Source organism: Anticarsia gemmatalis, chromosome 7, assembly GCF_050436995.1.
Source record: "Anticarsia gemmatalis isolate Benzon Research Colony breed Stoneville strain chromosome 7, ilAntGemm2 primary, whole genome shotgun sequence".
NCBI lineage: Eukaryota > Metazoa > Arthropoda > Insecta > Lepidoptera > Erebidae > Anticarsia > Anticarsia gemmatalis.
This window is the reverse complement of record NC_134751.1, coordinates 6818699-6890787: the sequence shown is the minus strand read 5'-3', so window position 1 is coordinate 6890787 and position 72089 is coordinate 6818699. Positions and strand designations below refer to the sequence as shown.

At 34.5% G+C, this 72089-nt stretch overlaps 1 protein-coding gene across 1 annotated transcript; it reads right to left on the bottom strand.

Moving 5' to 3' along the window:
• Positions 1 to 36353: 36353 nt before the first annotated feature.
• On the bottom strand, positions 36354 to 63922 carry LOC142974431 (carbonic anhydrase-related protein 10-like). The gene is made up of 11 exons (XM_076116754.1): positions 63694 to 63922; positions 59669 to 59899; positions 52696 to 52746; positions 45986 to 46122; positions 45590 to 45781; positions 44732 to 44827; positions 43266 to 43332; positions 42990 to 43144; positions 38134 to 38265; positions 37848 to 37896; positions 36354 to 37148 (listed from the first exon to the last, which is right to left on the bottom strand). Exons 2-11 carry the CDS (start codon positions 59730 to 59732, stop codon positions 37126 to 37128), a joined length of 966 nt encoding a protein of 321 aa, XP_075972869.1. The 5' UTR covers positions 59733 to 59899; positions 63694 to 63922; the 3' UTR covers positions 36354 to 37125.
• Positions 63923 to 72089: the final 8167 nt, after the last annotated feature.

The window sequence follows — 72089 nt, the reverse complement described above, 5'->3', positions numbered from 1 at the left end:
GTCCTTATTCCGTGTTCAAGACACTTGCCGTAGAACGCCTATAAATATATTATAATAGAATTTCTGAAGTTAAATCGAGGCAATAAAACGTAAACGAACATCGAAGGCACGATTTCCTTTGCTCGGTCGGCCAATTGAGCTTGAACGCGTTTATGCATCTCGCTCACTTTTTTATTTCACTCAGTCGAAGAAACGGAGATTCTTTAGTTTTTCTAATTTAAATAAAATTTCATTTCAATAAGGAATGCCATTTCTGTATTATGATGAGGATTGAATCATTTTTCATTAGCTATGTACTTAGAAACGTATCTTTTGATACGGGTTCGCCCTTCGTTTGTGGAAAGGTCGAAAATTGGGTGACTAGAAGGTTTAAAAAAAAACTTTAGTTATTCATTATTCGATAAAATACGAGTAGCAAGGTCAAGTATACTTTGTTTTGCAGTAAAATAGTTTGGAATAATTTATAAGTATCAATATTATGACTAACAAACAACTTCTTGAGGCTTCTACGAATTATTATTATGTTTTAACCCAAACTCTTCAAGTGTGTATTCAAATTGATTAATTTATAGTAAAGGACTTTTGTTAATTGTGAACAATCTTTATAATTGGCGTCTGTATTTATTTCTATTGAATTATAAGGGTGCGTCTAGACAAGCGCAGTGGAGCGATGGGGGCGCGCGTGATCTGACTTCGAATGTACCGTTGGTAATGACCCCGCATCGAACTACACGTCAGTTTAACTTCATTAGCAGTTCTAACTACTGCATTATGTGGTGTGAACACTGATCCTTATATTTCTCTTTATTGGTTTACTTTTAGCTCAAAATAAAATAGTTTTTGTGAAGATATTTCGCTTTCGTAGTATTTTTTTCAATTAATATGTGGGTATTTTTGTTGGCGATGGGTATACAAGTAAGTTTGTAAACAATGGTTTTTTTTTCTGTTTCTGCTGCTCCCGTAAATGGCGTCATTTAGGGTGGTCACTGAAAACCAGCGCTGTGTTGTGGTTTGTCACAACCAGCATAATGCTGAGTGACCTCCCTGTTGGCACACAGGACGCTGCTTATTTAATATTAATATTATTGTGTTTTGATATGGTTTCTGTGTGTTCAATAAATACTATTTTCTTTCTTTCTTTCTTTCTTTCTTTCTTTGAAATATGAGCACGAATGAAGCTCCTAAATATAATTTAATGTGGGTGTTGACTAATGATATTGGATGGGTGGAATGGTCATCTATTTTGGGATTCATTATGCTGTGTTTATTGACGCAATCGATCATATTTCTTTTCACTGAACATAGTGACCGATGTCAAAATAAATCAAGCCGTTTGTAATCAAGTCCCATGAGAATAGTGTGCACATATATTTTACATGCTCTACGTAACATGGACATGATGAAATACCATTATTCAGCCATTTATCTTCAGGCTTACCGTACTCAACTGGTAAGATGATACTCAAACTATTTTTTTTGCAACGTCTAACTCCACCGCCTTCATGGAACTGTTTTAGTGATCCAAGCTTGTCTTACATACGTTATATTTCTTGTTAGAACATGTTCCGTGGCGGAAACGATAAAACAAACTTTGCTAAATAGAATGAGACTAAGTTAATATTGATAAGGAATACAAATGTTGTCTCGTCGAAATTTGTAAAAACATAACCACGTAAAAAATAAGATATAATTTATCACCTTGACACAATCCATCGGTATCGGCACAACAGTTTTGTTGTAAAAACAAAATAATCAAACAACTAAAGACAGTTTCTCATTCACAATACTAGCATGAATATGCATTAAAATAAATTAATAAATATTTTTTGGACAACTCACACACGTTCATTTGATTCCAAACTAAGCAGAGCTCTTACTATGGTAAACATATTACTGATAAACATACGTTTTAAATGCATACTTATATAGATAAATTGACAACCAGGCTCAGAACAAATACTAGTGCTCATCACACAAAGATTTGTCCCGGTGGGATTCGAACGCACCACACGCGGCGCTACGGTTATTGTGGCGAGGAGACCACTAACCATCACGCCAAACGTGCAGTTAAAGTAAGTAAAAAGTTTCCTATGAGAGCAGTGATAGCCGAGTGGTATTAGTTGATACCTCCCGCGCAAGTGATCGCAGGTTCGAACCTGAGGCAACACACAAATAACTTTTCGAAGTTATGTGTGTATTATAAATAATTATCACATGCTCCAACGGTGAAGGAAAACATTGTGAGGAAACCTTGCATGCCTAAAATTTATTTAATACATTCATAGAGGGCATGCAAAGTCCTCAACCCGCACTTGGCCAGCGTGGTGGACTCAAGGCCTAACCCCTCCCTCATTACGAGAGGAGACCCTTGCCCAGCAGTGGGACATTAAGGGGTTAAATTTATTATTATTTATGAAAAGTTAAATGCCTTAATGGGTTCATATTAGGCGTGTACAAGCCTAAACCGTTGTCAATTATGCACTTACACGACAGACAATGAGCAAAGCCTCTCGCATGAATCTGTTGGCACCACCTGACGTTGGCCGGTGACATGCGGATTCTCTTTGTGTCCTGCCCTACCAAAGAGCATTATATTGCACACTCCGGCCAATAAAGCAACCATGTTAGCTATGCACAAGACACATGCAATAATACTCGATTGTATTTTGTTTGATGACGTTCAATTGATTGAAATATAAAGTACGATTGTACAGTTTCAGGCACTTAATGTTGAATGCTGGTTCAACTAGATGGATGATGGAATTAAGATACTGTTAATTAGGTACTGGTTTAAGACGATTTACTGTTCATATTAAAATATTCTTTTGAAAATATCGAAACAGGAAGTTTTAGCACTAAAATAATTGTTAATAAATGATTTAAATCACATCAGTTACCTTATAATGTAATTTATATAAAAATAAATATATACACTTACAAAAAAACTGGACGCACTCTACCAATCTTCATTGACTATGCTATCAAACGTTAGATTTACGGAATAAATCCGCCTCGGGCACTTTCAATTCGATAGAGGATCACTATCTCTACGCGTCGACAACATACTCGTACGTACAATTTATTGTGTGTATTCATTATTCAATGAAATTGAAAACTTACTAAATTAAAAACGGATATATAACTGTTTAAGAACGTTGAAATAAACATATTTTTTTTATCAATCCCAAAACAAATAATATCACGCCTGTTATACCCAACGGTGTAGGCAGAGATGTATGAAATGAAACACTTACGTTATACAGGCTCATGTAATAGGGGACGAGCCCATTCTCATTTACCTGGCAAGTTAAAAAATGTTTTCTATTAAAAAATATGACAGTATAAATTTGAAAAGACCAATAGTACCTTGCCCGACCCAGGAATCGAACCCGAGGCCTGAAAATCAGCAGTCAGTTACAATACCGACTGCGCCACAGAGGAGACGGTTTTATACATTTGTAATTTTGTTTGATAGTCTTTTATGCTTTTTAGTCTGATTAAAAACCCTTCTTAACAAGTTCCATACCTTTACAACTTTCAAGATTAACATCTCATGTCAATAATACGATAAAATAAACAGATTGGTATGCATATTGATACAACAACATTGTAGCACGCGCCAAGAAACATAAAGGGAGTGTTGTCACCGACGCGAATAAGTTTACACTTAGTTAATTAAAAGATTACACACGAATGGGTAATTAACGGCGGATTTGTTCTCTCATCTGTTACTCGCATCGAGTAGATCAGTGTAGCGGACGTAATTTTATACCTACGATACTGGCTTGTTAACGGTGTGTTTTTGTTTTGGTAATGAGGAGCCCGTCTTTATATTGAAGGGTAAAATGTTTTGTATCTTGAGGTTCTTTTTTTATTTCCAATGGCTTTTTATGAGGTAGTTTTATGATTGGTTGTCATTTCCGTGTTAATACGAGTACTTCGAAATTAATTACGTAATAATGTTTAATGTTAATTTAGTTGAATATTTCATAAAATGAGTTTAAGCGCTGTTTAACTGGTATTTATTGTGATCCTCACGGCAATATTAGTTTTAGATTTCTATGCTTAAAGTGTTATAAGCGCAAAGATAAGTGCAAAGACTTCAAAGTTGGCGTTATTGCCAACCGCATACCATATCGGTGCCAAAAACTTATAATAACGATTCATAATCCATTTCACAGCCATAATGTTGAAAGATTGGAACTTTTATGAGATTTTATTACGTGCAATCTTTTTTGTAACAACGCTTTCATAATTGAGTTTTATTACTGTTCCGAATGCACCGTATTCAGTAACAACCATACAGCTGGTATTAAATGTCACATATCCATTAAAATATTTCGTGAAAATTTCACATAAAGCAATGTTGACTCCGTTGCACGTAAAATCCATAACAATGTAGGTATACGTGACATAATTTAATTTTATTCTTATAGCGTTTGAGCTGGTTGGCTTTATCATGGAGTTATAAAGTGTATGTAGTATATTTCCACCCCACCCCTTCGTTTGCCGTAGGTTTAACGGACGATTTAAAATGCGACTAAGGGATTATGTCATTTGGGTGAGCGCTGCGTAACGATATGCACACGGTTCTGCCTCTACTGTTTTGTTTCAATGTAGGGTGAATTAAACTCTGTAACATTATGGTGGATATTATAAAAGGCCTAGCAACGATTTTAAATACGAAAATCTTTGCTATAAAAAATTATAAGAATACTCTGAATATTTTTCTTACACGTTTTAAATTCCACGAAAGCGAGCTTACTCCGATTGGAATGTAAAATTAAAGATAAAAAAATTATTTAAAATTTATTTTCCACTACGCAAATTGTATGTATTCATGTAGAAGACATCCATTGACCACCGACCTATAGCATGTATCTGGCGCGATCGCAACCTAAAACACTCGGATAAATTAGAATAGATCAAAGGACATGAAAAATCAATGGCGTAAAGAGCCGAAAACATTCAATTGATCGGTGGTCAAAAAGGGATTGGGGTTTTTGTTGGATTTTAATTTAAAATTACTTTGCTTTATGTTGGTTTCGAGTTGAAAGCATCGACAGAAGCTTTTAATTAACGTTACCGCCTAAATATAACTGTTATTGAACTTGTTTTTTAGTTCCAAATAATCTGAATATAAAATTGAATCATGCGACAGTCACAGCGCATGATGTTATTTCACAACGGAGCCAACATTTGGACTGCTCACACAATTCCCAATACTATCGTTTAACGTTTTTCCCGATTCAGCAGAATATGTGAACTCTCTTTTATACTATTGACATAAATGTTGATCACATTGTTTTTTCGATACTGGCGGTCTCAGTTTCCCCCTCAAGGGTCGGCTGAACGAATATAAATGAATCTTATATTTATGATACTTTTTTTCTTTGCCTCTCTTCTTGGTAGCATTTTATTGCTCGTGAAAGGGTACGAATTGTTTTGCTGACAGATTTACGAGGAAAGATTCGGCGTTTATTTTATCTGTGACTGTTCCATTCTTGAGGAAGGCAACTTTGATTGCAGAAACGTTGAATACAAATTTAATATCGCTGCCCATTATATGATTTACAAGAGAGCTGTCATGTTAGGGTCAGACATTATTCTTATTTGTTGACGTTTAACTAATAGATGTTCTTTGTTTTTCTTCGCAACTTTTTTTTTAGTGCTTTTCCTCTCCAATAATTTATACGGTGGGTTGTAAATCAAACAAAACTCGCAATCTTAACACTCATTAGTTTGATTCTTAGTCTTACATATTTATGGTCATATCTAACTTGTAAATTCAAGTAGGGGATTTTAACTTCATTATCACTTTTGAAAAACGTGTAATGCTTAGTGTTTCTTCAAACTCTTCTGTATAAATATAAACTCTCAACTTACAAATTTTTTACGCATCTTTTATTTACTTTTAACTAAATTCTTCTCACTGTCATTCTTTTTAAATGGGCGTACCAGTAGCTCGTACTTACCTCACAGAATAAGTCTAAGACAATCCGAAACGCTGTATCAAAACATATCGTATACTCAAAAGTGCGTCATATTCATCCCGTATAGAAATGTTCGATGTAATAACAATGTTACCTATTAATTCGTTCGTTCGCCGCTATGCTGGAGTGTTCGTGAAGCGACGAGGGACTTGAAGACTGCTAACTCGATAACAAGACACAACAGCTTTCCTAATTGCAATTTATTGCAGGTACCTACTGCAAACAACGTTTGCTTTACTCGACGCTCACGTATTTTAAATTAATTTGCAAATACAGACCTGTAATTACATCTCGCAATGAGAATAGCTTTACTCAACTCACTTTTAGTACAACGAAGTGATTTGTTTTAGATGAAGCGATCATTTTGTTGAGGAATAAGTTGAAAATTACCTTTGCTTTTACCCAAAAATTTTCAAATTGTAGCATCCCAAAATATGATTTGATAGAAAAAATAATACACGCCGACATGTGCTTAGAATAAAAAAAACAACCTCAATTTAAACTTTAAGTTACACCTGTGAATAAAAATCTTCACCCTAAAAGTAAAAAAATCTGTCAGCTTACAACAAACATTGTCACGCTAAAATTAAAATCAATATCCAGTAATGAAATGTTTCCAATTCCTTAGAATCAGACATTAAATTCTAAAACGCTTTGCAATAAACAAAAGCGCATTCTGCAAGCTCAAAGATGTCAAATTATTTATCTCAGTAGTTTCAAGATTCCGTTTGGCTGATTGCGCACTTTGCAAGCAAGATATTCATTCTTGAGTTCTATTTATAAATTCAGTGAAAAGCAATTAATTTAAAGTCAACAATAGAAAAGTTCCCGGTTGTGATGCATTGTGTTCCGCTTAGCCGTTTGCTTTCTTGAACTGCTTGGGTTATTCAATGATTTCCTTTATTAGCCAGACTATTGAAAATGAGAGAATGGTCTTGTTCTGCTCTGTTTTGTTTATTTAATTTGCTTATCGTATTTCCAGTCGTTCGCATTGTTATTGAATTTCTTGAGTGGTACAAGTAGTGAACAATTTCGCTTTGCGTAACACTATTGTATTAAATGTGAATTTAGAACAGTTTCTTATTCAAATAGTGTAAGTAGAATATTTTTTGTTAATGAGAGACAATTAAACCACTAGAGGATTGTATGTAACTGGCTAATCTTTAGCTAAAAAAGCTATCGGAATAAGTACACGGTGCGTGTGTATTTATTAGCGGTTGGCTACATGTCCATTGTGCCATAATTTTATATGAAAATTCAAGAAAGTAATCAATAATCGAGTTAAATTCGGAACGCATATACCCGAAGCTATAAAGCATTATTACCGAACAGCAATACGTAAACCGACAAGAACACGCCGCATAGTAAACAAAGCTGCTTTCAATTTCAAACCCAATTGCTAATTCCTGGATATTCAGAAGCAATTGAACCAACGTGTGAGCTACTTACACCGAACACTGTAATAAAGCACGAGATACATCGGCGGATACAAACACTTAGGCGAATCCCGGTCGTATCACAAATTAGTGAAAATGAATACCTAGTACGACTGTTTATCATCGGATAACAGTAAAACGGTATCGGTTATACAATAGCACTGAAAGGGGATTAATTTGTTGACAGTAAATTGGATCCTAATGAAGCAAAGGCTGTGTGGATAAACAAGACGGTCGTCTTGGCCCCTGTTTACATGATTCAACGGTTCGTTAGCTTTGTTTCAAATCCAATCGGCCGTTTGTACAACTGCTGTCTACTTCTACGTTTACTGTTATGCTTAACGTTTTGTTAACATTGTTTGACTATTATTAAGGCTCTAGCGTCCGTACTTTTGTCGAAAATTGGCCCTTATTTTTGTTATTTATATATATTTATAAAAAGTGAGTATTTTTGTTAAAAATACTGTCCACAGGCTAGGGTTCAGTCAGAGCAATGTCAGTCTTATTACAGTTTTAGACAGATCGAATAACTTCTAAAAATAAACTCAGTTGCCTGTCCGCAAACTTTTCTGCAAGCTTTATGGCTTCATTAATTTGCTGCAATTTAAAAAAGTATTTTGAAATATTTTCTATATAAAGACATTTCATTTTATTCTTACTAAGGTTTTGAAATTGTTTTAGATTGTTATATTAATACGCGTTTAATCTAATCATGACCACACAATTTGTTTTTGTTTATTGATTTACACCTGGGTAGTTTTACACATAATTATGTTTATGTCAGGGGACAATGAATTAAGTCCTATCAAGATATTTTTATTTCTAATAAAATTATTACCTTCTAAACGTTTGCCGTGACTCAATCTCTTATTCCAATTTATATTTAACGCATTATTATAAAGAAAATATAATTTGTTTCAATAAAGTCAATTGTACGGATCGGCGCTCTCAAGTTGTAAGGTAAATAGAAGGGATCAAATCATAACACTGGCGTTATTCGACACTGTTTATGTAACGAGAAAAGTTCACAGGAAAACGAAACTTTCTTGCCGAAGTATCTTAAACAATTAATTTGTTGTTTATCTTACATAAATTATAAATGCTCTCTATTATTTAGTTGGCGGGTAATTTTTAGTTGGCTATAAACTTCTTTGTTGAGTTTGTACTTGGTTCAGTTTAATTGTGTGGGTGGCAGTGTAATATTAACTTATACAATTAAATGGATTTAAATGTCATACTAAAGTGTTCACTTCGCGAATAATACTTGGATGAAAAACTGTGTAAGACAGCTTACACGGTAAGATAGATTTGATAGATCCTTACTCATTTCGTGTCTCTGTCTATACAAGCAACAGTCAACTGGTTCTTACAACGCACGCTTCAAGCAGTGACAGCCATGAAATTATGTTTATTCACTACAATACGTCTTATTGACACGCACGCACAGAGAGACACGTGTAATTAGAGCGTCATAATTAACAGAAATTTGATTGGCGCACAAATTAGTCTTCAATTGACGCCGGCAGCGGCTCCAATAGGCATCGTTTGTACCGTAAGCACATTTGCATATAAATCACACTAGCTATGAATCGTGCGTGATTTCTGACTTCACCGATTAGGCACCGTATCATGTATTCATCTCGGATGAATTATGAATGAGTTTTTCTTGTAATTCCAGATATGTGTAGGTAACAGATAGTTTATTAATAATTCACTTTATGAATCACGGTTTGGATAGGTTAGCTTGGTCGGTTAGTAGGTTATAAGTGAACGGGTACAAGTTTACATAATCGCAACAGATAGTTATTACCTTCAGAATATGCAAAAGTTTCACCCAAATGTTGACTGTTGTCAAACTAGTATTGAAACTCAAAGCACCGTTATGGCATGTCACGAATACGGACTATAAAAGTTCATATTTTCAGATTCAGTCGACTCAAAAACTGATCCGGAAATTCTAACAAATTGTATGCATACTAAAAGTCCGGGAAGGCGTAACATGTCACACTCCGGCGTAGAGACGAGTTAGAACAGACGTCCCGTCATATAGTGCGTCCGATTTTTGCTAACGGATTTATGTAAAGGGGGACTAAATCCCTACACCAATTCTACGCGTAGGGTCAAATATGTACGTGGGTCATGGTGGTAGTGCAGCTTGCCTTACTTTTCTTTAATGATACAGTACTTAAATGTTTACTCTTAAAATTTAAATAGCCCATATTAAAACGAAATTCTTGTCGTAACAAAATAATCAGTTTACCATCTAACATATATTGTGTAGGAAGCAAGTCGTTTTAAGATCACAGTAGAACGTAGGCGCGGCCCGCTCCGAGCTAGCTATTTGTACTGAAAACTAACTTTTCAACTCGACTCGTTGTAAGCGTATTTCAAGCTAACTGTTTACACTACAACGTTCGTGTATAAATGTAAACGATGGCTCCAACTCTCCATTCACTTGTTTGCTTTCTTATTTCGCTTTGTAAATTTGTTAAAACAAAGCACATGCAAAAGTTCCGAGTCGACTTGATTTCTTGTTCATAACAACGTAACGTCTTAGCGGATCGCTAGCTGTTGTTTAGCTTGTTAATTTTGTTTGATAGCGAGTTTAACTTATGCTAAATAGCGCTTTTGTAGGCTGTAATATATTACTTCACAACAACTAAGCGTTTAAACTGAGATTCTTATTATAGAACATAAAATTTCATTTGTATGCTGCGCGAAGATAATCAAAACAACAGGGAAAGCTCACGCGATCCCACGAACAGCATTCCTCTCATTCTGTACCTACGAATTCCGTAACGTCTGTATGTTGAGTGTTTAATACGCTGAAGTCTTGACATCACTTAACATGCAGTAATACGAGAGATAGTTCAAGTAATCGCTTCAAATCCAACCAAGTTATTGCCTTGGCGAGCTTACAAATGTCGGTTTTAAAATCATGTCCCCGTTAAAACTTTCCTCATGAATAATTTACGAATTTTCTTCTGAGATATGGTCTTGCCGCAGCAGATAAGAATTAAATTACGCAAAATTTAATTTTTATTATAACATCCGAATAAAAATATAAAGAGAAGCGATTTGAATAATTATCGCCATGTCCCCCTGCTTCTGGTTTCGCTAAGTTTTCACTTCTTTTAATGTTTATGGACTTAAATGATCTAAATTAATTTTACACCAAATTGTTAATCCTTGCAAATGTCTTTGAGAAAGGGGTTGTTAATTATGTCACTTGTTAGACTTAAGAGCTTCAAAAGGGAGAATTCAGTAATAATTTTGGCATGGTCCAGAGACAAATATTGAAAGCACACCAGACTGAACTATGTAGTTTTATATTTATCTCATTGGACATCATTTATAGAATATTGAGTCCTGCAGTCAACTCATTGAGTCCACGTACTAACATGCAATAATATTAGATGCCTAACAATTAAGTAAAAGAGTTTCCAAATACGAATCAAATCTCAGAATCGCAATATAATACAGAAAACATTTGAAGTATATTTTGAATATCAAAAAGAGGAAATCAGTGGCTTATAGATTGTAGCACGATTTTGTACAAGGAGCTATGCAGATAATAATTTGAGTTCAAACCTTTGGGAGTGGCAGTTGAAGTGGATGAGACCGCCTTCCCGTAATTTTCTGAAGTACACTCTCTAAATTCACTGAGAGCACTTATATTCCGAATTTATAATATTACTGCTCTAAATATTCTACACTTTTGACTGATGTGGACTTGAAGTAGCAATGAATTCTGCCTTGAGAGGATTTTAATTGACCATTCTTATAAAAGGTCATTCTAGATTTGAATATAGATTCATAGTTAACCTTTATGCACAGCAGATTCCAATGTTCGTGTGTATTTCAGGCGCTTTATCTCTAAACAAAATATTATCACATCGAGAACATGTTCATATTAGTTTAAACACAGTCAAAATATTTATTTAGAAAATGTAATGAATGTACAGCAATATCATTTTCTAAATAAATGTTTGATAGATCAGTATGATTTGTGGGTGACTAAATAATATCAATGATAACCACAGGCTACCCAATACACGCAGACAAATTCAAATTAAATTTTTGAACTGACGAAATGGAAATAAATTAACCAATAGTCATGCAGGTTATTTGCGGTTTGTGTGATTTTCCCGTGAAACATTTGCGTTTTCCAAATGTGTTATATATTTTGAAGCGAATAAAGAATTTGTTGCTTCAAATGAAGTTGTATTTATATTTATTTAATATGCGCTTATTGTGATAAATTGCCGTTTTTGTTGTCTTGTTATTGTTATACATTTAATTAATTTATCGTAGTGATTACTCTAATAAAGTTGTTATTTTATGCGTGAAATATTGCTATCTAAACAGAACTCATTATTTTGTTCTAATGAGCACGGCCAAGAAAATTTACAAGGACATTTTAAAAGAAAGTAGATGAAAAAGTTTCGGAACCACAAGGTTGAAGGGCTTCTCGTCAGATTTTGAACGGTGCTCTACATGACGTTGAGATGTTCACCTGCTTACAAAACAAGTTAGAAAAATCTCTCGAAGTCTACTTAAACCATGTCATCTGTACTTCAGTTTGGTTTGAATAATTAAAATAATCTAAATTTGCATAAAAATATGTTTATTTGCTACTAAATAACTAATGTATTGAAATTAAACTTGACCTTCCATTTAAAGCACAAATGCTTTTAGTGATTTTCATGTTAGAAAAAATTCCACCAGCCGGCAGCCGGCCGAAATTTATAGTAAAGGGTCGGTTAAATGACAATCGGCTCAATCCTTATCACATCACAGCTGGAGAAAATTGCTTTATAAATGCACCTCTATTCAGCCCTTCGAGGGAACAATCTTAACACTTTTAAATGAAAAAAACTACCCGAGATTCTTATTACTATTATTAAGCATAGCATCAACGTCCAGTGGTCCCATTGTGTTTGATACAATCACCACTAGATTGTTAATTAAAGACAAAGGTGTACTAATGAGAGATGACGGAGTATGTGTCGGGAATGTTGATTAGCTCTAAAAATACCCCGTGAGGGTGCACCGAGGAACCGCAGCGAGGGTGCTGAGACAACTTGCCTCTTCATTAGTATTTATTGTCAGAGATACCTAACTGAACGTTCGAGACGGGGTTTGTTTGTTTAATTGGCAAATTTATACTGCTTTAGTTTCGTGTTTACAGACATGCATCGTGCATTACAGTATTAAAGAAATGATGTGTTAGCTTTTTACTTGCTATGGCGTTTATCAAATGTAATTAATTAGGTATCATGCAAGGTTTATTATTATAGAATATACTTTTGTGTTTTGTTTTCGCGTGAAAATTGTCAGTATAACTAATATTTTAGTGATTAGATAAAAAACTAAATTAGATTCACACTACAATAGAACATTGTAGTGTGAATTTAATTTTATATTAAAATCTAACCTCGTTCAACCCACGCGTTTCTAAAATAAAAAATCCATAAGTTTATCGAAAATATAAAATGCCATCAAAAACATTCTATAAAAACCTCAAGTCTCGCCGTAAAAAGTGGTGAGATCTATAATATAATACCAAGTCGATTAATCTATTTAGTCTCTACTTAAAGGACCTTCTGTCTTAAGTTATTACGTATGTTATTATCATGCCAATTTAAAAAAAAATACCTTTAAAACAAATAGACCGACCTGGCCATCGCATGATTTAATTATTAGTATGTATCACACTACACAACACTACGAGAAGTTAATGCTCCTGAAATGTTAATGGCGAATTTGTGTTTTCTTGCGATGACCAAGTCGATCTATTTGTTTTAAAGGTATTTTTTTTTAAATTGGCATGATAATACCATACGTAATAACTTAAGACAGAAGGTCCTTTAAGTAGAGACTAAATAGATTAATCGACTTGGTATTATATTATAGATCTCACCACTTTTTACGGCGAGACTTGAGGTTTTTATAGAATGTTTTTGATGGCATCTCACTTCTTTTTGTAGAGCGAACATAAGTCCAATTTGTATGGAAAGACGTTTTTTTTTCATAATTCAACATATTTTCCTATGGGAATGTTGTTCAGTTTCATGGGCTACACACCCTTACCCACCCTATACCCCCTCCCGTTATGCGTCATATAGTAGGTACCTATTTACACCTATTTATTTTATTTTCTACAGTAATAATAATCATTAACTGCAAATGTAACCTTGTAATATTATACATTTATATGGGATTACAACGTTATTGTTGCAGTTGGTGTATTTAGAAAACTGGACCGAAATTAGAAAATAATAAATTTTTCCCATGATTAAGACACTAAACCCTATTTGTACTCTAAATTTTAAGCTTCTAAGTCTGCTAGAAGTACCTTAGACTTTTGATGATCGGTGAGTCAGTGAGTCAGTGAATCAGTGAGTGACAAAATTCAAAATTTTAACAAGTTGTCATTCTTAAACTACTGGTTCAAATTGACTGAAATTTTAAATATACCGTGTTTATACAATGACTAATTAGTTGCTGAAAATCCAGGCTTCTTGTTTTATTCACAACGAAATTATAGGGGTGTCAAAAATAGCCCGAATTGCTTCGAGAAAAGGATGTTACGGCCGTGCCGCTTTTTTTTTGCTCGACTTGCGGGGGCACTTCCGTGCCCCCAGATTACTTACACAAACTCTGATGTGACCAGCAAACTTTAAATCATAACAATGTACAATTTAATATGAACGTTGACACGTTGCACGTGTAGCCGCAATAAAAAAGCTCTCATATGAAAGAAGCTACACGAATTATTCGCAATTACTTATCATATTTTAATAAAACATCAAATAATCTGGGACATAACGTACGTGGAAAGCAATTTAGGGAGGGTTGGAATCTCATAAAGTCATAAGTCTACTCATGTAGCTGCCAAAATGGCTAATGACCGCGAGCACGGTGTGCGGTCGCGCAGTATCGAGCCAAAAACCAATTTGCGACACTAATAACATCGTTGTTGCACTGATTGGGCGAATGCCACACTACCCACTGTTTATAATTTGTAGTTTTTATCTATCCTACTTCATCTGATTTAAAATTATAATTAGAATTTGTAATTAGCATCGATTTACAGAAAATATAACTGTGTATTTCAGTGTTGACCACTTTATAAAAACTGTTCCCCAGATTGCCACTCAATTTGATGGTCGCAGTAGGATGTTCTCTGGAACTATGTAGGTCAATTCGTCATTTTATAATCTTCAATTATATACTTACGATTCGTCGAATTTATAAGAAATGCTTTACCGTTATTTGAGTAATAAAATATTCAAGTATACTTCACATTTACAGAACGTCTCGATAAAAACAAAAGCCAATTTGCAGGGGACTAAATGAGTTTCAGTTTTACGGTTACAAATTTCAATCGACACTAATTAAACCGTTTTTTTAGACACCATCGGAACAAAAACTTGGACGGGACTTGCGATAGAAATACACCTGGACTTTTGAACGCATATAAAAGTTTTCCAATTTACAGGGGCTGATTGGAAAATTTTCGCCGTTTTGGGGTGTTAACCGAACCTTGACTTAACTTAGCCTTTTGAATCGAGTTAAAGGTGTTACAGTTTTGAGACTTACTACTCTTTCAATCTCGTTGTTGTGAATAGTATTTTCAGAAACATCATGACAGTGATTACTTAACAAAGAAAACTAGCGAATCCCTTTCAACTTGTCCAATCGAAATAGATATCTGTATAAAAATATTTTTGGGTCATTAAAACACAGCTATGAAAGAACAACTTATCAGAGCTTTAACAGTTAGGTACTGTTCTGGTGTCACATTCGCGCCATGGACATAAGACAAATACTTATTAAACATAATAATATATGATAAGTTATAGTATTTTATGTTTGTTCTTCATTATATTCTTGAAGATTATTTTGTACCACAATACAAACATAGTTTTTTTAGAAACAATGGTGTAACCACAGCGTAACATTTATCTCTAGGGATACAAAACTTGTGTGCTTTGACAAAAAACTGAACATACTGTTTTCTTTCCGGAGCGAAGTATGAATTATATTGCGTGTCATGTGCATAGCTACACAAAACACATAGTGTACAATATAATTTTTTTTTAAAAAGAATTTATATGTCTATGCTCAAATAAAAAATAAAATTACATTTATTAAAAAACCATTTATTGATCTTTAACAATGAGTTGACAACATAAAAATAATGTTTTTGTAAGATATATCAAAACAGTGATAAAAGCCGACATTCTGAGTCACCTCCCTATTATGAGGCATGATTAATTTCATCATAGGTATTCCACAGGGATATTAGGAGATGTCACAACTAAATTTATCAATTGAATCAAAGCCTAATTTCTAAACAATTAGTTTGACATAAATGCCAATTATCGCGCTATATTATTCCCTAATTAAGGTGACACGTCTTGTGTTTCGCTAATGAAGCCCATACTGTTATAGCTTATCAAACTACATAATAGTTACTAACAGATCTAATAGATCTATTGAAAATCATTAGTTTCAATAAAAATAAGCGAATGGATTTGCATGCCGAAAGAATTATATTTTGTAAGCAAGCAAAGACATTCATTCCATGTTGCGTACAAAGAGTTCAACATTCAAGCTTTCCTGTCGTAGCTCTGTATTTCAGTACACATCTGTATTTATAATTTTATTCAACAATGTAAAATTACGCCCACAAAAAACTGCAGAACAATTACAAATCTCTAGTTAAAAAGTTTCCTCATGAATATTTTCACTGAGTTATGAGCCCGAAGAGGAAGATAATAAAATTTGGTATAATTTAATTTTTATTGCAGCCCATGAATGAACAAAAGGGGGCTTGATTTGAATAATAATTAGGTTTTATTGTACACTAGCCGACACTAGGTTATGACTGCAAAGTACTCACGGAGCGCGGAGCCAAACGGAAAATACAAATTTCTTATAATGAAGGAATATTAAAGAAGAAATAAGTTTTGTAGCGAGCGTCGCTATTGGCGGGCGAGTTCCAGGCCATTCCAAAACCGGTAATGGATTAAGTGAAGCGTTACAAAAATAAAATTAACGAGGGGGCTTCCCCGGCGGAAGGCGACGCCAGGAAGCGGACGCGCCGTCACTGACGGAAAAGTTATCTATATCTACAACGAAATCTTAATAAAGTTTTCACGTTAAATTTTGTCCGCGTTTACAAGCCCGCGGTACGACCATATTTACATCCATGAAATTAAATTGTTATAATTTACGATTATTTCAGTCCGGCTTTTGAAGACAAAAAATAAAAATGTAGGAATTAATTAATACCATGTTTTTCTGAAAATTTGTGCCGATTCGGTGTAGTCGTGCACCGCATGACGTCATATTTTATTGGTTGTAACATAAGGGTATAAATAATATAAAACTTCAACTTTATTATTAATTACACCGGTATATCAAATAATGCGTGTAATCCAGAACCGTTTTTACAGATGATTGTTAAAATGAATCGGGTCCCGGCGGCGGGTGATGAATGACACAAGGAACGAATTCAAGTTACGTACAAATTGCGAGCATAAATTACGCTTTAATAATTTCGCGTACGGCCTGTCTGCTCTCTCAATCACCACGGCAGGTGTCGCCGCCATAAATCCGTTCCAGTTAAAAATTACAAGAATTCTTAACGTTAGTGTTATACTCAGACGTTCATAACAATTGCTAATTAAGTTTTTAGCTGTCGATCGTTAATTTTTATAGTTTTTCTACAGTCAGAGCAGGTGGAAGAAATAAATGAGAAATCAAGTGTATGTATTAGATTACAGCGCTTTGGCCATAGGTAACAAAAAGCGTGTCGTAACGTCACAAGAGTTATGAAGTGCTTAAGTTATTTAGGTATTTAATAACTCAATACATCAATGTTTCACACTGAACACTCCCCGGATCACTAAAATATTTGTCAAATTTAACCAATATCTAATCTAATTAAATACGGCACAATTTCAAATCAAAATGGTCCAAAAACATTTATTAAAAACGAAAATAAAGAAAAATTTTAATTTAGTGGAAGAGGCAACGAACCGTTTCCTTTTTTATAGCTGGCCAATTGAAACGTTTCCAGCTCTCTGAATAATTCATCTTTCGTTTGAACAAAGACGAAGTGGGCCGCGCGGCGATTCTTTGATCTTTTGTAATTGGAATCGATGCTCATATTAAAAAGAGAAATTCTTTAGAGCGACCGATGAAATGCACCGAAGCCATTTTCTTCAAGACGATTAAAGGCAGTAGTGATTTGTCGCCGGCAGACTTTGTCCCTCGCCGATTTCTTTCGCCACAATAACAGACTCTTACAAATTTACGTCGACGTTATCCAAAGTTTATCTTCGATGTAATAACCGAGGCGGCTCGCTATTAATTATGTTTACGGAGCTATGTGTCGAGAGCCTAAGCTGTTTGCTAATGTTCCTCACTATACTTGTGAGAGGGACTACCAATATAATATCACAGAATAATATACGCCCACCTTATATTACCTTCTCATACAAATAATTTGAACATTGTATTACGTTCCTCCGTTCACAAACTTTGGGCAATATTTCGACAAACTAAAGTTTTTCCATGTCTTTGACAAGAAAAATATGAATAATGTTGCAAACACCTGTCTGAACAGAAAACATATAATATACCTTACGCAGCGAACGGTAAGCTTTAATAGTATACATAAAAACCTTATAATTATTGTGTTATACTAAACAAATATTGACAATGTCAAAAAATCTTCTTATTGTATTTATCTAACCGTATTTGATAAAACAAACCATAACTATGTTAGATTAATTTTGTCAATCTAATCAGTAGAGCAAATATATGAAAACAACTTTTTTAATACCACTATGATTATTACAAGTGCACTTAGAACATATAGACATGACGAACTAATAATATAATAACATTTGTTTTGTCAGGAATATTGAATATAGAAGTGTCTATTGGAATTACTTTGGCAACTCTATCAATAAAGTCGCAAACTTGCGCAATAACATCAGCAATCGATTACATAATAGAGGGAAGATTGCCACTTGCTATCCACAGTTGTTTCGTCTTGTTTATCTATCAAAAGTATTTTTGTTATAATATCTTGTATGTTATAATAAAAATACCTACATACAAATTGATCACCAAGCGTGTTGCTAAGCGCAAACACAAGAACTCGCCTTATTCATCTTTAATTTTTTTTAAGGACCACTACCGCACTAAGAATTGCTCTTATCTCGCGGAGAGTTTTACAAACATACAAACAACGGACGCAAAGTACAACCGGACCCGAAACAATTATTTGTGGATTGCACAAATAATTATTCCGTGTGGGAAGCAAACCCTCGACCACTCAACGTAATGGTAGCGGCGTGGTGATCTAAACCACTGCGCCACGGAGGCAGTCAATGTTTTTGTAAAATGTCTTTTAGACAGGTAAATAGAACATACAGAGAAAAAACAAAAGTAATACAAAGAAAATTTGTGAGCAAAGCTCAACTAGTTATTAATTAAGTTAGTTAGTCCTATGTTACTCACAATATGAATAGTCTTATGTTATGTTTATCATTCATTTCATCTCTACTTGGGTCGATTTTGTAGAGCCGTCAAAACTTGCGGTCGTGACTGACGCAAGAGCTATTTTCAAATCCAGTTCTACTTTTATCTAACATCGCGATATTTTAAAATGTTTCAAATGTGAATTCCACATAGAGAAAAACTAATTTCGGTTGGTACTATTGTTGTTTCCACACAAAACAAAACTTCAAGACCTATACCAGCAAAGATATATTTAAATAAATGTGACACTAAGTGCAAGTTAAATTCGTAAGTACAGTCTATAAATTCAACTCATTTCAACTTCATGAGGATAGTCAGTAGAAGTTTAAAATTTAATCCCGGCATGGGTAAGAGAGCAGAAAAGTTAACCGCCCAAAACTTTGCGCGGGTACAGCCAACCTATTTATACTTAATTTTTACTGTGTCTTGTATGCCGAGGTAAACTGCCTCGTAGTTTATTTCAATAAGGACTTTTTGTATTAGCCAGGCAATTTTCTTGTAAATGAATAGTTATATTGTACTTATTTTTATATAACTTCTTAATTTTTGGCTAAGGTATTGTACGAACATAATCGATTGTTGGCACTTTCATTTGGTAGGTATATTGTTTTTTTTATTTCCTCCTTTTATATTCTATTTTTTGTTTGTATACATAAGCAAACAAATATGTATTACCAAATCTGCCGGACCAAAAAATAAATGTTAATAACTAAGCCAAAGAAGAAACAACTGATGGTGCACTAATCAAATGGGAGGACAATCTTAGGGAGACAGCAGCTGTCGCAAGTCGCAGAGTGGTTGCGGAAGATGGAGAACCAAGTTCGGTGGTTTACATCCGTTGAAAATCAATGCCTTCAAAATGTTGTAACAGATTTTTTTATACGGGCGGATGTTTTACAGCTACGATTGAAAAGTTAAAACAAACTGCCCTATAAATACAATGAGAAAAATCCATAGTCAACTAAGACTTCCAGAAAAAGATTTAAATCAACCGTGTTCTTAAAGCGATACTTATTATGGTCGCGCTCCCCCTTCCAAACTCTGTCTAGACAAGTGATTACACGATCTTTAAATGTATAAAGGGATAGATCTTTCAATTGAAAGTCAAAAGCAACATTAAAAAAGAAAACGAGAGCTACATTCGAATATAACATTTGTGAGTACTGAATTATTTAGTTATATGTTTATCTAAATTCAATAGCAGCTGACGGAAGATATATTGATGGAATATGATAAACATTTATCTCGATATCTTCACATTTCGACGTTTCAACTTGATCGTACATTTGGATTCGTCGCACGTTTTTATCATTCGTACATAACAAGTGAAAAACGTACACATACACAAGAGGAAAGTCGAGTTAGAAATCGCACAATACTTGCAAGACGCCGTGTGAAATGCTGGCGAAGCAAACTTGCCTCTTCTCCCCGAAAGAGTTGCTATACAAAAAGTTTTACCTCCATCAGGGTAGAACTTGGGGGAATACGCTCACGATTACTAACTTGTGAATTATTTATTGTCGAGATTATGTATTTTCTTTAGTTCAAATGTTTGACATTCCGTGAGCGTAGTTTTTGTTTAAGTTACGATTTAGTTACTTACTATTACAATTTCCTACTTGATGTTTAGATTATACCTACTGTAGAAAAGATTTTACTGATTAAGTATATTTTTAGTTGAAACGAAATGAAATGAAATTATATTTTAAAAAGTTTTAATAATACAGAGCTTTCACTAAACCTTTAATTATTATTACACCTATTGCTAACCTTATTATTGATCGTATAGGACAGTAAAGTAACCAATGATATTGTAAATCTACGTGTCGAGGCACTTTTAAAAACCGGAGAATAGCAACACTTTTCCCGGTGCCGGTAAAGGATTAGCGGAGATACGTGTTCAACGATGTCACCTCCGACTTTATAGCGATACACGGTGAATTCTTTAAAACGACTTTCCAATTCTATGTGTGTGCCGCGATGTATTAAACACGCGATACAACGTTCCTGCTTCAACTTATAACAAAGTTTAAATCTTCTATATTTATTTCTTCCTGAGTTTACGATTATTTTGATATTTTTATATCTTCTTGGTAAATTCTAACTCAAATTTCACAAGAACCTGGCAAATATATTTAATAAATTATTGAATTCGTTATATACATATGTTTAATATAGCCGGTTAACTAATATAAGTTTGCAGTTTTGAGAATACTTTTGTATTTAAAAATATGATGAAATCTGTAAAAACCAAATTGTAGAGACTTGTCATTATTATGGATTATAATACTACAAACTGCTAAAACATAAAATATTGTATGCACAACTGGCGACTATTTTATTAATGTGTTACGCAAGATTTGCGACATTTTTGAAATAATACAATAAAAATAAAGTAATATGTTACAACAGCTAAACAAACAATACTTTTGAGTAAGTGTTAAATAATAGGCTACTTGGTCATTTTGTGTTGCAAAATTAATAAATATTATGTACCCAACTGTTTAAATATATAATGATGTAAGTGTTTTTATTGGCACCAAAATGAAAATGTTACATAAAAATCATTGATATTTTCGGCAAATCTGTTTTTCACAATCTCGAGAATCCGGAAAAAAATCTTATTACTCTGTATTTTATCCTTTTGATTAAGGAAACGTGTGTAGACAAGCAGAATATAACTTAACAAATCTAACACAAGCTCCGTATTCTCAAGTGGGAAATAGCGTGAAGAAATATTATTAAGAACCTCTATGGATGAACCGGGTTAGGGATAAGCCGGTAGTGGGTTAAACCCCAAGGGGATAACAAATTCGTAACCTCGTTACATTACCACCGTCTCACGGGTCTCGTACGATACTTTGACAACCATTATGATTGTGTTAATTTACATCAAATTATGCTACAGCGCGCTTTACTGATTATAAAAAAGTTATTCAAATAATAAGAACTACTTTACAAGTGGTTTGTTCAAGACTTTAGTAGCTGGAATTAGCTCAAAGTAAATCTAAAAAGAGATTTAGTTTTAATGTTTTATTACATTAATAACTTCGTTTATGTTATTAACTGGGTTTTGTTGAAATATTTTTATTTAGATAAAAAATAAAACTAATCTGAATTCAACTAAAAGACCATCAAAAATAATTTTATCTTTGATCCTTAAGAAGTCATTCGTTCAGAATCTTGTTTGTATTTAAAGGATAATGTAAAAGAAAAACGTTTTAAAATTAAATGTCTTATTATCTCCTAGAGGACAGACGACAGATCAATCAAACAGAAAAGGTTAAAATGAAAGCAAGAAACAAAAAAAATACTCGAGTCGATACTAACTTAGTTAATTGAATATCAATATATGTACATATATTGGAGTGTTGGGTATTACCCCAAAGTAACTAATGGGTAAATAATAGGTGAGAGGAGATAGTTGGGTAAGCGAACTATTGCCAGAGCGTAACGTTAGATCTCTAAGTGTATGCGGGCTCAGTGCAAAGGCGATGTGTAGCTTATGTACGCACTGTTGTTGTGCAAGCAAATACTTGAGTATCGGTAGTTATATAAATATTGACTGTTCATTGATCGGAACTGTGTGTTGTAACTATGTTGATTGCTTTATGTCACTAATTGTTTTGAGGTCTAAAATATCATATTCGAAAGCAAACTCTGACTATTCGTTGTCTTATAATATGTCTGAACTTAAGAAAGAAAACTTTTCGAATAAGTGAGTCAATTTCACACTTGTAAAATGCCTGGTTTGTAGATATCAGGTGAATAACTAAGTTTTTGATTTTCAGATGAATTAATTAGTTAAAAGGCGAACCTTATACTAATTCGACACGCTGCGCGCTGTTTGTATTTGCAGACTTGCAAATCAAACTCAAAACATATGAATGTAATGAGTAACATATAATCAACCTTGATTAGATGTTGTTCATTACTCATTAAATTTAATTATGTTCAAATGGTGTCATACGAGTATGCTTATGAGTAAAAAACAAAACTTCATATTCATTACGTAATTCTCTCAAAGGTAAAACACCTTTGTGACCGTCTCCCTCTGTCTGGGCGGTATTGAACACTGAACACAAGATTTCATTACGCGTAGTGGCCAGTATCGTCTTTATAGTGTCATAAACGAGGAAATAACATTAAAGGGAACGTAAAAACGACGACCTGTGGCATTGCATTCCAGCTTAACGCTCATACCGCACTTTTATACAACCTTAAGATATATCGCTGAAAGCTTTTATTTATGATTTTCTAATAGAGTTTTTTGTACTGTTTTTGTTTGGTTTCATATTTGGGAATTAGTATCTCTTTCTTAATTGGATTTTGTTTTTCGTATTTTAATGTGTCTTATATAACTTCAAGGGTCCCTTGTTTGGAAGAGACCCTTGCCCAGCAGTGGGACAGTGATTGGGGTTAAAAACTGGGGTAAAATACTACACTTTACAATTGAGTCAGGAGTTATTTTATATCAATAATGTCTTAGCACATTCTTGCATTAATTTACACGAAATAACTGATATTGAAAATAAAGACCATTAAAATATCGAATGCGCAATCAGTTCATCGTGGCTTCGTACAACGTGACCGTATTGAACTCGCGGCTGCCATTGACCACCGTTTGCTCATTAAAGCGACAAAAATTAATTATGATTTACGCAAACGAATTGTAAATTACAAACAAGAGATAAATTGTGCGACAATTAACAGTGTTTAATCGTAAGTCGTCGAGTCAGTGAAGGTACGCTACACAAAGCGGGCAACAGATGCGAGCATTAAAATTAACATTGCTGTTAATTGATGTAAACAACACACACAGGGTACTAATGGAAGTAAGGTATCACTCCATTTAATTGCCCATACATGTGCTGAGGTTACCACGGTAATTGGAACTAATAACGTTGGCAGGGCCGCATTCAAACTACACACGTACAAGCCTAAATTGCTTTAACGAGAAATTCGATAATTGTATTTGGTAAAAGTAAACATTTGAAAAAGCGTGGAGGTGTACTTTTTAGTGCGGTTTGTGTGTTCTGCTGATATTATCAATTTGTGATATCAGTGTTAAATATTTTGGACATTTTCATCACTTTGAATCTATATCATTTTATGTTGTTAAAACTATGGACAATAATTCTTATTTTCTTAAACCAATTTTTACCTGCGTAATTTTTTTAGCTGAAATATCTTTGTAAACATTTACAAAAACCCCATTGACAATCAAATTAAGTTTTTAGGTTCCAAACCAAATTCAATATTGCCGCTTAATAACGTGATCGTTGCATTCAGTATCAAACACACAACAAGTTCGGTACAAAATGTGGGATACCTATGAATTCCCCGAAAGTGCTATTACACGCAAGCGAATATCAACCAACGCAAATATTAGTCTGATTCGTGCACGCTGTTTGTGTTTGAAGAGTCGTGCAAAGCTTAAAGCTAGTAATAATAAAGGTAATTATTACTACCTAGGCAGGCAAAATCCAAGCTCCTCCGAAGTTCGTGGCGGAGAGTTAGGAACTAGCAGACATTGTAAACAGTAGAAAGACTAAGTACTGTCGAGTAAGTAACGTAGCTAATATGTTACTCAGTGGAACAAAGTGCCTCGTTTGCACCAAGACCAATAGTCGGACAGTGCATTAGTTAAATGGATACGCTTAGCTCTATAGTTCCGTCCAAGTTCCTCCACAATCCGACCAGTAACTTAGATTACTACTGTTTGTAGTCGAAATGCAAACAATGTCTCTGGCTAGATGAAATGTCAATGCTCTTGACGATACCTTTCGATCTATTGTTAGTTAGTTGAATATTACTAATTGTCCGCCTGTGTTTCTCCAAGTTGTGTTAACACAATAAACGCTATTGTGTGTTGTCTTAGTAACTACTTGAATAGGAATTATTGAAATGCAGTTGACGTCGTTTATTACAGTCGTAGGCTAAAGTTCAAAATGATAGATTTATAAGGACGCAACCTGTTGGAATAGCATTATTGTTGAGTCAAGCACTTACACATTACACAACATACCCGTCGTTATCATAACTCCAACACTGCACTACTGTATAAGCCTCGTCAACTCGTGCGGTTAGAAAGTTTTAACATGAGTTGTGTTTAAACATCAAATTATTTTAGCGGTTTCATCAACCAATATGCTTTTAAAATTTAGTGTAGAACACAAATTATTGGAAAATCGTAAACAACGTTGACACAGATCAATATTTTTTACATTCAATTTCGAAAGAAGAATATTTTTTTTATTTTTAAAATGTTAAACCATTAATGTCCCACTGCTGGGCAAAGGTCTCCTCCCGTAATGAGGGAGGGGTTAGGCCTTGAGTCCACCACGCTGGCCAAGTGCGGGTTGGGGACTTTGCATGCCTTATCCTTTTAATAAGTAGTTATTTATACAACTCAAACGTCTTTTCTATTGGGTCTTTGTCGCAAAAAGACCAGCTTAAAAGCGTAAGCAGGGAGCGACGCTAAGAGTCGTAGAGATAGTAGCGCTAAATGCAATATTCAAAACGACTGCGCAACGGGGCACTCGGGACGCACAGACTCACGTATGTGTGCTGATTGCTCTGAGAATACTACTCTGTATATGAATCGATGGAAGGTCACTGAAGCCGAATAAAAATGTTATTTACCGCCCCTAAATCTTTTGTTTTTTTTGTCAACTTAATTTCGGCGGATTGCTGCACTTGATGAATTTGAATGCATCTATTTTATGGTTTTGCGTTTAGAGACGTTTTTTTATTCGACTCCTATTCATTAAACTTGTGATTAAACATAAATGTTATTATTTATGATACGTTCAACTCCGCATTTATAAAGTTTTCTGCATTTACTATAATTTATAGGTGATAAATACAAATCCCACTGTGTGTGAATGTTTCTTTACTGTGGATCAGACTATAGTCAGCTATGTTATTAAACTCGGACGAGTGGTATGTTGAATTTCTAGTTAATGTATGAAAGCTAAAATAGTATGCATGTGTAAATAATAAATGTTGATATAAAACACAAAATAAAACTAACATAATGTACAATGTTTACTGTTACTGACCCATAAAGTTAATAACAGAAGAAAAGCGCAAACAAACAAGGTTTTACTAAAATAATTACACTACACCGCTGACTCATGTCACACAGCTAATATAACATCCATGCAAGCCATGCTAAAGCAAAAGTGACTCCGTAAATAGAGTTTAAAAATAATTTAAAACACATTCCACGGCTACACTCTGTAATCCATAAAGGTTAATGTAAAACGTTCAACTTTTTGAAAAATACACGGAATATGAAATCATTTTTTTATTCACTGGGGTTATTGGCAAAGGTCGTGCGTTGTCAACCGTACATATTTGTTCACACAAAGCAACGCATGCATGAAATCCTATTTTACGGCTCGTATCCTTCCGTTTAGAGCGCCTTTTGAATGGGCCGTGTCTGAGCTCACTCGAATATCTTAACCCATATGTTGCCAGCCAGCAGTCGCGTTGGAAAATCGAATAGTTACTTTACATTATATTTTGTGTCATACAGTCATAATAGACTGTTATGTGTTGACCTGCCATTCATATGTTTACACGCAGTAAACTTAAAAAAATATGGTATGGCGATCTTCAAGAACATTTATAGGCTATGTCTACTTTAAAGATATGGCAACATTACTTATAGATGATTTAAGTAAAAAAAATGCACCTTTAGAAAATAATAACTTCAGTTGGCGCAGTGCACTCGCCTTTATAAAGCAGAAAGCAAAAGACAATACTTCAACATCAGCAAACGAAAAGTTATTTTAGGTGAATTATATTTGCGGACAGGATTCCCCTTACGTGTAAGTGAGTAATGAAAACATTAATCTCAACCAACACACCCACATAAAATATCAGAGGTACATTATTCTATAATAGTTGTAGTTAATTTACGGTCGTTTACGGCACATATGGAAATCCGTTGGGTATCCCCGCCCGTAGATACGGGAACACCGCTTGGGCGTCGTCGTGTGCCCACGTGACTGTGTAACCCCACATAAATTAACTCGTACACTCGCAAGAACAAGGTCATATAGTGTCCCTTAAATTACCCACCATGAAAATTTGCGTGTCTCAAATTACCTTTCGTCTCAAGATGTTGCTTGTGTAAGGGTCTTTATTTCGTTAAAATTTACGATGTCACAAATGTTTGTTTTATTGTCAAATCTCTAAAAAAACATAGCCAATATAGTAGTAGTATCCATTGTATGTGTGAGCAAGTCAAGATATGTGATATCCTTAATAGTCTTTTTCCCTCGATAACATCAGCAAATATACAGTTTTGTCAAAAGTTTAAACTCACATAAATCTTGGGAAAATATACGCAGTTTGTAATCCGTAACATGATATTTTAATTAAAATCCAAACACCTGTAAAACAAACCGAAAATTCGTGAACAAATCGCCGAGAATACAGTGAGTAGGTAGATAGGTGAGCATCGAGAGACGCGACGGTTAAATTGTATTCCTGCCAAAAGAGCACCGCGAGTCGCTTACAGTACAGTAGCCATAAACAATGAGGGAAATAATAACGAACAACAGATTGAAACGCGGTTAAAACTCGAGCACTCACAAAAGGTCCCGCGGGCTCACCGTTTATTGTTCCACGCATTTTAATGAACCCTACTATAACCGCGATGAATACCGATGAAGGCCCTCCAGTTTTAACTTTTCGATTTTGTGAACAACTTGTTTATAATATTAATTTAATAATTCACACGGACCGACGCGACGTGATATTTAGATTTGAAAGCCGAAATGGGGAAACAGGATAGATTAGACGGTTACGCAACAAATTATGCAGATTGATTGTTATAGTAACTGAAAATTGAATTTTCATTACAGTATATTTTTCTTTACAAAGCTCTATTTTATTTTCCAAACTATTCTTCAATCTTTTTTATCACCGAAGTAGGAAAAGACTATGTTTTCTTTTGAACTTTTGCGTCAGTTCAAAAGAATTGTGTATATGAATCTTAAGATCTCCAAAATACATCCCGCGTCGTCATATAATTCTACCATATATGACTTCTAACTAACTTAACACAGAAACTAAACAACAAGTTTCATAGTAATAAATAACGCGTCGTAACACTAAATCATAGCCGAGCATAATAATTTAATGCGATGCCTCTAAGACGAATAACGGGGGCGGACAATGAAAAATAATTAAAAGTAATAAATCTCTCGGCAGGTAACAAAAACGTGAAGTGCTTAATAAACGTCGCATGTCTGTGGTGGGACCGTGGGAAAACCCACACGCGTTGAACCGAACCTCCTTATTCTAGATATCGTGATGACCGATTCCATGTCGCTGTGCTATGTTCTATCGGAACGGAGGCGACATCACCTAACATGTCCATCGTCCACATTATACTGGACGTTTAACCCTTGTATAATGTGAAATGGGTTTTGGTGTCGCTGTTGCAGATGTTCAATGGGTTATAAGGATTTTGTAGAGGATGTAAAAACAGTATACTTAGTCATTAACCAATATGATTTGTTAATTAGTAAATGAAATAGGTAAGTAAAAATTACTAGTAAATCTAAAAATTTTCCGTTCACGAGGTAGGCATTATCTTACCAAATGTATTATTACTTACCTTCAATGCTATATAGCGACTACTCGATTAGCAAAATAAACTTTAAAACCTTGCCCTGAACATTTCTATCGCTGAATAAAAGTCTTAATTCAACCATTCTTTGTTCAGCCCAGAAAAAACAAACCTTGGAGACATGATCTTCAAATAAGCACCTGCTATCAAAGTAGCTTATTTTTACAAACGTTTTGTATAACGATAAAATATAATTTTCGTAGTAAACACTCGTGATCCGTGTTCAGAATAATCCGGTGGCGGATCGCCTGCTCTCCCTTGAAACACGAGATTAGAATGGACACCTGAAACCATTGCTGTCCTTAATTACGTTTTAATTACTCTTGATTCTTTCAATCGCTTTGAATAATTAAACAATTTTAATAAAATCTCATATTAATTATTCCGGGTACCAGATTTTTTATGTAATTAATTGCTTTAGGCAATATATTATGATTAATTTCTAAGGTATCGGATTTTATTACGCGTATTGAAATTATACCAAAAGGAATTTCAATTGAATGATATCTGGTACTTTATATCTTTACATTAGTATACAATCAAAAGTTACTAATAAGTAAGTAGGTAAGTAAGTTTCCATCAAATGCAGATCTTTTATTTATAACTACAATATTCAATGTTAAAAAGTCCACTTCATAAATTACTTTCTAACTAAAAATAAGAATTAAACTTTTAATTAGGTTCGTCTAACTAAAAGTTTTGCAGCGGATCAAACAAAAAAAAGCTGAAGAGTAAAATACCTAGTTAAAAATACTTTTCATTTAATATTATAGTAATATTCGTAAAACATACTAGAAGACTTATTAAAAATGCTCAATTTAGAAAACAAATCCTTGCAAGTTACAGTTGGAGCCAAAAATATGTATACACTATCATATTTTAGATCAATATAGTTTAAGAAGTACACAAAAAAACAAAAAACATCTACAGCGAAATATAACTCGTTTTTAGCAAAACAAAGCAGCTTTTTTTACTTGCTAGTAATATCCAATGCAGGGCAAAGGTGTCCTTCCGAACGAGAGAGAAGCTATGAATCCATAACAAAAAATAGATATGCTATGACATGCACAAAATAAACTACTAGTATATGTATTAAAGATCAGATATAATTTATGTTACCAGCTTAATGTATGTATTAATATAATGAACAGGTCCCCGGAGTGTAAATAAACATCTCCTTGGGGGATGTCCCTACCACGGACTCTCGGATGTGACTGTACTGGACATTACTATTTATTAGTGTACGTATACTACGACTGCTTGACATGGTCACTATGTGTTAATATATTATTACAGACAAATTAGAGTGGTATAGGAAAAAAGATTACGTTCAATATACTATAAAACTTTAATCTGGCATGTAAAAATAATAAGATAGAAATATTTCTTCACAATGTTATGGTGAAGTCAACATTTAATGCCTGTTTTATAGTAACTTCACCGTGTATAACTAGTCATAGATCTCTCGCGGTAACATTTTAAAAATCAGACATATTTACGACAGCTGTCGGTCTTGTATCGGGTTTAAAATAATATCTGCTCGCATTCCGAGCAGAGTGTCTGCGGTTTATAACACAACTGTAATGTTTCATAAGGCATCCATAGACAAATAAGTAGCGGTTTCACGAACACCGTACCGTGCCTCCGCTGTTCGCTTTCTTGCAACAATAATGGGGTTAGGTGCTATATTTATGACCGAGACTGGATAAAATTATGTGGCGTCGTACTAATATTGCCAAGGCGAACACTGCATGTGGTCTTTCCCACGCTTGTATCTACCATAAGCGAAAATCTTCTTATTTCGGTGTAAAACATACCTCGTTCCATGTCTCACGCAAGGACAAAGAGGTCACACGATCTAATAACTAAAATTGATCGTTTAGATTCTCTACGATTTTCAATTTCACTTAAAAAAAAAGAAAGAAGCGCCAGGCACGGTCTAGATTATAGTAATTGTAATAAAAGTTAACTGAGCGATGAAAGTAAATCTGCAGTGTTGAAATCACCTGGGCGGGTCGCTTCTAAGAATTAAACTCACTCGCTTTGCTTTTATTTTAATACGTCGTAGACTCCTGTTCGCGCCGTAGACCGAAGCGTAGAGTTTCGTAGCCGCGTCGCTCGCTCGTAGCGCTAAGCAAGCAATGTCGTTAGACTTAGTGCAATTTGCCACTACGTGTAAGTCGCTTGGCAATTGACGACATAAGCCCGGCTTTGCATTTCGGTACTACATTTATAAGTAGCACAATCGTGTCATATATTATTACGATGAAAGAGCAAAAATGTTGTATAAATAAAACACAATGTGACATTGTGAGTTGAACACCAGTCGGTTACGACAAGTACATGTATACAGAGGGGTTGAATAATTTACGAGTGCACTAACTTTGGCCACGACGGGACCCGTTCGGTACAGATGCGAGGAGTACATATATCAAACCGGGCCGAAGGTTACAACTTCAATAAAACTTCAGTGAAACTTATTCAAACGCGTCGGCCGGTGAAAGCTGTTTTTAACTTCTACCCGCAAGGGATCACCCATACAAATAAAGAGTTAGTCGGGGGCATGAAAGCGGATTTCTTTTTCTGAAATAACTTTTAGAAAACATTCTTGGCCGTTTGCCATTTTAGCTAAATTTTCCGTTTTTATGTACGACATACACGGGCAGGCCGCCAACCTGATGACACCTACATTCACAATTACTTTATTGTTTATAATATTAGTGTGTAAAATAATGGAAAATCACCCAAGGGTCCCACTATAATTATCAACTTCGCCGTACACGGTGTCCCCTTAGTATCATGTATGATAATCAACTTTATTTTACCTTGGAGACTTATTTTTTTATATGGTAATCTTTCTCATTATAATCCTTTCAAAAACATAAATCATCATTATGCTATTCGTTCAAAAACTAGTTGCATAAAATCCTATTATTAAATGGGAATGGCTCTAGCTTATTAAAATTGACACGTGTTTTCGTAGCACACTGTCATAAGGCTTTCAAGATTATTTCAACTCGTTGGAAGTAAGGGCTCGAGTGTGGGCGTCTCGCGATTTATTTTTAGACGAAATTATATTTTGAATCTCTTGCAGTTGAACTTTGATGTGGTTTGACATTTATTTATAAAAGTCACACCTACGGAGCAACACGTGTAATCAATCTGATTTTGCCATTAAGAAATGTAATATATGAAACATAAAATGTATGTTTTGTTACTTATAGCCTAATGAAACGATACTATCAAAGTAAAATTCTTTTGACATTTTACTAATAGTGTATTATTATCGGAATATACACAAAAGAAGTACGTAATTGGCCAAATCTCTGAATTGTAAGAACTACAAATATTTCTGTGTTATGATTTAACCAGCGTGGCACTATCACCGATACCCAAATATAGCTTCGCTGTATCTGGGGGCACGGAAGTGCCCCCGCAAGTCGAGCAAAAAAAAAGCGGCACGGCCGTAACATCCTTTTCTCGAAGCAATTCGGGCTATTTTTGACACCCCTATAATTTCGTAGTGGATAAAACAAGAAGCCTGGATTTTCAGCAACTAATCAGTCATTGTATAAACACGGTATATTTAAAATTTCAGTCAATTTGAACCGGTAGTTTAAGAATGACAACTTGTTAAAATTTTGAATTTTGTCACTCACTGATTCACTGACTCACTGACTCACCGATCATCAAAAGTCTAAGGTACTTCTAGCAGACTTAGAAGCTTAAAATTTAGAATACAAATAGGGTTTAGTGTCTTAATCATGGGAAAAATTCAATATTTTCTAATTTCGGTCAAGTTTTCTAAATACACTAACTGCAACAATAACTTTGTAATCCTATATAAATGTATAAGATTACAACGTTACATTTGCAGTTAATGAATGAAATTATTATTTCTGTAGAAAATAAAATAAATAGGTGTAAATATGTATCTACTATATGAGACATAACGGGAAGGGGTATAGGGTGGGTAAGGGTGTTTAGCCCATGAAACTGAACAACATTCCCATAGGAAAATATGTTGAATTATGAAAAAAATACGGCTGTCCATACAAATTGGACTTATGTTTGCTCTATTCGCTCTACAAAAAGAAGTGAGATGCCATCAAAAACATTCTGTAAAAACCTCAAGTCTCGCCGTAAAAAGTTGTGAGATCTATATAATACCAAGTCGATTAATCTATTTAGTCTCTACTTAAAGGACCTTCTGTCTTAAGTTATTACGTATGTTATTATCATGCCAATTTAAAAAAAAATACCTTTAAAACAAATAGATCGACTTGGTCATCGCAAGAAAACACAAATTCGCCATTAACATTTCAGGTGCATTAACTTCTCGTCGTGCTGTGTAGTGTGATACATACTAATAATCAAATCATGCGATGGCCAGGTCGGTCTATTTGTTTTAGAGGTATTTTTTTTTAAATTGGCATGATAATAACATACGTAATAACTTAAGACAGAAGGTCCTTTAAGTAGAGACTAAATAGATTAATCGACTTGGTATTATATAGATCTCACAACTTTTTACGGCGAGACTTGAGGTTTTTACAGAATGTTTTTGATGGCATACTCAATAACAATAACAAACATACATTATAGTTCAGGTATTAAACATGTTTATTTATCGACTAAAATATACAGAGTGCCTACATTATATCGCTTATCATAAATGTCGAAGCACTAATGTACAAATTAAGTTATGTGGTAATCTGTGTTTTTGCCAACGGGCGTGCGGTCGCGTCGGGCAGCGGCGGGCGGCGGCGGGCGGTATCGTGGCCCGTAGTTGGCGCGCCTGCACAAAACACGCATTTGCATAAAAGTCAAATTGCCTTCAACGATGTGTATGCCACTGTTGTAATGTAACTTTCAAACTACACTCACAGACATTACACGCCGCATCAACTTCTCGAGTTTGGGCCGGAGTTCACTTTTTATTTGATAGTTCGTATCTTGCAACTAGTTTGGCTTTGTGTAACATTGGCTTCCGTGGTTAATAAACAAAAACAAAGCGACTGTATTAAAATGTAATATTTTGGGATAGATGTAGATGTGAACCAGCAGACTCATGGGTGTACTCAACAACAAAATTGAACTAATAAATGACGCAGGAAAAACAATTGTCAAGCAAAACATTCATCCTTATTGAAAGGCAAAGACACTAAAGGAACAACGATCGTTAGAAAGACATATCGTAGAGAACAACGAACTGCTCGAGAAGTATAATCTTCTGTGCCGACAAGAGAGCGGCTCTTAAATAATAAAAATATTTCATTCTGTTGAAGCAATTCCAAGCTAAACCGGTCCTAGAAAATCAACTCTGAATTCAAATAGTTCAATTTAAAGGTAAGAAGACACTCTCAAAGATCAATTTAGTACATATGTTACTCAATTTGTAGTATAAAGCTGAATGCACACGCGAGACGCGGCGTCAAATCTTGTCACTCGCTCAATAAAGAGCAAATACACTCGACTTTGGAGTACATTTGAGCTCACACTCGTCTCCGACGCGCACTCGAGGCGCGCCTCTTCACACTGTTTAGCAAACTGTGTAAACAATCCCTTTTTGTGATTTATGTTATACGCGCATTGGTATACATAAAATATTTGTTTCCCAAAACGAAAATAAAGTTTTGCTAATAAAATACATGTGTTACCTATGATGCATACTAAATATGAATTTGCAGGCTTTCGGGCTGTTCGAACGGATTGGACACGATTAATCTTTACGTTTAAGAATGAAGGAGGCGTGTTCTATTAAGATACTAAACGAAAATTGATAATTATAATGCTACTTTATATTTACTAGTATTAGGGTGCTATTTTTTTGGTTTTTCTACAGTCATAAAAGAAATAATGGAAAATATCATACGTAGTTGTTATAAATACCTTGAAATCTTAAGAAAAAAATTGTACATTCATACTCAAGGATTTTATTAACAATCGACATGCACAGTGCACGTAGTCTCTTCAGAACTCGCAGCTAAAGGAGTTTAACAGCTAGAACAAAAGGAAATAACCAGCTTATTGGCCGCACTCAACTTTGTTGCTATGCTTCTCAAATGCGCTCAACACCACTCCAAAGTTTATAACAAGGATTATACAATTTAATGAATAGAGATATTCGTAATAGCTTCGACTGTCAAGTGGATTGGCTTTTCGTGGTACAAGTCAATGAGATCTATAATATTTGTCTATCGGTGTAGTAATTTAAACGGATAATTTTATATTTGTTTCATTGTTCAAGTAAAACTATAGAATGTGATGTGATCTTTATTTCATAAACAAAATGAGCGAAGATTGTTTTTCTACGCAAAACTATACTTAATCTAAAAAAGTTTAGGATGACTATGACAAAAATAATGTCTTACAAATATTGTTTTTTTTTTTTATTTTATTCGATATTTTGTGTTTTATTAATTATTTTGTAACCCGACAGTTAAACGCATTTAAATATTATTTCAATTTATTTTATTGTTTAAAACTAACGCGCGTTCATTTATGTACATTTCGGTGATTCATTTTTATTTATATAGATTACTAATATTTATTTCTCCACCGTATTGCAAAGGTCATTTGATACCAATGTTTCAATAATAATAAAATATGAAAATAAGTTAGGACGGCTTAAATAACTTTACTCTCGTAAATGCGTACGTAGACGTTGATGACATTTACTGTTGCGTGGGCTACGATGTTCACTGTGGGCGAGAGGAACTTCTTACTAATGTTAGAAGCAATGGAAAATTTTCGTTAAGCCTAATATTGCGACTTTAGAGAATGCTCAATCCCGAATTCACTATACTTATGATGGTTTCAATTTCTTTTTATGCTTGTTTTCATGTTTTTATACATTACCTGATAATTTATTTATTAAATTGCTTCAAGGCTATTTAGCTTCACCGAATTATCAATCCGCAAATCTTTATAAAGTTCAAAACACAGCCTAATTTACATTTAATATGAACTTTGACCAATTATAAAGTTATTTTGACAACATGTCATTGTGTTTGTTTCACTTTCATACAGCTACACATATGTATAACACCGCGCATTTCCTGTAGAAGCATATTAAATTGCCTCCACACCCGATAATTATTAATTTTAATGAACTCAATTTGAGTAAGTCTATCAACATGGGCCGACGGCAACTTTTCCAATAACGTCGACTCCTATGCGGAAAATCGAGTAATTTATTTTACAATCTTAATCTCCACGTTATCGTGTGGAAAAATAATTTATATTTAACTTGTTATAAAATATGGGGGACAACTCGCAAGGAAAAACGTTTCACAAAAGAAAAGTATAATAGATAAATTTTATTTTCCACTTTTATCAGCGTTATAGCGAGTAATCTAAAGGTAAAAGACATTGTGATGGAACTCGATTAAATTAAGTTACTACAGCGAAAAGGAGAGCAATTTCGATTCTCATAGAATTCAAATGAGCTTTTTATTCAAACACAAGAGTGGAGGAAACACTAAAACAGATGGTTCCACTCCATTGCATTGGAAAACATATCTCGCACTTATATTTTAAAACTTTTCTGTTTCGAAAACAATTGTGTGTAAATAAACTTATATTTTATTCCAATCACAAACTAATTAGTTCGTGTTTGTCAATATATTAAATGCTAATATGTGTTCTGTGATAGGTATCTCGAACGTGGTGTGTATTTGTTGAATAAATAATAAGACAGTGTAAGTGAATATCATTTAATCAAATAATATGTCTAATAGAACTTACAAGAAAGCCAGGCGATATACATTTCATAATCATGGAATAGTTTCATCTTGCAATGAATTATAAACACTAGAATATAGTTTATTAAAGCTATAGACGTCTTACAGCGATAGATATATTTATGTTAAAAGTACCTAGTACCGTCAAATAGGGGCTTACAATAAGTACATATAATTTGATATGATTATGTATCTAAATTCATTCGTTTAATTGAATTCCATTACTAGTTATATGACTAGAGACACTACCTAATATTACATACATTTATAAAAACTAACAATTGTAAAAATCAACTTTAAGATATAAATTGCAAAATATAATAACAACCTTTTTGTATTTTAAAAATGATATGCAAAACATCGATAAATCATATTAAATACTATTTATAACTATTGATATATTTGCCTACATTCATTATACATTTTTCTACAGCAAAACCAATAGCGTGGTTCAAATAATCTATCAGAAAATATCTATGGTATTCTACCTAATTGGAGGCCGTAATAAAATAGGTAACCTTCACCTAAACAAAAATCACTCGTACATTATACTAGATCTAACATCAGCACTAAGTTCGGATGTTTGAATATATTACACTTAAAATATATTATAGCTCCATTTATCATAAGCAAGATTTAAACAAGACTGTACAGGAGTTATATACAATACTTATGTACTACTTAATGTATATTTTCTACGTAGCTGCTACGTGAATGCCTACCGTAGTGGAATAGCTTCAATATTGTGTCCAGCTTTTGGCTGCAACAGAAATGAAAACTTTGATAACGTGGTAAAGCTGGGGTCACAATACAGGCGGTAGATTGAGCGTGGCGGGTTAAGGTACATCAGTGATTCCGTGCAGTTAGATTTTATAGCAACCTTCAAACGTGAGGAGCACTTTGTACTCATTATTCTAAAAATGAGTAACATTATGAAACAGTAACAACTTTTAAATGCAATTGAGTTATTTAGAGTACATAATTTATGAGTGTGCTGTGATTTTAGTCGAGTAAATTTTTCATAATACAATTAAGCCATCAAAACAGTGCCTGATTTTTTTAAGAGGCGTTTTTTTCGCGAGTTTTTATATCCGCTATCAGTGGCACAAAAGCTCCGCTCTCATATTTGAACACGAAATGTAATTGCGGTGATTACATAATTTGCAATCGCGATAACAGTGGAATTATCGTTATCGCTTCATACATAGCTACTGTTATAACACACCAGTTGCTCGGCGGAATGTTTTACTGATACTCTATCTGTGTTGACTGGAGGCTATAATGTTATTGTGTTATACTGAAATGTTATATTACGATTAATATGAATTTGTTAATACTACAGGGAAATAAAGCGGACTGTATTATGTGCATTGGAACTGCAAATCCAAGTTTTAACTTATCATCTCTTTTGTATTTTGAGAAGTTTGACGTTATAAAAGGAATATGTCAGAATTATTACCTTTGTAATGCATATCTCGATGCATACTGGGACAAGTCTTCCCCGGATACTGAAAATGGTTAAATTAATTAAAACACACACAAACCACGTTAAGTCAAGCGCCCACTAAGCGAACACAATTCATTAGTGTTACATTAATAGTACAGCTAACCATTTTACGGGAGCATACATATTGCAGCGACTAAGTATATCGCTTAGGTCCCCAGCTTAGCATACAATATGAATTATTAAGTGTGTCTACACGGGAAATTGTGCTCAATTTGATTTCCTATAAGGTGTAAATTACCTTGCTGAGATCGAAGTCAATGTTGGTCCTCACGGCCCGGTGGTGAAGTGGCTGGGGCGGCCTGAAGTTGTTGCCGAGGGGAGCTTTCGGGTGCCGCGCGTCGCCTTGCATCAGTCGCCTCAAGCCGTGCAGCTACAGTCATGAAATTCAATTATGTTGACACCCAACTTCTTTGCTCTAAAGTGGCTAACATTCGGGAAGTACTTTACTAAATAAAAATATTCAATTCTGTGTTCCGCGAAATGAAAGTTTTGCTATTATGGTACTGGGGAATTGTCTGAACTAGTTCACAGCGGTGTAGCAACAAAGCTACAAGTTGTAACGAATATTCAATGCACACAAGCATGTTCAGTTTCCATTATAACATAAACAAGTAGAGTGGAGAGCGATTTCAAGTAAATTGAAATTTCTTCCTTTTATACGTTAGTTGACTGTTATGTTGGTAGTATGTGTAGGTGTGCTCGGCTACGGTCGGGATTAACGGGCTTTGAGCACGCGACCGCGGCTATCTCATTCGCATCGCTGTTTACGCTGTATTAAACAATTTGATTCTGATTATAGACTCCGCCTAAACTTTGATTTTTCCTACTGTAATTTGCTACGAATGGAATTTGTGCACGTTTGTGTTGGATAGATTTGTTTGATGTTTATTGCCGAAATTTCTTTTGAAGTTTATGGCTATCTAGTAAAAGAGTTTTATGCTATAGTATGCATTGTTAGGACTGCACCTAGAAAAACCGGTCGTGGTTTGTTGTTTTAGAGATTCCTAGAGAATATTACTCGAGTTTTCGTAAGAGAAAATTCAAAAAGTTTCGACAAAATTAAACCTCGGCTACGCATTGGCACTTTGTTATGAGCGTTATTGGTGCTCAGGGTTGGCCCCGACATGTGTATTAATAGTTTATTACAACTTTTATGACTTCTAGCTCACATTTATGGCTCTTTTTTATTAGCATAAAACTAAACACGTTAGTGCCGTTGTAAATTGCGCTTCAAGCAGCAACCACATGGCGTTCGCTCAACTCCCCGCGAGATTGCAAGCAGTTTCCACTAGCACTTAATTTTCCCACCAACACAAACGGAAAACATAAACAATGATTTATAATAACAGCCACACAACGCGGCACTTTCAGTTTACTTTTAACACGTACATAATTCACGGCGGAGTCTTTGTCTAAAGGCGAGGGACGTGAGTTGTTTATTGTAGCGGGCACAAATGAAAATGTTATTACGCTGGCCTCAACCACGCTTGAATACACAGAAACTTGTCTTCGACTGGATGCGTCTGCTCGCCGCGCGCCGCAACAAACACTTACGCTTCGTGTGAACTGACCGAAATGTATTCCGGCTCTGTTATTTATTGTCTTGCTACTATCCGCAGCTTTGTTCGCACGCTTCTTAGCAAAAATATACGATGTATTTAATTATTTATCATTTTTTGCATTTGCGTACGAATATGTTAAAAAATTAGGTTAAACCTAAATATAGTATAAAACAATCACGGTCAATAAATATTCCTTTTTACAATATTACCACAAAAAAGTTTATAAAGTAATTATTAAGCTTTTATAAAGTAGGTAACAAAAAATGTCGTTTGCACGGTAATACAATAAAAGTATACCACTAGATATTTATCTACAAAAATAAATTCAGTATAAATCTTTTCCATGCGTTATATTTCTGGTGTAGCACAAAGGAGTGCACGGCCGTGTATAATGCATACGACAAACTTGAACGGTTGTGTTAGAGCTTATATTGATTTTAACTACTGACCATATTTTACTATGATTAGCTTATATTTATGATTACCTTATTTTAAACCTTCGAAACTAAACAAGTTATAAATACAGTTTAGAAGCAAATAATAGCGATTTTTGTAATTTTTTGGCAGCAACTACGGCAAACAAACCAGGATTGATAACTACGGAAGCTAAGCTCGGCTTGTGTTAAATAAGTTTTCCTTAGTAGTGTTACTGGTTATAGAGACTAGACGTCGTTCAATGAGTTTTCCTTAGTCTTTATAGTACACATTTCTTTAGTAAGACAATTCGTTGGCCTTAGACGATTTGAATTAAATACACGTCTGCATCGTATTTCTGCACCTAATATTTTGCAAGAATACGAGAATACTGAAACGCATTGCAAACTTTATTCTACGTATTTTAAGCCATTTTCTTACTAAGTGCTTGACGTTTGAAAAAACAAAATGTGTTTTCAAATACACGAGCGATATTTTTATGAAATAGTTTCGATATAAGCGAACAACTTAGTAGCGAGCCTTGTGTGTAAGTATCGCGACTCACGGAGGTATAGGTACAGTATTTTTAACTAGAATTAGCAATTGACGGTGGCCTGTTTTACCCCCGCTTTCTGAGTTACATTTAACGGTCGTTTATTTATTCGATAGCGTTAAAACTCATATAAAAAAAACGCTATTGAATAAATAAACTGCCGCTAAATGTACTCAGAAACTGGGAGTTAGACCGCTATTTTTTATTGGCTCAACAAATACATAGAACCTATTACTAATTTATAACTAAAATATTAATATATTGCACGTCTAACTCTACTAAGTTGTCGAAGTATAGCTATAGATAGCTAGCTGTCCATAATCACCGAGATCAATTTTATTCATAAAATTATCAATAGTGGCTCGTTAACGAGGTACTTTCATTATTATTGTGTCGTCTTTCTGTCGAGTGTTTTGACATTTTGATTTATTTTCTATAGAATAATTTGTGACACGTTTTGTTTACAAATTTATCATGATCTATGAATATTAACGCAAGTTAAGGCGCCCATAGCCAGTCGCGCTCACCGATCGGTAAACGATATGTGGGTTAAGCAAAGCTTGGTGCGATCATTCGATAGATGGGTTACCGCGTAGTGTGATTGGAACTGGGCGTCTCCGTGCTTCGGAGGGCACGTAGACAGTCGGTCCCGGTTGTTGCCGACTAAGATAACAATTGCCACGTCAAAGGCCTTCGGGCGGCTTGGACAACTTTGACACTAGGTTGACCACTAACCATACGAAAAGAAGAAGAACGCACGTTAAAAAATGTTGACTGAATGCAACTATAGTACGAGTTATAGTGCATGCGACGGCCAATTACGAGTTTTGAGTTGAAATGTCGATAAAAGTGTTATTGTTTGTTATAATTTCTGTTAGAATGTTCTAATTGCAGGCCGAAGCTCGATAACGCGCCCGGTTTATTATGGCAATAGGCTCGCCTACTTATACACGAGACCAACAATGTGAACAGGTAAACACAAGTATAAATTATGCCATCAAAAACATTCTGTAAAAACCTCAAGTCTCGCCGTAAAAAGTGGTGAGATCTATATAATACCAAGTCGATTAATCTATTTAGTCTCTACATAAAGGACCTTCTGTCTTAAGTTATTACGTATGTTATTATCATGCCAATTAAAAAAAATATATACCTTTAAAACAAATAGATCGACCTGGTCATCGCATGATCACACTACACAGTACGACGAGAAGTTAATGCTCCTGAAATGTTAATGGCGAATTTGTGTTTTCTTGCGATGACCAAGTCGATCTATTTGTTTTAAAGGTATATATTTTTTTTAATTGGCATGATAATAACATACGTAATAACTTAAGACAGAAGGTCCTTTATGTAGAGACTAAATAGATTAATCGACTTGGTATTATATAGATCTCACCACTTTTTACGGCGAGACTTGAGGTTTTTACAGAATGTTTTTGATGGCATCTCACTTCTTTTTGTAGAGCGAACATAAGTCCAATTTGTATGGAAAGACGTTTTTTTTTTCATAAATCAACATATTTTCCTATGGGAATGTTGTTCAGTTTCATGGGCTAAACACCCTTACCCACCCTATACCCCCTGCCGTTATGCCTCATATAGTAGGTACCTAATTACACCTATTTATTTTTATTTTATTTTCTACAGTAATAATAATTCATTAACTGCAAATGTAACCTTGTAATCTTATACATTTATATGGGATTACAAAGTTATTGTTGCAGTTGGTGTATTTAGAAAACTGGACCGAAATTAGAAAATATTAAATTTTTCCCATGATTAAGACACTAAACCCTATTTGTATTCTAAATTTTAAGCTTCTAAGTCTGCTAGAAGTACCTTAGACTTTTGATGATCGGTGAGTCAGTGAGTCAGTGAATCAGTGAGTGACAAAATTCAAAATTTTAACAAGTTATCATTCTTAAACTACTGGTTCGAATTGACTGAAATTTTAAATATACCGTGTTTATACAATGACTGATTAGTTGCTGAAAATCCAGGCTTCTTGTTTTATCCGCAACGAAATTATGGGGGGGTCAAAAATAGCCCGAATTGCTTCGAGAAAAGGATGTTACGGCCGTGCCGCTTTTTTTTTGCTCGACTTGCGGGGGCACTTCCGTGCCCCCAGATACACTTTCAAATATTAGTCCAGCGACACACTTGCACAGCGTTCGGTACCGAACATTTGACTGAACACATTCGTTGTGTTATTAAAGTCACCCATGACACTACAGCTTCCACTGTATTGCGTTCATCGTAGCGTCGAATAATCCGACATCGAGCGTTCGGCGTTGCAGGTTCGGCAGATGTGACGCAGGACTTAGACCTCCCTTATTTTCTAATATGTGTGAGATCGGATAAAGACACCCTCTTATTCATAAACACACTATAAACCCATTTTAGTTATAAAGCTACTATAATATGTTTTCTCTTTTTCATTTTGCTAAGGAGTGAAAGAAACAAAACACTTTATAAGCACTTCATAACTTCATATATTTTTATGAATAAGAGGGATATAATATTATTCTTTTGTTAAATAAATAATAAACAAGCGCAGTTTACCTGTTGTTTAGTGATATAGATGGGTTTGTTGACGATGATCCAAGTGACGGTCTCGTAGCAGGCCGGCGCAGTGGTGGAGCCGTCATACGTCATGTAATAGTCCGTGTCGGGCAGAAGCCCGCGCACCGATAACTTGTTCACTGGCATTTCGGCTCCTAATGAACAAAATGGAAGAAAACGAATAAAAAGACTGTGTGATTGTTAAATAATATACCTAAGTATGTAAAGTAAGGTATAAGGAAGTAAATTAAAGCAATAGTGTTACAGTGTACATACCTCCGTATTTTATATTTTCTAATTCTTCTGTCAAAACTCTTAACTCAGGATTTGATAAATCTCCAAGCTGAAAAATAAGGAATCATTCAATATGATACGCAATAGAATAGGATGTACTTACACCCTTACGCTTAACACAACAAATTAAGTTGATTAGGTTGAATATTATTATCAGTTACTCCACAGAGCGATCAAGGTATACCATAGTTTTAATTTAACCTAAAATAACTAACATGTCTATAAATATAAGTTTCTGTAATCTTATTTAAATAGAAGACAGCAATATTGTACGTGTACACCAACACCCAAGTGAAGTAATAAAAAGAAAAGCGGGAGACAAAACACTAATTGTTTGTTGTGTGTGCGGAAATAGCTTGCTTTAGCAAAGTTTCAGTTAACGGCGCCACCAAGCGAAATATGAACGTGTCGGTAAACATGTTCCCCTTTGGGACAACATCGGCTGGGATGTGCTAACACAGGCACCGGCCTTCATTAAGGAAAACCATAAAACGATCGAAAATAACCTCTCTTAGGATAACGCTGAAGAAAATTTGGACAAACATTGGTTTTCTTAGAAACGGGTTAGGGCTTTTGGCACGGAAAGGTCGGATAGTGCTTATGAAAATGTGCTATATATTAAACGCATAATGGATAATGACGGTATTTAGAATTTTAGACGCGAACAAATATGTATTTTCTCCACCTATATTTGAACCTGAACTAAAATAAGCTTGACGGTTGAACTGTTTGCGCTGTGAGGCACGTCGCACGCCACTCAACCTATCAATGCAACAATTATCTTAACCGAAGCAATATAGTCCACAAAAGGAAAATTTGTACCTACCCCTTTGGTTATTATATTGGTTATTAGCTCGATAATATTAAACGGTGGCAATTAATAGTTAATTGAAACCACAGGGTGGTACTCGGCTGACCCCGAGCGGTGACGGGCGCCTACTTTTACACCGCAACGCTCAGACAGTTCTTAATTTGAACTAATAGCTTTAGTGGCTAATCCAATGGCGCACAGAAAATTCCAATTTCCTTAATGAACTGCGCTCAGGTTCGACTATGAAGAGGTGCGGCTCGTAACACTTCGATACAATTAGTACCAACTTACTATGTTTGTTCATTGCTATTATTTCGGACAGCGAAAACAAATTATAGTAAAATCTACCGTTACTGATATACCTAGACAAATAAACAACTACATTTCAATTCATATTACTAGCATAGGCTAGAAACCCGGTATATCGGTTATCCCTTTAGTTGTGATGTGTGGAGCTTTGATAGCTTCGTGGAAAAACTGATATTCAGCCTGATTCGGTGTGACTAGGGACCAATATAGTAGAGTAAAAACCTGGATAAAATGTTGATCAAATTATCTGTAACACCATTTTGCCGCTGTTGTTTAGTTACCTGTAAATATCAAAGGAGGCATATTGTAAATAAATGCAGTTAATTACCTGTAACAATAGCGATATTGAAACAATCCCCTGAGCTTTATGCAGTGCCTCGGAAAAGTTCGAATACAGTTGTGAATTAAAACCGAATATTTGAATCTGGAACAAATAAAATTATACTATTTACTGCAGTTTGGCGAAACTGCTACAGAACTAAAGTGTAACTCAAAGGCAGAAATTCTAGGAACAAGTATCATTTATAAAATGATAAGCTTCACAGATTACAAATAAGAATACTAAAGATGTCAGAAACATCGGATCTTATTGAAGCTATTCAAAATAAAAGAAGAAATAGTAAAATAAAAATAGCTAAAATGTTCAAAAGAAAATAAGGACTTCTAAGTTTGACTTGTCATACAAAACATGCGGAGTTCAAACGGAGCTCTTTGCGAGAATAAGCACATGATTTTAGATTTAACGTGGCTGCGTAAGAATTTGTCACATAAATAAACAGGAGGCACGGTTGAGTTGGCTCGCAGTGAAGTCGTTCGTCGGGATTACATTTGGGATTTCACCGACTCGGAGATGGAAGCAAGGAGAAGCGCGGCCGATGCGTGTGAAAACATCTGTTACGCTTTCTTTTGAGACCTTTCCAAAGAAATCCCTGATAACATTTTAACGTTTATCTTCGCACGTTACATGTTTATTCGACGCTTCACTTAGGTTTTATCCTCGGTTGCTTACATAATATATCGCGAGTTTCGTACAGAAAATCTCTGAACATTTTATGGGAGGAATATGAATCTGCATGACTCCCATAAGCTCGGGAATTATTAATTCAACATGTTCGTTGGATTACCATTTATATGAATGTACGTTTCTTACAGAATAAAATTTATAAATATGTTTTTATTGACTCACCTCGGCAGGGAAGGAGTACCCGTTGATGGCGTGTTCTGATCCAAACTGGTCATGGAGGCCGTAGTGTATGTGTATTTCGTGGAACTGATATTTGTAGGACAGTGGGCCACCCGTAATATTGATGTGGTGTCGGGTTTCGTTTTCCACGGTGAAGATGACCGAGTGGCCCGTGTTACTTATTAGTCCATTTATCTGTTAGGAAAAAAGTAGTACCTAATAAGTAGGGTAATTTTTGTTATCAGATTAGTCTCTCAGATCAAAGTCAGTAAAACTCTATCCTCTTGCGTTAAGAGGATTAACTAATAAAGTTAAGCATTATTATGTAAATTAATTCATCACAGAAAATAAAGCAATATCAAGGACTATGACGTGTAAGCCAAGGTACAAATTACTTACCCTATGTTTATCTATGTGTAAAAATCGTAAGTTGGGATCGAAAAGGAGTTTGTCTGGTTCCAGGTTGACGGGTGACTGCCGCCGGCCTTTGTTGCAAAGCGACCATTCTGGGTTGATTAACCCCCAGAATGCTGGACCTGAATGTAAAACATATATTAATACAAGCGACTCTTAATCTGGGGGCACGGAAGTGCCCCCGCAAGTCGAGCAAAAAAAAGCGGCACGGCCGTAACATCCTTTTCTCGAAGCAATTCGGGCTATTTTTGACACCCCTATAATTTCGTTGTGGATTAAACAAGAAGCCTGGATTTTCAGCAACTAATCAGTCATTGTATAAACACGGTATATTTAAAATTTCAGTCAATTTGAACCAGTAGTTTAAGAATGACAACTTGTTAAAATTTTGAATTTTGTCACTCACTGATTCACTGACTCACTGACTCACCGATCATCAAAAGTCTAAGGTACTTCTAGCAGACTTAGAAGCTTAAAATTTAGAATACAAATAGGGTTTAGTGTCTTAATCATGGGAAAAATTTATTTTTTTCTAATTTCGGTCCAGTTTTCTAAATACACCAACTGTAACAATAACTTTGTAATCCCATATAAATGTATAAGATTACAAGGTTACATTTGCAGTTAATGATTTTTTATTACTGTAGAAAATAAAATAAATAGGTACCTACTATATGAGGCATAACGGGAGGGGGTATAGGGTGGGTAAGGGTGTTTAGCCCATGAAACTGAACAACATTCCCATAGGAAAATATGTTGAATTATGAAAAAAAAACGTCTTTCCATACAAAATGGACTTATGTTCGCTCTACAAAAAGAAGTGAGATCCCATCAAAAACATTCTGTACAAAACCTCAAGTCTCGCCGTAAAAAGTTGTGAGATCTATATAATACCAAGTCGATTAATCTATTTAGTCTCTACTTAAAGGACCTTCTGTCTTAAGTTATTACGTATGTTATTATCATGCCAATTTAAAAAAAAACCTTTAAACCAAATAGATCGACTTGGTCATCGCAAGAAAACACAAATTCGCCATTACCATTTCAGGAGCATTAACTTCTCGTCGTGCTGTGTAGTGTGATACATACTAATAATCAAATCATGCGATGGCCAGGTCGGTCTATTTGTTTTAAAGGTATTTTTTTTTAAATTGGCATGATAATAACATACGTAATAGCTTAAGACAGAAGGTCCTTTAAGTAGAGACTAAATAGATTAATCGACTTGGTATTATATAGATCTCACAACTTTTTACGGCGAGACTTGAGGTTTTGTACAGAATGTTTTTGATGGGATTTATTTTTAATCAATTAATAAAAAAGTCTTGAGCGTGCAAACTCCGTAACCCGCATTTAGCCAGCGTAGTTGACTCAAGGCCTGACCCCTCTCTCATTCGCGAGGAGATCCTTGTCCAGCATTGGGACAGTAATGGGAAAATATAAATAATAAAAAAACGAATTAATACTATAAAATTAGACATAATTTAGTTAATATAAACTTCACTAGAAGTTACACCACGAACAAACATTCAAGCCATACTAGTTGATAACATGGTGATATTAGTGAAATATTGAATACGTGCAGCAGTCGTTAGTTAGAGCTCAACATTGGTAATTACTGCTGAAACAATAGCCTTATTGTAAATATCCAATTTATGGACTATAGAATTATTACTACTCGGTGTGCGAGGAGAATATTCATTTGGTTGCCACAGTTGTGAACTAAAACTTAGTTTGGTTTTTATCTCTGGTAATGTCATTATGAAAGCACTTTATTCTGATCTTTCTTTTCTGTAGTTTGGTTTATTTGTTCAGATAAAATTAAAGAAGGTCAATGTATAATATATATTTAAAAACGGAGAAAATAATTAAAAATGGTAAGCTTTGTTTGTAAAAATCGCAATTAATATTGTCATTCCAAACAATTAACGTGTAGTTATCCGCAAAATGATTGTAATGGACCAAACAATTTCATAAAACAGATTATAATATCGTTACAAAAACCGCAAACGTTTATGTTCCAAAGGTATTTCAATATTGGCGGGGAGTGGCGCGAAAGTAGCCAAAGTGCTTTGGATCGTATTCACGGTTTTATTATTTATGACCTTGAAAATTGCATGAGTAAGCCGGCGCAGCGGTTGCGGTCACGCCCACTTTATGGCCACGCGTTAAGTGAACTTTCCATTAATGCATGCACTTTTTTATTGTTTTTGGCACTGGGTGCGACATTACGACACATTATATCTGAGATATGTACTGGGAATGCGAGTTTTATTTAATTTTAAGTCATTATCACGAGGCTTTTACAGCTAGTTACGTTAGCTGCACACATACTGTAAACAATCGTTAGAGCAGAGCGGCAGAAATTGACGAGCGCAGTAACAAAAGTGGGGGTCCCATTTTCGGACGGAAGGCTCGTTGAGAGTCAGTCACGGCTATTGGCATTATGACTGTCGGATATTTAAATTTAATCATTAAGTGGTAACCTTTTAGTTTTCTCTTTCATAAAGATCCACGCCATGTCTCATATAGATTGAAATACATTTTCTACATTCATTGGTCGTTATCAAAAAAGAAAGTAATTTTGACGCAAGTTGTTTTCATTTTTCTATCTAAATGCATCAAGAAGTGAAAGGTTAATTATGACGTACAACACAAATTTATTTCAAAGACTAGATATCACTCAGAATACCTACTTTTTGTGACTGACAAAAATACCTAGAAATCTTGTAATATCAGATTTATTGATGACTTGCTTATCAAACGTATTTAAAACTATAAAGCTTGTAAATTTATACTGTTCATTGCTAAAAATGTATAACATTTTACTCACAGTTTTCAGCAAACCGTCGCAATTTCTATCAATAATTGAATTGGTTATATTGATACAGTATAAAATTCTATATAGGCTTCGCTTCATATTAGAATATCAACATCAAATGGACGAGTTTGACGCTTACAATGTGAAAATTTAATGGAAGCCAAATTGATCGAACTAATTCGGAATACCTTCACAATTAAACACGTGTAGATTTATAAGTAGATGTATTACGCACATATGTTTCGATAAAAGCTATCTATTAATCCGTTGGTGAATATTCAGTGTAGTGTAACATTATTGGAGTAGACCAGATTAATTGTGCAATCAATATGATGACGGTAATGATCCTGTAATTGGCTTTTGTATTGTTATTTAATTAGAGAGTATCGCACGTATTGGTACATACGTACTTGTGTGGTTTGGAATTCGATATTGGACAATGTGACCTATTACTGATCTACTGCTGGGTACAGGCATCGTTACAGCAGGAGAGAGGTCGATCAATGGTTTATCAATTAATTATAGAAGGTGATGTTAGAATTCAAACAAAAAAGTAAGTACAGTAAAACATCTTTGAATGCTCCGTGGCGCAGTGGTTTAGGTCACCACGCATTGCTTCGGGAAGCCGTGGGCTCGATTCCCACACAGGACAATTATTTATGCAATCCAATAATAGTTTTACTTTGGGCCCGTTGTTTATATGTTTGTAAAAGTCCCCGCGACACAAGAGCAATTCTTAGTGCGAGAGTTGTCAAAAAAAAACATAAAATAAACATCGACAACCTTACTGTCTTGGGGCCTAATTACAGTTGCATTCCAACTAAGGGTTTGCTGCTTTACATGATATTTTTGTTTAAAGTCATCTATTCAAAAAACTCTTACAACGGAGAAAATTTAAGTTATTTATATAGCAGTGATAGCCGAGTGGTTTAAGATGGCACCTCCCACGCAAATGGTCGCAGGTTCGAATCCGAGGCAACACACCAATGACTTTTCGAAGTTATGTGTGTATTAGAAATAATTATCACTTGCTCTAACGGTGAAGGAAAACATCGTGAGGAAACCTTGCATGCCTAAAAATTTGTTTAATACATTTATTGAGGGCATGCAAAGTCCCCAACCCGCACTTGGCCAGCGTGGTGGACTCAAGGCCTAACCCCTCCCCCTCGTTTGGGAGGAGACCCTTGCCCTGCAGTGGGACAGATATGGGTTATTAAAAAAAAAAAAAAAAAAAAATATTTACGAAAGTCACAAATAAAATGTAAGTAAATACGAATACAAATAAGCAAATGCTCGAAAAATAATCCTTATCGGTTCTGTAACCCAAAGCTATCTAATATTATCGGCTAAAAGCTAAGAATTCCTTCACGTACTTCTATTCAAATGCCGTATTATTTTAAAAGTTTTATGAGGCCAGCGGGCAAAAGAAACGGTATGAAATGTACATTGGCCATGAATTGAAACATTTAATTTGGTTTGCAAATGTCACGGCGTAATCTCTGGGCTTTCTGGACAATGCTGTTACAAATAATAATGTGTTTTTCATGATATTGTTTTAATTTATTTAAGTACTTAGTATTTAGTAGCCTGTGCAATTGCGTGGATTTTGAGTACGATTCCTGAGAAGAGTGCCAACTAGCTTAATATTTTTAGTAGTTTAAGTTCGGTGCTTCAATTACAAAAATATTTGAGAGTAGTATACCCGATCGATAGGATTTATAGATATGTTTTTATCTATTAGCTATGTTTTATGATACGAGTATATAGTACAACCTTTTATTTACTATGTTTACATAGTGATTACTAATGTGTTTGAATATTTGACGAGGATGCGAGTGTTGCGGTATCACGCAACTTCATGAGTTCACTAACTTCGGACGGAGCTGGCCGTCTGACGTGTCTCTATACATTTTTAATGCATAAACCTTTGCCATGCCTTGATTAGTTCGGCCATAAGCGAATAAGGCGAATAAAAAGGGAACTGAATATCCTCGCTGATATACGAATGAAAGAGAAACAGCGTATTAGCTAATCAACTTGTTTGTGAAATTGAAATGTGCGATGTCTTTAAATGTACTGACGTAAAGACGTGTATGTAACCTATACAACTATGGCTTCAGTTCCACGTTGTTAAGAAAATTGTAGTTAAATCGTATGAAACTTCCCAAAAACATGCGTAAAATTAAACGACTCTAAACTGTAAGCCACGATTTGTAAATCTCACAAATGTTATTTTGTCCCGTTTGGGAATCGTACCCACAACTTCCGGCGCGATGGTTACGATTAGCATACTGTTAATCTACGTAGAGTTTTATTTATAAATTGTGCAAAAATACTTAACATTGCATGGGAACGTTTTAAAACCCCGAATAAAAGTTTTTAAACGTCAAGTGGCAGTTTGTTACAATTTCCTGTACCCCACTCGTGGAAAAAAGGGAATATTAGATGATCATAAAATGCACGGAAGATATCATGAAAATATCAGTAGCGGAACTCACGATAACACACCTCACAATTTTGCGAGTGACGTAATATGAATGCAAGATAAATCGCCCGTATAAATTTCATGTCACGTAAACCGGCAAAAATGTTATCGGCACAGAGAAATTGATACGGCACACAAAACGAATGTTTTGCGGTAGGTCAATGAATTGAGATTTCTACACGCCACACATTCTTATTAGGTAGCTATACTTAAGAAAGTTATATTCTAACTATAAACCAACTGACATGACAACTTTTTCATTGACTATTAGCGTCATACATCGGCCTCTTATGAAAAAAGTTTTCTGAGCCAAAACGGCACCATGAACTATCTTTGCTTTAATAAAAAAAATGGAGTTATTTTCTTATTTTTTATAGTAAGTTATTAATAAATGAATTCTCTCTCTGTTACAAAATTTAGATGAAAGACCTCAAGGAACTACCCATACTTATTAATATTTATACTTATTTATTAATAACTTATCACCTAAATAATATCATTATCTGTACGAAATTAAATTCGTACAAATTTCTTGTATGGATATGAAGTTTAATATTAAATAGCAAGGGAAGTGTGATATAAATCGCATGAACAATTATATTGTAGTCTTCTGGTTTTCCATTTTGCTCTCATAAACAACGAGGAAAACCAAATTAATTCACACGAAAAAAGTGAACGTTATCTCTGAACCGGACCTCATCTGCATCAGATGCAAATAAAAGTGTTTCGTACCTACAGGCATTAAAACATTATACTTCACAAAATATTCCGCACAATGTATGACATTTTGTTTAAAATGCAAAATGATAATGAAATAAGATAAATTATACAACAGGGATGCCTTGTATGTTTAATTGCAAATAACTGATCGATTATTATCATAATAAAATGCGGAATGCTTCCCGTCCCAATTTAATATTAAGCTTTTGTCACCATTGGAATTTCTTTTTATTAAAAACAATGCAACGAAAATGTTGTTGTGGGTTTAAAAACACATAATATAATATTTTCTGTGATTGGAAGCATGACTATTAATTATGTTTTATGATTTTATCGACCGCTTTATCATTTAATAGGAATTCAACTTCATTAATTTGTAATTTCAAGTTTATTGCATAATTATTGCACTTTATTTACCTAACTATAAAATGTTACCAAATCTCCTAATTGCTTTTGTAATAACTATTGTTTTCTCTCCCCATCAATGACACCAATTACGATCTCACGTTTTTCGAAAAACTATGAATCTGTAGCGCGAGCCTGGGTGACAAACATTCCCGTGCAAATTTTAATATTCCGCGCCCGCATAAAAGCAATATGAAACTATTCATAAATATTGGTGCAGCGTGATAAAATTTAACAATGACATGTAGAATAAATGGAGCTCACCTGAAATGCCGTCGTAGGTCCACCATTCCTCCCAGCTGACGCCGCTCACGGCTGCAATCACACCAACTCTAATTAAGTCTTGCACAATTCACGAAATTAACTCACTACTCCTTGTTATGACTTCAGTAATTTTATTTTCAGTTTGTCGACCTACGATAGTTGAGTGTTAACTGCAAAATGCATATCTTGATATGAGATATTAAAATTTCCATTTGTTTATATGTAGTTTACACATTTTAATTACTTATTTGATTAAGTTTAGAAATAGGCAATTTGATTAGCATTTGTATCAATATATTTTGGTAAAAATGTTTCGCGGTTTACATAAATCAGATTAAATTAAACAAAGTTTAGTAAACTTCATGAGTGTAATTACTAAAGTAAACTGATCGATATACTGTTATGAAAGCGAGCGAAGAATAAAATATAAAAACGCTCCAAACTGGAAACATGTGACGTCACTATATACAAAAATACGTATATTTTTACCTAAATATTGGAATGTGTGTGCATATTTCTAAATTATTTTTCCAGCTTTTTATAACTGAAACCTGACCAGAAATGTATTCATCTATAGGATGGTATTACAAAATGCGAACATATTTTGTTATTCAGTAGTTTGATTCTCTACTACCATTGATTAAAATAAACCATAAATTAAATAATAAAATCGTTTCAACAAATAGCAAGCCGTGAGTTTCTTGCCGTTTCTTCTCACGAGCAACCAGCTTTACGAAAAAGTTAAAACATTATACGACTATATCAAATTTACGTACGACGTTTACGAAATAAAGGATATTTTGAATTTTAATTTGTTTAACTTTGGGTAAATTAGTTTATGGACAAAAAAATCTGGTAAAAAATATTTATGTATAGGTGATCAGCTTTAATCAATACGATTTTTTTCCGAAAGTTGAACTTCGCATAGATTTGTAATAATAGTTGTAAGTCATGTTAATTGTCCCACAGGCTATTTGTATCTGATCTGATAATGATCCTTTACATTAGACAGCTCTAATAGTCACAAAGAGACTATTACCATGATTACTGATTACAATACAATGACATTGATTTACACTGCACATTATGATTGCACTAAGTTGAGCGTAATAATCAGGGAAAATTATCAAGATAGTTTCGTTCTTTGATTATTTCAATGTTAATTTGACGAATAACTTCAAAACCTAGTAAGAGAAAGTAATTCAATCTAGTTACAAATTAATATCAGCGAAAAATAATTTAAAGACTTAAACAATGGATCCTCCGTCTAGATTAATGGAATGACGCCTTAGTATAAATACTTAAAAGATATGTTGTTGTTTATTCTGTGCATAATATATGATATAAAAAAATCTCTTTCAAAGTTTACTTTACTGTATATTATTATGTACTTATAATGTAGTCTTTAGTTTATGTTTAATTAAGCAGTTGATAAGTGGTAATTTAATAATATTATTACACAAATTTAAAATTTACTTCCTGCCTCCAAATTACTGAAAGCAATACCTCTCAATTTAAAAACAAAAATCTGTTAAATCACTCGTTTTGTGTAACATTCAATTTTTATCTTTCTTTTATCCTGTTTTCCTCCTGCGAATCAATGAAAATGAAATGAGTGAGTCAATGGAGCGCAAAAGCGTTATTCTTTTGAAACAAAACGGTTTTTCCCTTGACGTGGTGCGATGTTTGACACCCGCTTTTGTTTATTTTCAAGTATGTTGTACACGATACATCTTGCACGCGAAACATTTTTTTGTGTAAACATGCTGTGTAACTTTGTTTGTTTCTTTTAATTTAGTAATGTGTTTTTTGTTACCTTAAGTACTTAATATTATATTTAATTTAAAACATTTATCAAATTATAAATAAAATAGTCTATAATAAAACAAAACATAAAGAATATCAGCAGTGTACCGCTAGAGAAACAAATGTTTGGCGCAGAATTACAGGTACAGGGGCAGCAAAACTGCAAAGTTCACTTCCAGAAAATTAAAAGTATGACATTGCTAGTAGCACAAGTTAGACGCTTAAAGTTAAACTTAGATTAGCGGAATATTCTCTAATTGGGTAGTTGTAACTTGTTGCGTACGTGCCGACAGTTTAAAAGACGACGACCAAGTAAATATAGCAAATATTTCTTCATTAAAAATACTTTTTACTGGCAACCCGCAAAAAATCCGACTTCATAAACACCACCGGCTCACCGGGAAGGATTTACAGAAGATTAAAATTTCTAATTTGAGCTGGCTAAAGTTCTCTTAATTAAGATTATGAGATTATGATACTCATAATAATTTCAAAGCAATTAATTCAAAAATACTCGGTAGAGATTCTTACGCTGTAATTATTATTTGCGAGGGCATCTTTTCCTGCTACTTACGCAGATATCTTCCCTCTCAAGAATATCGACGTTTTCTTTGAATTAGTACAAAAGCGGAATAATGTCAGTTGAACATTCAATTTAATTCAAAATCAACAAAGTTAAAAATATCATAATACGCGTAGTGGAACGTGCATTCGAAATATACACCAATCTCGAAAGTTACTCGATACACGGCTGATTTATGTTTTTAATTTAAATTTTTGCATTCGCCAGGCGAAGTTCGCCACGGACGCGCCGCCTGCATCGCAAATATATGTTACAGTCGAGTCGAGAGATCGTTTCCAGTTTCGATTCGATACAGCTTGAGCGAACTGTCGACTTTTAATCTTTTAATGCTACTCAACAAACTTCAGCCTCACGGAGAACGTGTCCGTTTATTTGAAATAATATATTGCATACGATCTTTTGCTTTGCCAGTATATAGATGAAATATCACGTTTTATGGCGAATCTAATTTAATCTTCGAAATGGTTGATAATTATAACAATAATTATTGCGTTGTAAGTTTAGTAATAGAGATAATATTAAGTGAGCTCACAAGCCTGCATGGACACTAAGTACAGCTCAGAGCGGCTTAGAGGAACTTTACTGTCGAAAGCAACACCTGAGGCTACGCCCGTCCTGCTCAATCTATGAATTACTGAACTTTAAATAACAACAATACACTATCATTACACGACGAAATTGAATGCTATCGCTTTTATAAGTCGTTGTGTGAACATTGAAAATAAATGATATTGTCGACCGTACACGAGTGAGTATATCGAAACAAATGTAAGATTGAATTCTTATGCATTGTTGCATTTTGCAGACGCGATTGCTACGTGGAGTAGGAAAGTGCTCGCGCGGGAGATGCCAGTCAGCGTCTGCTTAGTTTTAAGGCTCGACAGAGTCTAGAAGTCGGCACACCTTCCAACTTAAACCCGAGGGAAATACTTATTGATTTACTCTGGGATTGTATAACCGTGTTTACGCTTCAGGAAGCATCACAGTGACTTAGGATAGTTTAATAACTTAGTGGCCGTATATCAACAGTAATTTACAATCAACAACATTTCAAAGGTATTGATGTCGCAATCAAATGTTGAAAACGTGAGCAATTCGCAGCCGACGAACTCCACAAAGAGCTTCAACCATGCATCGGAAATGAATCAGTTTCCGTTTCGAGTGAGGCAAATGATATATATGTGTCTACGTTTGCATTCCAAACGGGACTCTACTGTCTACGTGGTACCGTTCAATGCACTGCAGGCTTAACAAATTTAAACAGGATGCGCTACTTGTAGACACATTGTACTATTCGTTCATTTTAAATGTATAGAGTAAGTTCGTGAACGTTCAAGAATTAAGGAGTGCGCTCGGTGCCAACTTGAAGTACGGACCTATAGAAACAAACACGGATGATTCGGATGCACATTCCGTAACGATTTTCCGACGCAGCGAGCCGTAAGAGAACGAATGGAAATGTCATCGATGTATGAAATAAATAAATAAAATCACGTGGAAAATAGGCAATTTCACGGTGCATTGAATGTTCTTTGCGTGGTTTGTGCAAGACTGCAATCGCAGCATCGCGCACCGATGTTTGTGACAAAAGCTTCGTTGACGCGAATAATTTCCATCACGACCTCTATGTTTATCTAATAACTTTCATTGTACGGGTTGGTCTTTTTCAACATTTGCTTTAGCAAATATTTAAATTGATATTTAAAAATCCAATTCTACAGTTTATCTAAAACGTCGTTGCAATAAAGAAAGACAATATTTTCAATCGTTTTCAAGGATAACCAGTATCAAACCATTACCCACACTTGTAAATCAACGTGGCAATTCGGTACACACATTAATGATTTCGGTGGCTACATAATCAGAATGAGTTTGTTCGCGTGTAGTGAGTGCATGCAGAACAGGCCAACAGCTGCACGACTGTATCAGCTACGATCAGTTGTCGACACAAAGGCCACCGCTATATTTAGATTATTTATTTCTGCGTTAAAATAAACTGGAAAGTTTACTTGACGTTTTAATTATGAAATTATTCGAACGCCTCATAGTGCTGTTAGACGCTGAGAGCTTTTTTACTGTGCCACGTTCAGTAATAAAAAATATATGCGAGTTTTATTGAAGCTATGGTAATTGCTGTTATTTATGATTTATGGGCTTATTACCTACAGGAAAAATACAGATGTATAGGAAATCGAAATTCTAATTTGAATGCATAATTAAAATTTTTCCAACATACTAAAGTACCTACTTTTTTTTAAATTCATTCCTATCAGGGGTAACTGTTAATTTTAATTTATAGATTTTAATTTATAGTAGTAGATATTGAAATAAGTATTTTGTATATCTAAAAAACAGTCATTTCTATCGACCATTTCAAACTTGATTCTGAAAGGTGATAATATATATTAAAAAACCTAAACCCATTTATGCTAAACGGGTTTTAAGAGTATCATATAGCAAATGCATACTCTACCCCAACTCACTTAAATTCATAAGTGTTATACACTAGCGAGAGTCTTAAACGAGCTCTATCAGAATAGCTGCAACAAACTTATACCGAAAACTCCTTGTCACGCTACGCCCGAGTTTAATATCACTTAACTTTATTTCTTTATTAAAAACAAAACAATTAATAGGACTAATTAGTCTTTGCGTTGGGAGAAAATTCGAAATCTAATCAACAGGATCATTATCTTGTGACTGACATTAATTGGAACGGGAATCAGCATTTCGGTTCCACCGGGTAATGGCGGTATAATGACTTATAGTTTGGTGCGTACGAACAGTAGTATCCATGCGGTATGAACTATGTTACGTATTCAAGCGGTATCGCACGTACCGTACGGCGAGCGAACAACTTCTACCTATGCAAATTCCTTGCTATTGCATTTGAACATTTCACGTACATTTTGGATAATAATGTTAATAATGTTTTTCTTACCACTTTTTAATCGTGTCATGCCAATTTATCAAAGAGATAAATAACCGTGAGAATAACCCCTAAATTCGTTTCATAATTGATATGCAAACTAGAAATGAAAAAAACAGGTTGAACGATTTTGTTCAAACGCTGATGCAACACTTTGTTGGCGTATTCGTTCATCGTATTTTAAATAGAATAATGGAGCTAGTTAGTAATTTAAATTCTTCATAACCATCACGTGCAATCGCATCGTCGAGTCCAGTCATAAACCGCGTACACTTTATAGATTCTAACTGGAGCTGAGCGAGATTAAGCACAAACTAATTCAGCGCTGCATTAAGCGTCACGTTAACTCGAACTCATAATTCAAATTTCAATGTAAGGACAATATTCAGTGAAGCAAAGTTAAATTAAAGTCGCATGCGGATTTGGCTGCGGTCCGCCCCAGCTTAAGGCGAGCTATGCCACCTGCGCTCCGGACCTAGCACTGAAAACACAATTTGTGGCGCGCCTTTTGTACTCGTGTTTACTTTTATGCATCCTATTTTTGTCTTTGTGTGTATATCGTGCATATCATGCTGCGCCCGTGGTTTATAGCATTCCTCTCGCAGTTAGAACACATAAAAGACGTTATCTAGTACGCCGTATTCAATAAGTTATCACCCTTTCTAACGATTTTAAGGCCTGAGTGTGTTATGTCCTTTGATTGAAGATAATATTAAACATAATTACACCCACTGCTCTCCGATAAAGCTTACAGTACAAAACGCCTACTTTAGAAAGAAAATACCTATACGATTTTCAGAAAAATAACAACGGATCAGAATGTTGACGCTAAAAATCGACGTCAATTTTTGTTTCAGAAAGGTGTGTAAACAGAGGAGTGCGAAACAATGAAAGGAGAACAAACAAGGTCATAAAGCACGTCACAAGGACGATCCTATATATATAATCAGCTTAGTGATAAATTGGCAAACAGCACGCGAACGACACAGCTGCTTCCGGAGGCAGTCCGGCGCCTGACGCTTGTCTCGCGACGATACAAGCCCGCCGGCTAATGCTCAGCTGCCCAACAAAGAACTAAACGATATTATCTCTACCCGCTACAACCCTTACAACCCATTACGTCACACAATTAATTCCTACACGAGTCACAACTACACATTATTCACGATTTGTTAACAGAATTTACAATAGCATTATACGCGTACTGTTAGAGAAGTAATCCCCAAGTTTGTTCTAAACTTTGAGTTTCAATTTGAAACAAGATTATTATACAATAATATTAAGTGTAGACATTTCAAAAAATGTTCTTGAAAACAAAGGTATGAAAATGTATTTTATTTCTGGACTCATAAAGTTTATTTTCTTTTATTTTAAAGGGAATATTTAACTTGGTGCTCGACCGCAAGTGGTGGGGACGCAGCTACGATAAAAACACTAATTACGGACCTGCACTTTGTTTTTGTTGACCTGGAGCTTATATTCTTTTACCAGTGGTACTCGTTATAACGACGAAAACATTTAGCATACATTTGCTTTTAAAGTACTCTTGCGTTATGGAGTACGGTCTTGTATCAATAATAATAGAAGGAACGATTTTGTTATTTTGTATTATGTTGTGTTTTAGAATTAGAATATTTTTTACTTTAAACGCTTACCTGTATAGGAGACCAGTATCTGCAGTAATGCCGACACTACAGCCGCTCCAAGGAGGCTGTGCATTGTCTATGACACGTTTTCTTTCGGATCCGGCATTGGAATTTGTTTACATTTCAGCACTTGTGTATTCTTCCTTTTTTAACTTTTTCATGGTAGAAAATAAAAACTTTCTTAAGCTCCTCAGTTGAAAAACTTCGGACATTGTCGTTTATTCAGCCTCATGCTTAGATCTGCGAACAAAAGAGATTATGTTACTACAGAAATATTTTTGTCGTATGCAAGGTTCGATATTGTTTTGTAATTACATAGTATTAATAGCAGGGTCATAAATTAATAATTGTATGACCATTTTCAATGTTATTGGCTATGTAATTAATTGTTACTTATTAAGTGATCTTTGTCGATTTTATAGCAGCCACTTGATGGGCCATTTAGCAAACTAATAGGTATAGTAACGTAGAATAAAACAATAAATACTTTTGCAGCCCCTTCAGAATTGCATGATCCAGATATATTTCCCAAGAAACGCGAGTTGAACTGAAACTTTTTCTTGGGTAACGATCAACACAATAATTTATTAGCTCAACATGTTTCCCGTTATATGTATCAGCTGTTTGAAGCTCAGGAACAAGTTGTTAGTCACAACAAAGGGGAATAACTTTCTGTTTTTCTTTCCATCTTATATCCACATTCCAAATATAAAGCAAATTATTCAAGGAACAATATGTTCTATGGCTGTGTTCGTGATAATAAAGTATAATTTTTGAAGGCCTTTCGCTAATGTTGTTATTAGGCCGTCACCAAGTTGTAACTTTGCGATTTATGGTTTATTAATATGGTTTTGGACGGAGTAAATATTTTGCGATGAATGAAAACATGCTTTATTGAACTTGACTCAGATTCTATGCGTTTTTAAGTTCCAAAAAATGCATTAAATAAAAAACTACTCTCTACTCACAATAATTTGACGTAATATTTCATCAAGCACTGATTCATGTTTTATTGAAACAGTGTGCGCAACTTTCTCTTACTACATTATTTTATTTGCAATAAATTTTCCCCGGCAACTTATCAAAGTTCCGATGTCCCGCGATAAAATACAAGACCAGAAGGCAAGAAAGTTTTTAAAATTCCGCAAGGCCATCGGTCGTGTTCCGGCGGCGGCTGATAATGGAGATTTGATATGTCGCAGTCCATGTTGTAACGTTTGAATGTCGGCCGTTCAGTTTGTTCGCCTCATCGTATAAATAAGCATAAAGTTGTGCGCTATCACGCAAACCGGTCGTTAACCCTGCTCCATGGTGTACTAATGGAGAGGTGAGGGTGTCATTGAGACCGCAACACGACCACCTTACTCCAGTCCGAATGACAGCAAAGAAAAGACTGTAATTAGTAGTTGATAAACTTTTCCAACATTTGTAAGTGTATAAATTATAGGTAGGAAATTAAAGCTATTGAAATAGTGTGTGGTGGTTAGATTTATGGTTGTGAATTTCGTAAGGCTTTGAACTAAGCCGGCTTGGCAGAAGATTATATAGTGAAATACCATACAGTCTCGATACGTATTGAAGTATTATATAGGTGTCTTAGTATCCAACTAAGACGAGAAACAACTGTGCATCCACCGTCAGTATATCGATATCCTTTGAAACTCATACATAGAGTAGTTAAACTGATTTCATATATATATGTATCTCTGACATGAAATCTCTTACGTTCAATGTCATACATTACTTGTCAAGATCACGAAATTAATAGTCATGGGTTACATTATAATCCATTAAACTTTTATTTTCATTTCGATGTAATGTTTTATTTGGTAACAACATACGTAAAGTGATTATGCTGACGCTAAGTACTTGTTATGATATGTAAGCATCGCAAATGACAAATGAGATTTTATTAATTAAGAATTTACGCTCTATAATGCATTTATAGAAACTGGCGATGGTTGAATAATGATGATCTCTCACTCAATAACGAAGACATAAGTTCGAAAATGAATATGAAATCGTTTATTCTACAATAATGATGGACAATAATAATAAAGTGGAAATGGAATGTGCTTTTGGGTCTCAATACCATTATTGGATTACGTGTACCTGTCACAGCGGGACATTAAAGAGCGTAGATTTTTTAATTCTTTACAAAAAGGCCGTGAATGAAACGAGCGCACTGCACAGTGGAATGTCAGGAAAATATTTTTTGAAAAGGTCCGCTTTTTCAAAGCCACGTCGTCGTCGTATTGAATGCGTTTTAATGAAAAAACATGCGCCGATTCGCAACAGTCAAGGGAATTAAAACCTCCGCGCGCCGTTCGCGATCCCGAATGCATCGGTCGGAATTTTCATTTGTCCGAATATTATTTCCACGGGGAATTTTGCTAGCACTATTTTGTTTAAATTTACGGCCGCCTCGTTTTGTGATTTCGCTTGATTAACGGTTTGGATTAGTTACCTACGGAACTTTTGTTTGTTTTAGCTACCCTCAAATATAAATGTATCTTTGTAATGTATCATTTTCTCGCTTATTAATGTTTACTTCAATTTGAAACTATGTGTACCTATAACCTAATTTAATTTTGTTCGGATGTACAAGAGTTTGCACCATACATTTTTGGAATTTTGGGAAGCGAATCATTAACTTTTCTTAATTAAGCATATGTTTACTTTATAAGAAAATGAGCCAGGGTTATGTATGTAATGTTGTTGTATGTTTATTTTTGGTAGGAAGGATGAAAATAACGCTTAAATAGTGGTTAGATGTGACTTCTTGTATAATTAAAAAGATAACTATACACTAATCATGTATTAGAAAGAAAACTATAGACTAACTATACTACTAATATTATATCATGATTTATTATAGGAGTAAAATTATTACAGTGGTAATTTAACGCGTGATTGATTAATCAATCACAAATTGTCTGTCAATATTGCAAAAAATAATAAAACCTATTACCTTTATACTTATAATTATATTGAGAATATTTTTGCAAATAGTTTGTACAGATAATTGTTTCACGTATCAGTATATTTGTTTTATTTTCCCTCATTGGACTAATGACGCAGTTTTCACCATTTTTACTCTCAGATTAAGAGAAAAGTTATCATTATTAAATAAGCATATTTATCGATATACCGGTACTGACGGTAATTCATATAGTCAGGCTTTAAAAACTTTAAGCAGCATTATAATAAAGTTCGAAAATTAATAATAATCATCGTAAATTAAACATAATAATGTTTTACCGGTGTTTATATTCCGTATAATATTCGCCTGTAATATATCAGTAAGTATTAATTAAATTTTGGGGTTGAGAGCAGGCAATTTGTTAATTACATACCTACTGTTTAATTATTGCGGCTGTGCTCAACTAAATCTAATCCTGCTATATTAAATAATGTGTTGGGTAGATTACGTAATAGATAATTTACAATTTAACACTTTGCTAGTATAAATTGGTTTTACATAAGACTTAAATTAGATGTACTAAGAAAAGTTTCTTCTCTGAAATGCATTTTTTAGAAAATAATGGCCCTGGGTCTGTTCGATGTGTTTTTTAGTTCTGTTGGTACGTGTAGAGTATTAGTTTTTATTTTCTGATCATCATATAGTAGTTGTTTTGGTGTTATCGTTATGAAGCCCATAATAATAAATATGGCGTTGGCTAACGATAGAAATAAATTATGTAGTGAGAATATCTGCTGTTGTGAAAATAAAGTAGTTAGTAACTCTTCTACTTATTTTTCTAGAATATGGCACTGTGTTGCAAATATGTCTAAAATCATGCATGCAAATAATAATAATTAATAATATAAAACCTAAAGAACCTAATACTTTTTTTTGCTATTTTTTAATATTTTTGCTGAAGACTGAAAGCTTAGCTCTATTAGCTTTCCCATTCATAAGTTGGAAAACTTAATATATCGACGTCAAAATAAAATAATAATACAAAGAAAATTTACTAAAACTTATAACAACATTTAAAAAGTTATTTCTACTTTATCTTAACTTTACGTACTTGCAAAATTCACGAAACCCGCTCAATGTATTTGCAGTAAATCTTCAAACACTTATAACAAAATAACTCAAATCCCTTAACTATACTCGCAAACACTCGTTTTATTAACAGTTTATAAAGATATGAAAAGATATGCTACAGCGTACTACGATACGAAAGTTATCGGAAAGTTCCCGCCATTTCGCGCGAGGACCTAGCTTTGAGTCCGTCTTCACGCGAGCATGTGCGCGCCGCGACTGAAGGCTTGTTTCGACACAGCCTATACATTCCCACTTGTCTACGTTACAAGTTTTGCGACCAGTTCAACGGATCCTACAGGGCCTAATTTAATAACCGCACCACGCTAATCTCTACCTTCACGAACAAACATAGAGTTGATGTTGGCACAACAACGAGCGCTTTAGGACATTATAAGTTAAGCACAAACGAAAGGCTCTTTAGCTTGATTTCCAAAGGGAGTTAGTAAGAATACTCCAGTGACGCAATTTTGGCACCTAACGCTGCGCAGTAAAGCTCAATATAGCGCTGTAGTGAAAGAATGAAAACCATGCGGCGCGCCAGAAAACGCGTGAAATTTTTCCTTGCGCGACAGAGACAGATATAGTTTTTCGTGATAAAGGGAACTGCCTACACGTCCAAGGGTGGGGGTTATCTTAAAATGTTCTAAGAATCTGTATGAGAATAATATAGTCTCTTGGTATGTACCTATGTGACTGTTATATATTGCGATGATATATAGAGATCTGAAGTAGAAGTGTGTGAGTGCTTTTTTACTTTCTTACGTCAGTCAAAGAGTATTGAATGCCAGCATACGTATCCACGTAAGTGCATAAGAGCTCATTCATAAAACATTAGTACAGGGCAGCATCTCAAAGGACCTAACTCCCAGTAAATGTTGTTTATTTTGTTAAGGAAGAAAGCCTGTACACAACGGAGAACGCCACATGTCAGAACATGAATAAAAGAAGAGCTATGTTTCAGACTTTCAAAAGTTCAGTCAGTATTTTTCAAAGCGATACCTACATTTTTCATGTTGCAACTTGGTCGTTAGTGCAAAACTTGAATCAATAACCGCTGTCTTACCAGACAGTTTTCAATGTTCTTACTTTTATTTTGTAATCAATATAATAAAAATTACAATGAACATTATATTGCCCTTTAACAATAACAATAAATTGTTAGTTTGATAAGCTGTATAAAAGCTGGGAGAACTTAATAAACAAAATACTACCTAGTTCGGATGTTACGTTATGCCAATACAAACATGTAGCGTTTATTTATTGGACAGTATAAATTTTGAGTTCAAAATAAACAGCGACCACGCCGTAATATGGTACCATTAGTTAGCGGCTAGTTATCGCAAATAATATACTAAAGCAATTTATGAGTCATGTGTTTGACCCTAAATTTGCGCAATAAATTATGGTTTACTTTGTCGTTTATGAGGGCGGCTGCAGACATAACCCTGTGCGGAACATGTGTTCCAGATTGCGGCAATAAGGGAAATTGTCTTTTTTATGAACGCCCGACGACAACGTAAAGTATTCACGTGAAGAACGCACAGCCGCGTGTCACTTACGATAGTACGAGATTTGAGTACTAATAACACTAAGGAGGTCACGACTAAGGAGCCTATAAAACCTTATTAATGTGTCGCACTTTTATCGGATTTAGATTACGTGCTTCTAATGTACGATGTAAATAAAGCCTTGGCTGTTTTTACTAAACCTTAATAAAAAGTATTCGTTAATAACTTTCTAAGAGGACGTGATGCTCGAAGTCTATTTCTAGTATTAAAAATACTGTAGAACTTTTCAAAGTTCATCGTTGAAAGTAACATCGCAGTACACTTGTACCCCACCGGCCATTTGTCTTCCGTACCTGAGAGGTGTCCAGTGTGAACTGAATCCAGAAGTTAATTTCACGGGGTATTTCTCCTACTGCAAGAAAACGGCTCCTTATTTTAAAGCACTCTTGTGTAAAATAGAATTAATTCATTTCCTCTTGAAGCGCTGTAGGTGGATTAACTTAGGTTACCTTCCAAGGATTTTTTTAGAGGTGCCTTGAAATTAAGTCTGGTAAAATGTTATATGAAATGATTGTAAAATATAAGACGGAGTGTATAATCCGAAACGAATTGTGACGAAATATATTGGATCAGAAATTATAAGTTTTATCTGGCTATATAATTAATATTTGATATTTAATAATTTTATATGTGATGGTTTATGAAATTAAGAAAAGTTAGTACAAATCGTACAAAGTAAGAATATTTTTATATTTCAGACAAATCACCATATAGAGCTATAAAATTAAATGTCTACAACAAAAGGTAAACGTCAGTCAAGATTCCAATTTCGGTTGATCTCCAGCTATTATCTGAAGGAGCGATACGAGTCTCGCGAAACTTGTGCACCATTATTTTCATGACATATTTCACAATAGCACAACGCCGTACCGTTATATTCACTACAAAATTCACGATGCGTTTAAGAGTAAGCATTTTCGTGCACAAAACTTATACTTGTGTAGAGCCTTGAAAGCTTGAGTTGTAAGCTGTAATTTAAGGCTGCAAGAATTTCAGTTTGTACGTGATACCTTCTTTATTCTGCCTCCAGGCTTACAATTAAGTTTTCTCTCTGACAGCGCTATAAAATAAAAAGATAGGAGAAATAATAAATTTTTGTTCAGCTAAAAACTGAATTGAATATAAATTTAGAACTTATTTAATAAGCAATAAGACAAAAGGGGCGTTTAAAAACGAATAATAAAATTGTTTAAATAAGAATGTTAATATTTTTTTTCAATTCAATTCATTTAACTCATAATAAGGTATAAAAAAATATTAACTGTATACTTGTTACCTAATTACCAGCGCTGTGAATATGTAGATATAGGCTTGCGATAAAGCGTATAGCCGTAACAAGAACGAGTGCAAGCTAGCGGACTGAAGCTGTTAGCGGAGCTACACCGTATGATCCGAACGTAAGCTTGATAGATATCCTTTTCTTGCCCTCTTCACAATAAGAATAAATTGTTAGACAATTAATGTTTTCGATAAATTACATTATAAACCATACTGTATATACCTATTACATTATATAAGTGTGTATTTTCATTACTAATAACAAATTTAAAGGTCTCAATTACAAAACATTATTAGGATACGTAATTTCCCCAAGTCAATCAAACGCTACCAATCAACTTGTATCACGAAATAACATCTCGTGGGAGATGTTTAATTAAACTTCATGAAATCTGAACAAAAGTGTCATATCGCCTGTCGGGACGACTTCGGCCTTTCATATGACCAGCCGACGTGATCCCTCATTCATGATCCATTTTAACTAGAAGTGAGAGAGCTCTCTAGTCGGGAGGGGTCTAAGTTGATTGGTGACAATACGTGTGTTGTGTGTAGGTAGAAAGAGAAGCAACAAAGTGAAAACAAATCAACGATACGGTGCTGGCCGGGACGTTTTTATTTTGTCTGCCACGTAATTGAATTTTGTGGTCGGTACGATCATAGCGGCGGTTTGCGCTAGATTTGTTTACAAATGGCTATGCAAATATCAATAGTCATACATCGATTATGGACAGTTTCTTTTTTAGTGTAAAACACTTGTATCTTTGTAGTCAGCTCTGTGCCAGTCATGTTAGAACTCGGTTGTCTAGAGCTCGGCTTATGAACAAGTTATGTAAATACATTTTAAATAAAGTGCACTTAACATTCCCTTGAGGACGGCAATGTAACCGTGTTAGTAGTTAGGTACGTGTATGTACAACTATGTAAACGTTGGCTGAACTTCTTTGAATTATTAAGTTGAGCAAATCTGCTCACTGACCTAATTTCTGATTGTAAATCAAACGCTAGTTAAGTAGTTGACATTACAAATTACTTCCGTTTCGATTAAGTATTCCGAATTTTTGAACAGTCGAATGAACGAAATTAAGCAGACTGTAAAGCCATATGTGCCATATCTATATGTTTTCGCATCATGCCTATCGGTATACCTAGTATTAATTAATAATTGAGAAAGCGAATTAGCGAATCGTTCAACAATTTTTTTAAAGTGCTACCTACATTACGTACTAGAAACCTACAAAAATATTAGGAAATGAATGCTCTAAGATTGTCTGCTCATACATGAATAAGCTTCCACACCTTTAAAAGGCCGAAAGAAAAAAGTAAGAATCCCACCTGCCTCCATTCACACGCTTTTGCTAGATTGCTTTCGTTGTACTTGAACAAGGAACAGATTTTTTGCAACTAAAAGATGAATTGTTTCTACTGGCTATTTTCGCCAGTTAGAATATGCACGTAAAACTGTTACCAAATTTGGGTGAAGTGAAATCTCAAACCTTTTTACAATTGATCTAGTTCGTCTTTTTTTTATTTAGTAATGTTGTTTTTATTTAGTATTGAGTATGGTCTACTAAAATAAAATATGTTACAGTTTAGGGAAGTCTGAAAGTCAAAGTTTGAACCTAATATGATTTATTGTATCAACATAACATATTTCCTTGAGAATTAAGTTTGTTGTCTTTTCTCAAAATATTCTGCTACAAAATCATCGTATTTATGAGAACTAACCCGAAACAAAAGGAACATAGAAAGTAAATAATTTGCAATTGCAACTTATTTACTCATAGTAGATGGGCTAAGAAGTTTATAGATACACATTAAAAGTTTCAATCACAAGAATCGTTTTTCAAAATTTCGTAATTCGTACTCCTTATTCCAAGATTCTGATGCGTTGATTCTTCAAATAATAAAGAGATTTGAAATATATAAAGAATCATTTATAAAGAATAACAAAGAGCTGAACCACAATGGGATCCATCAGTCAGAAGTCATAACTCATCATAAGCATGCAGTCAATAGCGGGTGTCAAAACACTCCTCAGCCCCATTCAATACTGTTATACTGGCTGTTTATAAATAATTCAATATTGCCTTGATATTCGCACTTCTTTGTGGAGTATGGTTCGCAAAATAAAAAAAAATTAACTGCACCTAGCTACGACCAAGCGTAATAATTTTACTTTTGTTTTAAAAACGTGTAACTAAAAAACCAATTAGTTCTTTATCGATGACTTTTCAAAGTTATGTGTCTATAAGAAATAATTATCACTTGCTTCGGTGAAGAAAAACATCATGATAAAAACTTGCATGCCTAAAATTATGATAAACATTTTTAACGGCATGCAAAGTCCACAACCCGCACTTGGCTAACCCTTTCTCCGTTTTTGGGAGGAGATCCTTGCCCAGCTGTGGGACAGATATGGGTAAAAAAGTTCTTTAAAAACCTTATATTATTTTATACTTACAAAATTTTATCATATATTTATATAATTGAATGATTGTGCATTCTACGTTTAACGTTAGTTCATTTTAAAAAGTATACGAACATTTGAAAGTGTACGTGGGATCTAGGTACGGGAATAACACGTAGTTTTTATCCTGAAGCCCGCACTAGATCCGCAGAGAATAGCCTAGATATATATTTTCTCCTTGAGAAATGGGTTTCCTACACGTCTAAACATTTAATTTCTAATTCCACATGAGAATTGCACTAAGGATAAAATTTTATAGCTTACTTACTTTAAGTTAATCACAATTATGTCTCATTCTGCAATAAGCTAAAAAGCTTTTAAATTTAGTTCTTAATGTCATGATTAAGAGGCATTTTAAGAATAAGTCCGTAATTTGTCAAAAGATAATGCCGTATAAAAGAACGATTTACTATGCTAAAATCTCTCGCATAAGTTGAAATACCTAGGCGACCTGAGCACAAGGGCGGCTGTTGTTTTCTCACCGTACACTTGAAAAAATGAGAGGCGTTCTCGTTTATCTTGCGTGCCATTTCAAGTGGGAGCCCTTCGAGTGATTATCGTCAGTGAACTTTGTACCTGCACTCCGACTCTCCGACCTTTATAAGAAGCATACTCGGCTTAAGTGGCGTGCTCAGCAAGATTTTGGTTATATCATTAAAATTAATAAGTAAACCTGCGGCTCTAGATAGCGTCCCTTTTCTTCCATATTTTTATTTAAATTATAACTAAAATGGCTATATTTGTACTTTGTTTTAGACAATTTTGTAGTCAACTTGAGAACTACTTTAACGCAATAATTTGTTACACCTATACCAATTAAGTATTCAGCTATAAGCAGAAGATAAAAAGTGGGGAACAAACTGTAAGCAAAGCACTATCGTGATCGTGGATAAAACAACAAACAGTATGTAAAGAAAACAGCGACCATGTTAAAGTGCTTAAATAAATCTTGTAAAGATTGTAGCCCAGTTCGCTTTGTGTAGATTTTATTGCTAGCACAATAATCCGCGTAGACAGCGCAAAACAAAAACAAGCAATTCTTAAAAGATTTACAACGATACCAAACGGTTTTATTTAATGTAAAACAATTTTATTGAGAAATTCTTTATCGTTTACTTTTGTTTTACATAAAGCTTTTATTACCTTCATGCTGCTTGAGTGTACGCTCGAGTAAGTGTGAGCTATTCTTTTGAGATTAGTAATGACGTTGAAATTATACGTGCCTATAAGCGGTTGCCTTGAGAAAACTATAAATTTCGCGTAAGACCCCTTTCAACAATAGTTTTACCCAACATTAGCACGTACTCGTACATACACATAAATTGCTCCGTCTTGCAAATAGATATTAAACGCATTTCATCGACCGAAAATCATCTCCGTTGTACAAGACAAGTATTAAATGCATTCATATCAATAATAGCAAAAGATACAACAAACAAAGTGACAGAGACAATCGGAACACTTAACTTAAAAATTCCGTGATACAAAATTCAAGAGTGCGGCGCGCTGTTATAACACCGGGGAACAGAAAGGCATTCGTAAACATGTTATACCGCTATTCAAACACAGGCAAAATTCTTTTATGGCTGAAAGGAAATGTTGGGGCGGCTGCGATCGGTGCAGTCGCCTTTCAACTGATATAAACAGCCGAGTGGAAGAAGGCCGTCGTCGCGTCGCGTCGCCTCCCGGGCCCAGTCATCGCGACATCACTTCCGTTGCACTCTGTTTTGACTAACGGACACTTCTGCCTTTTGTTATATTTTATGTTTATTTAATTCCGCGCAGTAAAGTAATGAATATGAAATATATTTTGTTTTAAATTTGATATTTACTTTTATTAAATTATATTAAGAAGCACTCGTATTCATGTAGAAAGAACTACAGTGATAACTCACTACAATCAGTAAGAGCTTACATGATATAGAGAAATCAAAAGTTACAGGCAGTCTATATTTCCTTGCGCGAGTGGCTGATGTACACATAACACCCTCGTTTAACAGAACATCCTCGATCAGATAAGATGTCAAGTCTTTTGTACCGTGTACTTAGATTTAGAAATCCCTCTACTCACGTATGCAAAAATAACACGGCGCGTCAACGTCTCACATCCGAAACACACCATTTATCTTACACAAATGGGTAAGAATATAAAGAATGCTGCTTGTAGGGACAACCTGTTACTACCTCTGATGGCTTCTTGATGCTTTTATGATGTCCTGTCCACGACAACGGATGCGAATATTTTGTAACATAACATAGTTTTTTATTACTTCGCTTGTTGAAGAAAGGGTTTGAAGGCTTTTTGTAATGTGACTAACATCTTGTAAGATAAGTACTTACGAATACAAACTACAATATTTCTTTACGTGGTGTGAAACTGTGGAAAAAAATTATAAGTTAAACGAAACGTCTAATACTCGAAAGATACAAATAATAATCTTGAGCGAGCCTATAAATATAATTTTTCGTAAACTTTAAAGTGTATTTAAGAGATGAGGCCATTCTAAACAAATGTGCCTTAAATCTAAATACAGAAAACAAGATACTCCTACGTAGTACTATCTTGTTATTGCTATAGTTTTAATTCTCACTGATAAAAGTATTTTGAGGCGTATCTTCAAACTGTAATTGAACCCTGAATGCTACTACAGCCAGGTTTATTTTCAAAAAATAAAAGAAACCAAGAAATAAATGGATTTTTGGTAAGTACTGCATTCTGTAAGATTAAAATAAAATTTATGCAACTAACTTCTGCTTAAGACTTAGATTGCGAGGTGAAAACTTCTTTATCTAAGCTTTTAAACGAGTTCAACGATCTCCTTACCAGATTTTCTTTTGTTTGCGCGAAAATAAGTGTCAACATTTATCGTTAATCCGACTTCAGATTAACGTGGCGCAAACAGATGTCTTATTTTATTTAATTGTTTAAAAAATATTAATTTCTTCTATGTACTTTTTGCTACGTACAATATTTCAAGTAAGCATAGTTTTTATCTTGATATATTATGTAAGTCAGACTGACAGCTATTATTTTTAAGGGCGACTTGAACGAGTTCGGTCGTA

What these genes read in the sequence shown, in the direction of transcription:
- LOC142974431 (XM_076116754.1), bottom strand. Translation starts at nt 59,732, where the DNA reads ATGCACAGCCTCCTTGGAGCGGCTGTAGTGTCGGCATTACTGCAGATA. An exon ending in AGAAAATATAAAATACGGAG is followed by an intron (nt 43,145 to 43,265) that starts GTATGTACACTG and finishes TTTGTTCATTAG; the next exon opens with GAGCCGAAATGCCAGTGAAC. An exon ending in TCGAGATATGCATTACAAAG is followed by an intron (nt 37,149 to 37,847) that starts GTAATAATTCTG and finishes TTTCTGTTGCAG; the next exon opens with CCAAAAGCTGGACACAATAT.